The sequence below is a fragment of the Saccopteryx leptura genome, chromosome 1, assembly GCF_036850995.1.
Source record: "Saccopteryx leptura isolate mSacLep1 chromosome 1, mSacLep1_pri_phased_curated, whole genome shotgun sequence".
NCBI classification, from domain to species: Eukaryota; Metazoa; Chordata; class Mammalia; order Chiroptera; family Emballonuridae; genus Saccopteryx; species Saccopteryx leptura.
Window position 1 is genome coordinate 258,583,345 of NC_089503.1, and position 60,948 is coordinate 258,644,292.

The 60,948-nt window shown below is 45.9% G+C and overlaps 3 protein-coding genes and 1 pseudogene across 3 annotated transcripts in view; 2 read left to right on the plus strand and 2 right to left on the minus strand.

The window, feature by feature from the left end:
* The window catches only part of MED26 (mediator complex subunit 26), a 50,977-nt gene extending 43,358 nt beyond the window's left edge, over positions 1-7,619 (minus strand). The window contains exon 1 of the mRNA XM_066348925.1: positions 7,289-7,619. Coding sequence (XP_066205022.1) covers positions 7,289-7,360 — 72 coding nt within the window. The 5' untranslated portion in view covers positions 7,361-7,619. The remainder of the gene's footprint in view (positions 1-7,288) is intronic.
* A 22,728-nt stretch (positions 7,620-30,347) lies between these two features.
* Positions 30,348-41,680, minus strand: SMIM7 (small integral membrane protein 7). Its single transcript, XM_066349191.1, has 5 exons — positions 41,615-41,680; positions 41,492-41,533; positions 40,980-41,032; positions 39,083-39,173; positions 30,348-30,593 (listed from the first exon to the last, which is right to left on the minus strand). Exons 1-5 carry the CDS (start codon positions 41,638-41,640, stop codon positions 30,578-30,580), a joined length of 228 nt encoding a protein of 75 aa, XP_066205288.1. The 5' UTR covers positions 41,641-41,680; the 3' UTR covers positions 30,348-30,577.
* On the plus strand, positions 32,365-32,947 carry LOC136393975 (large ribosomal subunit protein eL20 pseudogene; annotated as a pseudogene).
* A 986-nt stretch (positions 41,681-42,666) lies between the features above and the next one.
* TMEM38A (transmembrane protein 38A) lies at positions 42,667-59,498 on the plus strand. Its single transcript, XM_066349178.1, has 6 exons — positions 42,667-42,869; positions 51,914-52,070; positions 52,299-52,483; positions 53,497-53,584; positions 55,656-55,773; positions 56,494-59,498. Exons 1-6 carry the CDS (start codon positions 42,746-42,748, stop codon positions 56,731-56,733), a joined length of 912 nt encoding a protein of 303 aa, XP_066205275.1. The 5' UTR covers positions 42,667-42,745; the 3' UTR covers positions 56,734-59,498.
* The last annotated feature ends 1,450 nt before the right edge of the window (positions 59,499-60,948 follow it).

Below are 60,948 nucleotides of genomic sequence, written 5' to 3' on the forward strand. Positions count from 1 at the left end.
GTTGTTGTTAAGCCCACTGGCATGTGAACCAACGCACTGGGTTTTGGCCCAAAAGAGCTTCCAAAAGCCTCCTCTGCAACAACGGACAGCTCTGCCCTAAAATGAAGTTCAGAGAAGCAACCAGGATGTGAAGTGCTCCACACTATACCTGGCCCACAGCAAGTGCTCATCACAGCCACCACTGGATGAAGGTAGGAAACATCGTTGCAGTCCTAGGAACATTACAAGGCTTTGAACCCCATCTGCCTCGCAGTGGCACCTCCTTTTTAGTAGGCTCCATATGCAGTCACAAAACCTCAAGGAATTCACAGATCAGGAGTCTAGGGGTGCAGGGTCTGGGTGTGTGTCTGCACCCCAACCTGGCACGGCAATCCCAGTTTCCAGCCAGCTCTGGCAATAATCAAGAGCTCCACAAAGTGCAGTACGGCCTCCCTCTCAGGAATTCCTGCTACCCCCTCCTGGAAAGCCACACAGAACAAACCGAACACCCAGGTAAAACAGAATTTCAAATACTTAAAATGAGGTCCCAGGCCCTTCACAAAACCTGACACCTGCCCTATTCCCATACCACTGCTAAGGGGACTAACTGTTCAAGACCTGCCAGCTATTCCTCCAAACTCTCTGTTTCCCTGGGATCAGAGATGAACCAAGAACCAACTTCCTGCACCTGACTGCAAAACTTTCATTCTGAAAACTGACTGCATAGCTCAGTTAGTTAGAGCAGCACCCTGATACCTCAAGGTTGTGGGTTCAATCCCCAGTCAGGGCACAGACAATAATCAACCAATGAATACATAAATAAGTGGTACAACAAAATTGATGTCTCTGTGTGTGTCTCAAATCAATAGATAAAATCTTTAAAGATTCCGATGATAAGTATTCTAGAAAGCCATTTCTTATACCCTTAATTCTAAACAATCTTTGAATAAGATGTATGAAGAACTGTTTCATTTGGACCTAGGAGCTATAGCCCTGTAAGGCTTTCTCAACCCCAGATCCCTACCCCCACCTCAAATAGTCCATGTGCATACTCTATGCCTGCCCACCGGACCTAGGAGCTATAGCCCTGTAAGGCTTTCTCAACCCCAGATCCCTACCCCCACCTCAAATAGTCCATGTGCATACTCTATGCCTGCCCACCTCCCCACAAGAAAGGCTCCAGGTCCCTGGAAGGTAAGGGCCAGACATGTTCAGGTCTGCACCCTTGGTACCCAACACATAAGCACACTTGCTAGATATGTTTCTTCGACTGCTGAGCCACTGCTTTCAGTTTTACCATATTTCTCTACAGAGCATGCATTAGTTGGTGACTGAGAGGTAAATTCCAAGACCTGGAATTTGTTCAGGGTACCTTTTTTTTTTTGTGGGGGGGGGGGGACAGAGACAGAGTCAGAGAGAGGGAAAGATAGGGACAGACAGGAGCGGAGAGAGATGAGAAGCATCAATTCTTTGTTGCAGCACCTTAGCTGTTCATTGATTACTTTCTCATATGTGCCTTGATTGGGGGGCTTCAGCAGAGCGAGTGACCCCTTGCTCAAGCCAATAACCTTGGACTTCAAGCCAGCGATCATGGAATCATGTCTATGATCCCACGCTCAGCCAGATGAGCACACGCTCAAGCTGGCAACCTTGGGGTTTCGAACCTGGATCCTCCGCATCCCAGTCCGACGCTCTATCCACTGTGCCACCACCTAGTCAAGCTCAGCAAGTACTTTTAAATTCAGCATGCAGCCTGACCAGGCAGTAGTGCAGTGGATAGAACATTGGACTGGGATGCGGAGGACCCAGGTTCGAGACCCTGAGGTCGCCAGCTTGAGCGCGGGCTCATCTGGTTTGAGCAAAGCTCACCAGCTTGAACTCAAGGTCACTGGCTCGAGCAAGGGCTTACTCGGTCTGCTGAAGGCCACCGGTCAAGGCACATATGAGAAAGCAATCAATAAACAACTAAGGTGTCGCAAGAAAAACTAATGATTGATGCTTCTCATCTCTCTCCATTCCTGTCTGTCCCTATCTCTCTCTCTGTCTCTGTAAAAGTAAATAAATAAATTAATTAAACTTGGCATGCAGAATACTGCTGGGCCTTCCTTATGTAGGAAACATTGCCCAGTTCATGGGATCCCTGTGTCAATTTTTGCTTCATTCTACACTTGTGCCTCGAGAGTGAAAAGGAGCTGTTTCAGAAGGGGGTTCTGAGCTTGAGCACTTTAGAAGCCAGGCTGAAAATGCACTGCCTACACTGCCACCTGCTGAATCACAATCTCAGTCACCCTTTTTGACAACTAGTGGGTCCCAAAAGGCCCATGTGCACTCAGGACAGCCCACAACCAGGAACAAAAAGAAAAAGCACAACTTTTACTGACAGAGACAAAGCCCCCAGCTTCTAGAAGACAATTTACAGTGGGGGTTTGGTCAAGAGACCCACCCACTGAACTGCAGTCACCAGAGATCAGGCTGGAGTTTGGTTCTGGTTAAACTGGAACTCCATCTCAGAAGATGCCCACAGAGACACCAAAATTAAGGCATAGGCGAGCATGGTTCCCCTCTTACACCTAACCCCAAGTTTGAAACCCTTGAGATATGTGTCTTGCCACACACAGCTGCGTCTTGAGCCCAGGAGACCAGGTGACCATGGTACCTTTTTAAAACTGAATCAGGACAAAAACCCTTTCCCAAAAGACAGTCCTGGACAGTCCTCTAGGCCCCTGCAACCTCCACTCAGGACAACCCGCACCAATTAAAGTTACCTCTGAGGAGTGCCCAGAGACCTCCATTAAGATGTGAAGTCCACCTTCTTCTGAGGAGAGCGTCACAACAAGGACACACACCTGCTTCATATAAGACACTTGTTACCTGCCTATTTTCCACAGCCATGAAACACCACACTGCTCTCCTCATCAATCCTGGCTACAGTATAAAGAGCAAAAATGGCAATGTCACTGAATTTGAGTAATAGCATGACCAGGCAGAGACATGTTTTGATTTCATATCTTCTAACACACTGGTGAGAATCAGAATAAAGTTTTCCATTTTCCAATTTTTAAGAGCCCCCCGGCCCAATCAAAGGCATTTTAAATTAACATCAATACTGCTGTAATCTGGAAGCAGAAAACAAAGCTAGAACAAGACTCATGAAAATTCTGTGTCAGCTGGCAGTTGCCACACTATGCTGTGGTCTGGCCCAGGATTCTGTCCCTAATAGAAACCTTAAGATGTTTCTGGAACAGGCTGCCTAATATCGCCAACCTGTTAGATCTGTCACTGGTAAACCTAGGCCAACTGGGAGTCACATATAAACTTGTTTGAGAGAGAAGGGGCTCCATTCTTTCTGATAAGCTCAAGGGCAGAACTATTCTGCTGGACCTTTTTAAAGCCATCTCTCCATCTTTGAGAGTAGTGCAGTGGTATTGGAGTTGGAAGTACATCATTGAGTAAGTACATCATTAGGGACTTACTTTGGGTAAGGCCCTAATGTTGGGGCAGTCATCTCACATGAAGTAAGAAACAAAAGCATCTTCACCAGGACACAGTCACCATGCAGAAAGAGGAGATCAATTGCTCAGTCCACCACCCTTACAAGGCTGACGAGGGGAAGAAGGAGATGCTATTAAAGTGCTGTACAAAGTTATGTGAAATGTGTATATCTGTGTAGAATTTTATTTTAGAAAGTTCACACAATGCACGTTGCATTAAAGGAAAAAACTTCTAAAACAATTCACATTAGCCTCAGCTGCCCCTTCTATAACGTGAACCCCAGAATTGGAAGAAGTTTTATGGGGCATGTACTCCAGTCCCCAGTTCCTTTGCAGGTGATGAACCTTCAGCCCAGGGAATCTAAGCAGCACCTTAACCTTCACATTCCTAGGTGGGAAAATTATCCTTCTTGCATGTGTCTCTCTGCTGAGGCCCCTTGGTAAAACTCCCTTTGGCCCCTGATGTCAGCAGAACTGTGAGGAAGAAAGTTATGGTTGAAGTTTCCTGCTGGAATGCCTGACTGCTGGGAGGCATTCACTGTAGCATCCAAGACAAGTTCAAGTCCCTCTTCCTTACAGTTCCTTCTGTGGTCTCTCTCTGCTCTGAATGTAGGGACACTCACCTGCCTTGAACAAGGCCTGCCTTGTGTTGTTATTCAACTTGTCATGGGCCTGCAGTATCAGCTTCATCATCTCAGTCAGAGACTTTCTCTCAGATGCCAGATGAACATCCATGTTCCTTATGGTTCTACAGAGTTCTGTATTAGAATAGTCCATGACTGAACACCCAGGCTTACAGCAGCCACAAGGACTTATTTGGAAAAGAGGGCTCAAATGTAGCTCAGTCATAGGTCCAAGAAGGATTCTAGAGGTCAGTTTAACGAGCATTTAGAAGGTACACCTAATGCTTGCTTCTGCTCTAGAGAGAGAAGAAACTAACCATGCTCATGAAGCCTGTATTCTGTTCAAGAAGACAAAGCCTGAACTTCTGTGAAACAATAAGTGTCCCATAAAAACGTGAACCTAATCACCTAATGAGAATGTGCTGGGGTAGACTGACTGATTTCTGGGTGGGAGAAAACACTGCCCTCAACTTTACCCATAATGAAGCAAGATTAAGCTTGAACAAATGCACACCCTGCACTTCAGAGACTGTCAACACTTTGGGCTGACACATCATCAGAAGAGTAAGGCTTCGATTGTCCTGAAAAATTTAGTTGCTTTCTGAAAAAATGTAAAGGATTTACTTCAGTCCTGAGTTCGCAGAAATTAACTCAGAGCCTGCTGCCATAAAAGTTCAAATACTCCAGAGGCCAGATTTAGAGCAAAGAAGCAACTTTCCTCCTAAGAACTCCTTTGTCAAGGAAATGGTCAGTAAACGTTACTTTGTTACCTTCCTAACTTTTCAGATACTTGTGGATATTAGGTCAGCTGCCTGACATTGTTTTTCAAGCAAAAGCTGTTTGATAACCATAACTGCCTGCCTATAAAGGTAAGCATTACATGACTACATGATACAATTCTGTGTGCTTCTCTCAGAAGAGGTTTAATTTTAGTATTGGCTCTTCAACTCTGTCCCCATTTTTTTCCATGAGCATCTTAAATATGTGTTAACTAACTATCCAGAAGTGGAGTTCATCATTGGGCAAGGCAGAGAAGAACAACTGTATGGCAGTGATGCCTTGTTGGAGCCACCTCTCTCACCTGGGCCCTGGTCAATAGAGAACAACTACAGCCTGGCCATACTGTTGCATATTCTCCACTAACAACCTATTCCACCACGGTTGAGTCTCTCTATATATGGTTTGTTCCAAGCTACACTCCTCTCACAGACACTAACCATGGTAAGCACTTAAAGGAGGCAGTTTCTTCATCACTCATATTCAAAGAGAAAATTTCCCAATTCTAACCATCACATTTAGGACTCTACGAACCATCTATCACTAGAATCCCGAAGAGCAAGCCACATGAAAAGTGAATTCTATGACCCATAACTTAACCATTGGTTCATATGGATGTAATGTTCCTTCACGCAACAGGATACATGAAACTGAGATTTGTTCCCTTCTCCAACTTCTGGCCAGTCCCTCTGCCTACCCTACGCCTAGGGAACCTCTAAATTAGAGCCTCACACACATGGAAACCCCTGAGGTCACTGTCCCACCTAGTCTACAAAATCATGACCACCTGTCAAAGTACCTTCTGATCCCAAAGCTCTCCTAGGTGGCATTAAGGTTCAGTGTCAACAACTCAGCCACTCTCATATTCTCCAGAAGGCAAACAAGCACATGGAATTCAAAAAATTGCACTCAGACTCCACAAAAGATGCGAAAGTGATCAAAGCTTACATTTTTCAGGTCACTTGCTTTAGCCTCTAATACTTCAGTCTTGAGAATTGTGGTGGCACCAGTTATTGCAAAAAATCTGGAAGGTTTCATATAGCTTGTGCCTACTCCACCCCCAAAATCCTAACAAACATTTGTTAAAGGCAATTTCCACCAAGTCAATTTTAATGGTGACTGAAGACCAAAAGCAAGAGAATTACCATAAGTAGTTACTTATTCCATAATAAGAAACAAGAGCAGATCAAAACCCCTCAATTTCTACCAAAATTGCATAATCCAACATTATTTAAAAAAATAAAAGGCTAAAACATACTAAGAGCAATTAACCAAGCTCACATAAAGGAGAAGCAAAAACTCCAACAGTGAGAAAAACCCGAGTTACCTGGCCAAGCCTAAGATGATTTTTTTTCTTCCATCCCCAGCATTTAAAAAGTGATCTCAATGGCCAGTTCCTGGTCTCCCACTGGCTCACTTCATACCTGGATACCATCTTCCCATTGCTCAACCTGCTCCTGCCACAGGGGGAAAAGACCCTTGACGCCAACAACCCCTTGGAGAATATGTGAGAATAGGATGAGTCTTCCCCTACACACACGGAATGGGGCAAGGGAAATCCCTCAGCAAAGAGTGGCCTCAGTGGAGGGACGTCTGAGAAAGGTACACTATGGAGTTAAACCCTGACCTAGGTCACAAGCCACCATGCTGGGACCCCCAGAAAGGGGCAGCAAAACAGGGATCGTGGGGGAAAAAGAAAAGAATCATCTCTAATTTCCTACCCAAAATAGGAGCTGCGGTTTGGTCTGAGACGCAATGGACTATAGGCCCAGAGAAGCAACATGAAGGATTCCCATCTTCCCCACGATCATCTTCCGTAGACAGCGACCCCAAGAGGGATTCGGCAAAGGCATGGCCACTCGCAGAACCAAGGGGCCTCTCCAGGCGTCCTGGGCCACCGGCTAGGGGCAAAACAGGTCGGGGGGTCCCCTCCGAAGCCAAGGTGCTTCCAGACGGGAAAAGAGGTAAGAAGGACTTTCCTGACCATCCAGAATGCCGAGACAGGGTGGCACGGGATCCCCGAATTATACCCCGGACACCAGTTGCTCCACAGCCTATCATCCTCCCTTCCCCCACGCCGGGAGGGCTTCCCGGGGTGCTCGGGTCTCTGGGGAAGGGCGAGGCGGGTAAGCTCCGTCAGTAACAGCAAGGGCCTTAAAGCTGGAAAGGGATGGGAGGCAAAACTCTGGTCTCAGATCCCGTCTGCCCCCTCCGCCCAGGCCGCACGGAAGCCTCGGCCTCACGTACCAAGCGCCCCCGGCCCGGGCCCGGGGGGCGAGATGCTGGGATGGCAGCGGCCTTCGGGGGGAGGTGGGTCTCAGACGGATCCCCGGGAGCCCAGAGAGTGAGAAATACTGAGGAAGGGGAGGGTCCCGGGCCCACGAGGCCTCGGTCCCGGCCCGCGCGACGAGTACTTACGTTGCTTTGGGGGTCGATGGCCTGCAGCAGCCGGTCCCTGATCTGCTGCGGAGACGCCGGAGCCGCTGTCATTGCCTGGGCGAAACGGGGGGGGAGCGGCCGGGCCAGCGGGCGGGCGGGCTGAGGTGGGGGACGGGGGTCACTCACTCGCCGGACTCCGAGAGCGGAGCCTCATGTTCCCCGCCGCGCCGGGGGAGGAGGGGGCGCGCGGGTGACGGGAAGGGGAGCCAGAGCCGGGGCTCGGGCCCGGGGCGCCGCCACCACCGGAGGAGGAGCCGCCGGAGCCGCCGCCACCGCTGCCGCCGCCTCGAGAACCAAACTCCAGTGAGCTGCCCCCGCGCGAAGCACTCTGGGTAACCCGCGCCGCACGCAGCGTCGGCGCCACGCTGAGGAGGTTGGGAGATGGGGCGGGAGGGGACACGGAGCCTGGGCGGGGCCATGAGCAGGCCGCGCCCCGCGCCTGACCGCATGCGCACGCATGCGCACTCGCCGCCACTCCACCGCACCTCCCCCTTCCGTCCTGGCCCGGGGAGCAGTTGGGAGGCAGTTGGGCGGCAGTTGGGCAGGGCAACGGCCACCGCCTGCAGGCCCCGCCTCCACTCATCTTGTAGGCAGAGGTTCCGGACTGAAACGCGAGGTGCGCGCGGAGTCCTTGAACCTAGGGCTGCGGACGCTTCAATGCCGCGGTGTAGGGAGGGCAGCAACAGGACCCCTCCTCCGGGAGGAAAACCTTCCGTACGCTGACAGAGATGACGGGGGTTGCGGGCGAGAGAAGCTGCCAAGTTTTCCGAGCCTAAGGTGTCCTTCCTACCCCCTCGGTCGGCGTTCCTTGGGCGAGGGAGACTGACGTTCACGTTGTGATTCGCGCAAAAAACGTCTACGAAGGGGTTCCGAGGAACGCCTTCTCTCGCGTCCTGGTCATTCCAGACGGACGGGGTCTGCAGCATCTCGTTGCTGGAGTTCCGAAAACATGAGACAGAGAAGCGTCTCTCCGAAGAGCTGCGAACTCAGCTGAGAAAGCTTCAAAGCCTGCATCTTGAGCCGACCCCACGGTTGCAATCATGTGCCCCTGTGATATCTGGAACCGGTTCACTCTTTTGCAGGGCCGTCGTGTTCATTGTGGTGTTGAGCAGCATCCCTGGTCTCTACCCAGCAGATTCTAGTAGCATCCTCTCCAGGGAGACAACCAAAAATGTCTCCGGTCATTGCAAGACGTCACCTGGCCAGCAGAATCGTGCCCTGTTCAGAACCACTGGTTTCAACGACCCTTCCATCCTTCTTGGCATAGAGACTGGGAAACTAAAACCCTCATTTTCTGAACCAGACATTTTCCAAAGGAGGTAACTGAGGCCCAAGATCACCCAGAGTTACAGGTCAAACCCTGAACTGCTAATGTTAAGTCTAAGGGCTCCCCACCCTGCGGCGCCCCGCCACCCTGAATGCCTTCTTTCATCGCTGTCTTCCTCTATGGAAGCTCTCTGTTAGAAATACGGTTATGAGAAAAGGGGTGGAAAGGCAGGCTGAGTGGATTATTAGCTACAGCCTCAGTAGAAAAAACTTTTATGGTTTTTGCAGAAAGACCTAGATTTAAAACGAGAGAGGCAACTGATTAGAACCACATGTGCGCCCTGGATCTACACTACACCTGCTAGTTTTGCATTCGTCATGCTTCTGGGAAGCATTTTTATTTGCAAAAACGGCTTTCAGCACGTGGTGGTGGCTGTTTCTGCATTTGTGAAAAGTTTTACATCACACTTGTAGAAGAAAATAAACATGGGTAAAATACTTTGCTTTCATTTACTCTCCTTAGAATGAGGTGCTTTGTGTACATAGTCCAAGTTGGAATCCTGCCCACCTGGAGATTCTCTTTTATCTCACTTCAGATAAGTAAAATAAACAAACTCCCCGAAGTATAATCTAGTCTTGCCTCTCCTTTTAATTTCTAACTAGATGTACAGAACCTTATTTTAAAATCGAGTATTATACCAACATAAGCATTGTTTTGCACGGGTCAGATTATTTAAGAAAACTGGGAGCTAAGAAAAAACATTTTAAAAAGATGACTATGAGCTCCTCAAGAGCGCTGACTCAACTCTATGTCCCCAGTACAGAGAAAAGTGCTATTAAAATCTTGTGAGGCCCGGCCTGTGGTGGAGCAGTGGATAAAATGTCGACCCAGAATGCTGAGGTCGCTGGTTCAAAGCCCTGGGCTCGTCCAGTAAAGGTACATAACAATCAATGAACTAAAGTGAAGCAGCTATGAGTTGGTACTTCTCTCTCCCCCACCCCTCTCTCCTCTTACATTGTAAAATGAAATATTAAAATTTGTGAAATAAGTGAACGAACATCTCATCAGATACACAGCAGCTGCAGCTGTACACACACAACCAGACATAGTTATGCAGTTCAGTTCCACAGTCCTCCCACAGTGGAGGCTCAATATTTAATGAATGAAAAAATATTAAGTATTAAGGTGATCAATCGTCCTCCTTAAGGGAGGATAGTCCTTTTGTAAGTTCCGCCCTAGAAAAGTGTCCTCCTACATGTCCTCCTTTTTGATGTTGGAAGACTAATCTGTAAATGTCTGTATTCGATCCACGCAGAGTTGATCCATTGCGTGTGATGTGACATATTTGTATCTCAATGAGTACTTTTTTCTTACATTTTTAAAAATTAATAGGCATGTAAGCATAATTATAATATAAAATATTACAAATGTTTTTATTATGCATTTATCATATAATGTATTGTTTCAATGACTAAAATGTTTCTTTTATTTATGATATTGTTTTCTTCAATTTATTTTTGTCCTGTTCATTGTAAAAATGTTGGTCACCTTATAAATATGAGGATGCACATAGACATACAGACATATAGTTTTATTCCATATTTAAGATACAGCAGGTCCTAAAATGTTAAAGTGAACATGTTTTTGTTACAATGATGAGATGCCATAGGACCTTAACTCTTGTTTATATCAATTACCCTATGGTAAGATTGATTTTATTATAACACCATTTCCTTTAAAGTTGCAGAACCTGGCCCTGGCCGGTTGGCTCAGCGGTAGAGCATCGGCCTGGCGTGCGGGGGACCCGGGTTCGATTCCCGGCCAGGGCACATAGGAGAAGCGCCCATTTGCTTCTTCACACCCCCCCCCCTCCTTCCTCTCTGTCTCTCTCTTCCCCTCCCGCAGCCAAGGCTCCATTGGAGCAAAGATGGCCCGGGCTCTGGGGATGGCTCCTTGGCCTCTGCCCCAGGCGCTAGAGTGGCTCTGGTCGAGGCAGAGCGACGCCCCAGAGGGGCAGAGCATCGCCCCCTGGTGGGCCTGACGGGTGGATCCCGGTCGGGCGCATGCGGGAGTCTGTCTGACTGTCCCCGTTTCCAGCTTCAGAAAAATACAAAAACAAACAAACAAAGTTGCAGAACCTATCAGCATTAAGTGAGGACTTAACTGATGTACAAAGTATGCTTGTCATGGTAAAGATCGCCACTGAATGGAGTCTTGAAAATGTTAGCAGCTTCTCTTAGATCCACGATGGATACTGTTCACCTATCCAACTTTTCTTTTTTCTTTGACAGTTTCACCTAGTGTCTTTGTGTTTCAGTTTCCTGATCTTTCTTTATTTTTTTTGTATTGTATTTTTCTGAAGTTGGAAACGGGGAGGCAGTCAGACAGACTCCTGCATGCGCCTGACTGGGATCCACCCGACATGCCCACCAGGGGGCGATGCTCTGCCCATCCGGGCGTTGCTCGGTTGCAACCAGAGCCATTCTAGCGCCTGAGGCAGAGGCCATAGAGCCATCCTCAGCGCCTGGGCCAACTTTGCTCCAATGGAGCCTTCGCTGCAGGAGGGGAAGAGAGAGACAGAGAGGAAGGAGAGGGGGAGGGGTGGAGAAGCAGATGGGTGCTTCTCCTGTGTGCCCTGGCTGGGAATTGAACCTGGGACTCCTGCACGCCAGGCCGACACTCTACCACTGAGCCAACCGGCCAGGGCCCTCCTGATCTTTCTTAATTATTTTATTTCAAACTTAAATTTAATGAGGTTGACATAGGTCCACAGGAACACAGGTTTCAGGTGTCCATCTCCACAACATGTGAACTATTCATTATCTGTGTGCCCATCAACCATAGTCAAAACACTTTCTGTCACTATGTATTTGGGCTCCTTTACTCCTCTCCTCACCTGTTCTTGTAACCACTTCACTTCTGTGTCCATGAATCTTAAGTTTTATATCTCACTTTTGTATGAAATCATAGTTTTTTTGATTTATTTATTACATTCATGTAGCATGATATTCTCAAGGTTCATCCATGTTGTCGCACATGGCAATATTTCATAATTTCTTATGGCTGAATAATATTCCATTGTATATATATACCACACCTTCTTTATCCAACCTTCTACCAAGGGACACTGCTTATTTCCATGTCTTGACCACTGTGAATAATGCTGCAATGAACATGGGAGTGCATCTGTCTTTGCATATAAGGGTTTTCGAGTTTTCTTGGTAGATAACCAGTAGAGCAGTGGTAGTCAACCTGGTCCCTACCGCCCACTAGTGGGCGTTCCAGCTTTCATGGTGGGTGGTAGCAGAGCAATCAAAGTATAAATAAAAAGGTAGATTTAACTATAGTTGTTTTATAAAGATTTATTCTGCCAAACTTAGCAAAAATCCAACATAAAGTACTTGGTAAGTAATTACTATTATATGTTTTAACTTGCTGTTACTCTGCTTTATAAATGTTATAAAGTTACTTCCCTACTTTATAAATCACTGTTACTGTGGAACCGGTGAGCGGTTAGAAAATTTTACTACTAACAGAGATACAAAAGTGGGTGGCAGGTATAAAAAGGTTGACTACCCCTGTAGTAGAGGGATTGCTGGGTCATATTCCTAAACTTTTGAGTCCCACCATACTGTCTTCCATAGTGCTATACCAGTTTACATTCCAACCGGCAGTAAATGAGAGTTTCTTTTTCTCCACAACCTCTCCAACATTTGTTATTACCTGTCTTGTTGATAACAGCCAATCTAACAGGTGTGTGGTGGTATCTCATAGTAGTTCTGATTTGCATTTCTCTAGTAGTGCTCTACTAGTGCAGGTGAGCATCTTTTCATATATATGTTTGTATGTCTTCATGAGAAAAGTGTCTGTTCAAGTCCTCTCCCCATTAAAAAAAATTTTTTTATTTATTCATTTTTTTTTTAATTTTTTTTTTAGAGAGGAGAGGGAGAGACAGAAAGAGAGAAAGGAGAGACAGAGAGAGAAGGGAGGGAGGAGCTGGAAGCATCAACTCCCATATGTGCCTTGACCAGGCAAGCCCAGGGTCCTCTCCCCATTTTTTAATTGGATTGTTTTTCGTTGAACTTTATGAATTCTTCATACATTTTGGATATTTACCCCTCTTGGGAGCTGTTGAGAATATCATTTCCCATTTGGTTGGCTTTTTGTTTTGTTGATTTCTTTTGTTGTGCTGAAGCTTTTTAGTTTAATATAGTCCCATTCACTTATTTTTTCTTTTACTTCCCTTGCCTTTCGGGTCCAATTCATAAAATGTTCTCTATGGACAAGGTCCATAAGTTTGGTACATGTTTTCTTCTATGTAATTTATTGTTTCAGATCTTTTTTGTGTGTGTGGCAGAGACAGAGAAAGTCAGAGAGAGGGACAGATAGGAACAGACAGACAGGAAGGGAGAGAGATAAGAAACATCAATTCTTTGTTGTGGCTCCTTAGTTGTTCATTGATTGATTTCTCATATGTGCCTTGGTGGGGGGGGGGGGGCTACAGCAGACCGAGTGACCCCTTGCTGGAGCCAGCGACCTTGGGTCCAAGCTGGTGAGCTTTGCTCAAACCAGATGAGCCCGTGCTCAAGCTGGCGACCTCGGGTTCTCAAAACTGTGTCCTCCACATCCCAGTCTGATGCTCTATCCACTGCGCCACTGCCTGGTCAGGCTGTTTCAGATCTTATATTTAGGTATTTAATTCATTTGAAATCAAATTTTTTTGTATTTTTTTTTCTGAAGTTGGAAACGGGAAGGCAGTCAGACAGACTCCCGCATGCGCCCGACCGGGATCCACCCAGCATGCCCACCAGGGGGCGATGCTCTGCCCATCTGGGGCATTGCTCTGTTTCAACCAGGGCCATTCTAGCACCTGAGGCAGAGGCCATAGAGCCATTCTCAGCGCCCAGGCCAACTTTGCTCCAATGGAGCCTTGGCTGCGGGAGGGGAAGAGAGAGACAGAGAGGAAGGAGAGGGGGAGGGGTGGAGAAGCAGATGGGTGCTTCTCCTGTGTGCCCAGGCTGGGAATCAAACCTGGGACTCCTGCACGGCAGGCTGATGCTCTACCACTGAGCCAACTGACCAGGGCCTGGAATCAATTTTTGTGCATGGGGACAAACAGCAGTCATTCCCTTCCAATTTTCCCAGCACCTTGTATTGAAGAGGCTTTCTTTTCTCCATTGTATGTTTTTGGCTCCAACTTTCTGCTTTGAAGAGATACTGGAAATGTTATGCAAAGGTGGGGCTCAAGATAAATCCTCTTGCTGTAATATTCCCAGTGATATGTCCCTTAAATTACTATATTTAGATACAGAGAACACTAGCTTCACCATCCTGAGATGACAAGATTTTCTGTGCTTGTAAAGTTCTTGGAAAGGCTGCCTCATGTTTTAGTTTAGGTGGCCCCCAAAGATTGGGGAGAGAAAATGGTTCTGAGTCCATGATTTGCTCTTGTTATGGAAGTGTCAGGGAAGGTAGTTTCAGGAGCCTGGGTACAGAGCATGCCCAGGAAATCACAGCAGTGAGGAAGTGGACTCCTCCTTCCTTGCCAGACCAGCAAGGGCATTACAGGAGCCACAAGCAGGTCACAACTGCACAGTAGTAGTTAGTCTTCAACAGCAACACCACGTGGTGGGGCAAGGAGCAACAGCCTGAACGCACTGGGCAGTCTTTCCTGAAGCGGAAGCTGCTGTGCCCTTTTAGACAAACCTCTGGGAAACAGGCAATTTAAAAGAGAAGAAATCACTGGATTTACTCCAATAATGTATCATATGTAAGCCCTCTAGTGATTAATAGGAAAAACAAATGTGAGCAAATCCGCCACCCACTTTGACCCATTTGTTAGCTCTGACTTTAATAATCTGGTGGAAATTTGTTAAAAACACTTTCTCATATATTAATTCATTCAAATATATATCAGAAGTACCTAGAGATGAGTTTCAGAGTTATACTTGGCTTTGCAAGTCCTTTTCCTCTCAAAGTGAAACCAATTTCAACTGGTTTTGAAAAGTCCTGATGTGTCACTGCTTTTAGGAAGGGCTTCAAAAGTAGACAGGAGAACTCCATTTTTATCATACTTCCAAGTATGGGGATACAAAGATGAACAAAGCCCGCTCCTGAAGAACTAGTTTTGAAGCCAAGCACTGGAATTGGGTTGGGGGGCTAATTAATACAGTACTCTAATTGTACTGTTCAAGAAAAGGGCAGCAGGAGCCCCAAGGTGGAGGAAAGCCATTCTGGACAGAAGGACCAGGAACGACATTTGACAAGGAGGCATTTCAAATGAGAGCATTTCCTATGTTCATAGCCTCTGTCTGACCCAGCGTTTCACAACTTTCAGAAATGAATCCAAAGGAAGCAATCAGATGACAGACATATGTGTATGTACAAGGGAGTGTTCACAGCAGCATCATTTATAGGAGAGTGGAAGCAATCTAAGTTTTGGGAGTATGTAAATAAACTGAGGGTCAATTCATGAAAATAGGAAAGAAGACTGGGGGAGAACACAGGATTCTATTCTCCAACTTGGGCAGTGGTCTTGTCTTACGGGTATATGCACATGTAGAAATTCACCAAGCTGTATATTACTATAGATTAAACTTTGAAAATAAATAAATAGGATAGCAGCTAGATAATCTAGCCATTAGAAACCAGTACTGAAAATATAGAAAATGCTGCCCGGGCTGGATAGCAAAGTTGGTTGGAGTGTTGTCCTGATACGCAACAGGACAATGGTTGTGGGTTCAACCCTGGTTCAGGGACATCAGAAACAGGTTGATGTTTCTGTGTTTCTCTCAAATAAATAAATAAATATATATATATATGTGTATATATATGTATATATATATATATATATATACGCTCCCAATGTAATATTAAGTGATAAAATACAACATATAAACATTATCTTAATTTTGGTTTTATTTAATATATGTATGTATGTAAGTGTTGCATAGAGAAAATACAAGAAGAAACTAAAATATTTATAGTAATTGTCTCTGACAGAACAGGTGATTTTTCTTCTGACACTTTTGCCTGCGGTTCCACATTTTCTAGAACAAACATGTGGTGCCTCCTGGCCATCTTGTCTAGTGCCAGTGCCAGGATTATTCTGACCTCTAGTAGCCTTTAGTTCTCACCTTCTGTCTCAGGAAATGCTAATCTTAAAAGTGCCCATAATCTTCCAAATCTTAAAGGTGGATTTGCTATCAGGCTGACTGATGAATGTTGATCTAAGTCCCAACAGTTTGTGTTTTCCCTACTACCCCAGTTTTGTATTATTCTTAGTAATAAAATAACTACAGAGTAACATGTATTGAATACCAACTATGTGTCAGGTTCCCCACTGAGGGCTTCACATGAGGATGCTGATGAATCCTCTGGACAATCAGACTCTTGACTCTGGGCGGGGCCTGCAATTCACTTTAGCCCAGAGAAGGCAGGGGAAGCCACGTTCTACCAGGTCCAGACTAAGCTTTAAGAAGGCCTGGCAGTTACCATGCCTCCCAGAATTCCACTCCTGAGAATACCCACAAGAAAACTGAGAAACAGGCTTATCCAGGTAACTGTCCACAGCAGCACTACTCAAAATAGATGCAAGGTACAAACATCAAATGCCTATCAACTAATGAGTGGATAAAGGAAGCATATGGCTATACAATAAAATATTACTTAGCCATAAAAAGAAATGAAGCACTGGCACAAATTACCATGTGGATGAAAACATGATGCTGAGTAAGAGATGCCAGACACAAACAGCCACGTGTGTGATGCCATTTATATAAAATATCAAGAACAGGCAAACCTGACCAGGCGGTGGCGCAGTAGATAAGAGCATTGGACTGGGATGCAGAGGACCCAGGTTTGAGACCCCGAGGTCGCCAGCTTGAGCGTGGGCTCATCTGGTTTTAGCAAAAGCTCACCAGCTTGGACCCAAGGTCACTGGCTCGAGCAAGGGGTTACTCGGTCTGCTGAAGGCCCGCGGACAAGGCACATATGAGAAAGCAATCAATTAACAACTAAGGTCTCACAACGAAAAACTGATGATTGATGCTTTTCATCTCTCTCCGTTCCTGTCTGTCCCCGTCTATCCCTCTGACTCTCTCTCTGTCTCTGTAAAAAAAAAAAAAAAAAAGAACAGGCAAATCCATAGAGCTGGTTGCCAGGGGTGGGTGGGAGAGGAGAATTCAAATTGGCCGCTCATGGGTACAGGGTTTCCTTTGGGGTCATAAAAATGTTCTGGGATTAGATTGTGGTGATGGTTGCATAACTGTAAATATACTAAAAACCACTGAATCATATAATTTAAATAGGTAAACTGTATATGAATTATTTCTCAATAAAGCTGTTAAAAAAAAAGAGGTGGTAACATTCATAGAAGAACACTGTCAACACTGAGATGGAAGGTAAACCTGCCTTCTGGACACAGAATCACCCAGTCACACAAAGGTTCCTAGGTGACACCACTGAGACGGGGTCTGGTCCCACCAGGCACATGACCGTAGCCTCTCTCTGCTAAGCTCCAACTGCTCTTCCTCTGCCTCTGTAACTTGTTTCCCGAGCCTACACAGCCCAGCCAACTCACTTCCACTAACTGTAACGTTCTAAATAAACTCTTATAATTTGGGGGGGGGAAATGGAGGTGGTAGCCTGGCAGCATGTGTCTGTGCTCTGTTCAGTCCTGGAAGCACTGAGCTTCCTTATCAGAATCTGGTGACCATGCTGGAAGGCCACATGGCAAGAGGGAGAGGTCTGGGTCCTCCGTGGAAGAAAACGAGAAACCAGAAGACAGAATGCTGAGCCTCACTTGCCTAACCCAACAGTTGGGCCATCCTGGCTGAGGTGCCAGGCATGTGCCTTCTCCAATTTCCTACCCACAAAACTATAACTAAATAATAGATGCTGCCTGACCTGTGGTGGCACAGTGGATAAAGTGTCGACCTGGAAATGCTGAGGTCGCCGGTTCGAAACCCTGGGTTTGCCTGGTCAAGGCACATATGGGAGTTGATGCTTCCAGCTCCTCCCTCCTTCTCTCTCTCTCTCTGTCTCTCTCTCCTCTCTCTCCCTCTTATCTTTCTCTCTCCTCTCTAAAAATGAATAAATAAATAAAATTAAAAAAAATAATAGATGTTTTAAGCCACTTAGCATTTGGGTCATTTGTTACACAACACTAGCTAAGACACAGTTGCTATTCAATCCATAAATGACACACAAGGAGGAGCCTGAGGTTGAAGAAAAGACTCACCCACAGCCACTTAGCCTACAAAGGTGCAGCTGAGACTCCAGGTGGGATCTGATTCTGAACTGTTCTGCCTTCAGGGTTGCTTAACTTCTGTGCCGCTCCTGCCTCATGTTTGTCTTTGGGCATATCTCCTGTGTTCCTGTGCTCTCTTGAACCCATGCCCAGCCCCGATCCTCTTGCCTGCCGACTGTTCTCTCCTCCAATCTGCTGCAAACATGCATCCAGGCAACTCATTTTTATTTTTGACTTTAATTATTTCTATTACACTGACCATCATATATAAAAACACAGAACACATACACACAAAACAAAGGAAATAAGGAATCAATCTCCCTTTTGATTCTTTTCCACTGCTGTCCTTGCTTTTTCTAGGAGCTACAGGAACACTTGTACCTGCCTCCTTTTAACTTAATGTTAATTCTTCATAGGACAAACCAAGTAATATATTTTGGAAATTATAAAATTGATTTGTCTGGTTTTGGTTTGTAGTCACAAAATTATTTTTCTTTCTTTTTATAAAAGACCTCAAAAAACTTGCTAAAATATTGCACAAAATATTTGAACTGCTCAAATAATTTAATCAAATAATTGTAGTGTTTGGGTAACTGGATTATCTGATGGGCTGTTGGGTGGTTAGATTATTTCGCTGTGATGGTCTGCTTGTTAGAGGCTACTATCTTGCTTAGTGCAATTTTATATTCTCTCAATTCTCACGAAGCAAACAAAATCAGTAAATTTTTTAGTACTCTAGTAAATGATTTTGATAAACATTTTAAATGTTTACAGAAATAAAATAAGATCACTGTTTTTATTCCCTCAGTAAAGGAATAAACTATACATTTGTGTGGCTTTTATCCAGGATTGGCTTTTTCTGCTGCAGGCAGCTCTTTCTGATACATGGTTTGAATCTTGTGCCTGCTCTAAAACTCAGTAGTCTCTCACTTTATCTCTTAAACCCTTGGACTTTCAAGGTCTTTTCACACACACACATCACATATATTTCATACTTTGATACATGCCATACATGTGTGTGGCCCATGTTCCTGGCCAGCCTTATTTCTCACCATTCCCTAAGTACCATATTTCCCCATGTATAAGATGTTCCCACATATAAGACAAACCATAATTTTGGGGCCTGAAATTGGAAAAAGAAATGTATTATATATAAAGTTACTGAACTCAAGTTTTATTCATCATAAAATTCACACAACTCCTCATCACTGTCAAATCTCCCATCCATTAGCTTGTCCTCATCTATGTCTGATGATGAATCACTGTCTTCAACAATAAGCGCAAAAAGGCCTGACCAGGCGGTGGTGCAGTGGATAGAGCCTCGGACTGGGACACAGAGGACCCAAGTTCGAGACCCCGAGGTTGCCAGCTTGAGTGCGAGCTCATCTGGTTTGAGCAAGGCTCACCAGCTTGAGCCTAAGGTCGCTGGCTTGAGCAAGGGGTCACTCCGTCTGCTGTAGCCCCCCGGTCAAGGCACATATAAGAAATCAATCAATGAACAACTAAGGAGCCGCAACAAAGAATTGATGTTTCTCATCTCTCTCCCTTCCTGTCTGTCTGTCCTTCTCTCTGACTCTCTGTCTCTGCCACAAAAAAAAAAAAAAAAAAAAAGCAAAAAGCAGGAAATGCAAGTTAAAAAAACCCAACAATCAATGTATAAGACGCACCTAGTTTTTAGACCTGAAATTTTTCAAAAAAGATGGTCTTATACATGGGAAAATACCATAAGTTTAACTCCACTCTTATCACACTGGTCACCTAATTATCCCACTAAGTGACATGGTCTTTCCTCCTCAGAGTGACCTTGCCAAATTCATGTGGCTGGATTTCTGACAGGTGATAACTCTGGCCCAGAGCTCAGGGTTCCCATATTTGCAGGAAAACACATGAACCAAATCAGGGACAAGCCATTTCCCTGAGGAGCAGACAAAGGCTAAGGGGCAGATGTAAAAAAATCAACAGGGTGACTATAAAGAGGACGGAAGACAGAAGCAGATAGGAGCCACATTAAAAGACCCCAAACCAATAATGGAACTTCTCAGAACACAGTCATGGAACTGAACCCCAAAACAGAAAGCAATATGATAAGGAACATGGTCCAGAAAGTATTTCCTACAAATACACAGTAGGCTACAGAGAAGAGGGGAAGTCAAATCCTGGGTAATACCTGGTCTCAAGCCATCTCTGTCACAGAGAAACTGATGCCCAGAGGGGTGATTCCCTAATGAGAGAAAGGACAAAGACAGCACAGGCCCATGATCCCACCTCACCATTCAGTTCAGAACCCCAAAACTCTGAAATTTACATCTTCCCTTAAGTTTGCAGCAAATCTATTGGGTGGCAAAGCTTGTCTCTTAGGCCATTTACAATTTTTTTTTGCCCAACTTTTTTGAATGTTGGATGTTCTGCAATACATATATACTCTGATGAGTATCCCAGATATTCCTTGGGCTGTCCTGTCACATACCCAGGACTTATGGCTGGAAAGTGGGAGGAGTTCTGAATTTGGAACTGGCTCTCATGCTCAGGCTTTGGGATAGACCGGTGGTAGTCAACCTGGTCCCTATCACCCACTAGTGGGCGTTCCAGCTTTCATGGTGGGCAGTAGCAGAGCAACCAAAGTATAAAGATAGATTTAACTATAGATAGTTGTTTTATAAAGATTTATTCTGCCAAACTTAGTGAAAATCCGACATAAAATACTTGGTAAGTAATTATTATTATATGCTTTAACTTGCTGTAACTCTGCTTTATAAATTTTATAAAGTTACTTCCCTACTTTATAAATCACCATTACTGTGGAACCAGTGGGCGGTTAGAAAATTTTACTACTAATAGAGATACAAAAGTGGGCGGTAGGTAGCCCTGGCCGGTTGGCTCAGTGGTAGAGCATCGGCCTGGCGTGCAGAAGTCCTGGGTTCAATTCCCGGCCAGGGCACACAGGAGAAGCACCCATCTGCTTCTTCACCTCTCCCCCTCTCCTTCCCCCTCTCCTTCCTCTCTGTCTCTCTCTTCCCCTCCCACAGCCAAGGCTCCACTAGAGCAGCGTTTGCCCGGGCGCTGAGGATGGCTCCATGGCCTCTGCCTCAGGTGCTAGAATGGCTCTGGTTGCAACAGAGCAACGCCCCAGATGGGCAGAGCATCGCCCCCTGGTGGGCATGACGAGTGTATCCCGGTCGGGCGCATGCGGGAGTCTGTCTGACTGCCTCCCCATTTCCAACTTCAGAAAAATACAAAAAAAGAAAAAGAAAAAGTGGGCAGTAGGTATAAAAAGGTTGACTACCCCTGGGATAGACCAAAGCAGCAAGGACCTACTGTGTGCCGGGCTCACAACACCTGGCCTCGACCTGAAAGGAAGGGGCCGTAAACCAAGAATGCAGATAGTCTTCAATAGCTAGAAAAGGCAAGAAAACTAATTTTCCCCTAGTGTCCAGAAGAAACCAACCCTTCTAACACCTTGACTGTAGCTGTGATACGCATTTTAGATTTCTGCCCTCCAAATCTGTAAGATAATCAATTCATGCTGTTTTAAGTTATGAAGTTGATAACCATTTATTACAGAACCTTGACTAAAAATGGCTTACATCCCTCCTTTACATGCAGCACTACCCAGTTAGAGCTTTCTGCAATAAAATGCACTTGAAATAGTTACTGTGACCGAGGGATTGAGGTTTGAGTTTGAGTTAATTGAGATGGAAACAGAAATAGTCACACATGGCTAGGGCTTATTTAATAAACAGCACAGGCCATCACTACTCAAAGTATGGTTCAGGAACCAGCAGCGTGGGCAATTCTTGGAAGCTGGTTAGACATGCAGAGTCGTAGCCTGTGCCTCCAGCCTGCCAAATCAAATCCATACTTCACCAAGACCCCCAGGGAATTCATGGTGTCATCCAAGTCTGAGACACCGGGGTGGAAGCCACCATCCACTTCCACAGAAATACTTTACTATGGAACATCAGGAGACAAATCCCTTTGTAGCAGTTCTCAGGGTCAGCTTTCCTAGACCACGTTGAGTTTTTTTGTTTAAAGTTTAATTCCTCAAAGCATACTATTAGCCAAGGAGATGTACCAACAGCTGCTGAATAGATCAGACCCTTGACCATCTGTTACAGGCTGAATGTGTCCTCTCAAAATTCTTAAGTTGTAGTTCTAATCCTCAATGTGACTATATTTGGAGGAAGAGCCTTTAAAGAGGTAACCAAGATTAAATGAGGTCATAAGGGTGGGCCCCTGATCCAGTATCACTGGTATCCTCGTAAGAGAAGCATCAAGAACGGCCACGTAAGGACACAGTGGAAAGGTGGCTGTCTACATGCCCAGGAGAGAAGCCTCACCTTAACCTCGTGGGCAACTTGATCTTGGACTTTCAGCCTCAGAAAAGTTAAACGTCTGTTATTTAAGCTACCTAATCTGTGACATTTCATTAAGACCACCTGAGCTGCCTAAGACATTATTTCATCTGAGCCTCATATCTTTTTTTAAAAATATTTTTGAATTTACTTATTTTTATTATTTTCTGTTTACATAGAGAGAGAGTCAGAGACAGACAGGAAGGGAGAAAAATGAGAAGCATCAATCAGTTTTTCGTTGCGACACCTTAGTTGTTCATTCATTGCTTTCTCATGTGCCTTGACCACGGGCCTTCAGCAGACCGAGTAACCCCTTGCTTGAGCTTGCGCTCAAGCTGGTTACCTCGGGGTCTTAAACCTGGGTCTTCCGCATCCCAATCCGACGCTCTATCCATTGCGCCACCACCTGGTCAGGCTCAAGGGTATCTGTTAATAAAAGTAATGATACTAATGAAAATAACATCATTTATAGAGTGCCTGCTCCATGACAAGGGCATTTCAAAGCTTTCTCTTTCACTGTCCCGTATCAGATGAGGACAAGGCACAGAGAGGCCAAGATGCTGCCCTGCATTGTACTCTAAGCAACAGAGCCAGATTTAGGCCAGACCTCCATCTTCTTTTCTGCCACAACCCTCTTTTCCTCAATTCACACAATAAACTCTAATGCAATGATTTTATCCCCCCGAAATACCTTCCACAACTCCCTCGGCAGTCTATACTCTGGTGGCCCACGTTTACCACTAATAGCCATGACAATGATGTGAACAAAACACAGGTGAACAGAATCCACCATGTCTTTATTTTTGTTGTTGTTTTTGTTTTTTTTTTAAATTTTATTTATTCATTTTAGAGAGGAGAGAGAAGGGAGAGAGGGTTTTTTTGTGGCAGAGACAGGGAGAGTCAGAGAGAGGGACAGCTGGGACAGACAGACAGGAAGGGAGAGAGATGAGAAACATCCATTCATGCAGGTCCTTAGTAGTTTGTTGATTGATTTCTCATATGTGCCTTGACCGGGGGGCTACAGCAGATAGAGTGACCCCTTGCTCAAGCCAGCGACCTTGGGCTCAAGCTGGTGAGCCTTGCTCAAACTAGATGAGCCTGCGCTCAAGCTGGCGATCTTAGGGTCTCGAACCTGGGTCCTCCACATCCCAGTCTGACGCTCTATCCATTGCGCCACCGCCTGGTCAGGCCACCATGTCTTTCTTTTAAACTCTGGTCCAGGGGTCGGCAAACCTTTCTGTAAAAAGTCAGACAGTAAATATGTTCAGTTTTGCAGGCTAGATGGTCTGTCCTATGGATGAAAAAGGGCCACATACTAAACCTGATAAGCTACGGGGAGGTCTACACGATTGCCTTGCAAATGCAGAGACCTAAAGTAACCATGTAGGATGTCTGAAATTAAAACTTTCCAGCTAAAGAGTTCATGGTGGGTAGTCATGTTCTAGGGTGGTATTTTTCTCCAACAAAAGTCAATGCTTACCTTAATTGAGCCTGTGTTGTTTCTTTTTGTATCTACAATAATTTATTTTTTTTGGGGGGGTGACAGGAACAGATACAGACAAGCAGGGAGAAATATGAGAAACATCAATTCTTCATTGTAACACCTTAATTGTTCATTATTTTCTCCTATGTGCCTTAATTGGGGGGGGGGGGGGGGCTACAGCAGACCGAGTGACTCATTAAGCCGGCGACCTTGGGCTCAAGCTGGTGAGCCTTGCTCAAAACAAATGAGCCCTAGAACCTGGGTCCTCCACATCTCAATCTAACACTCTATCCATTGCACCACCTGGTCAGACTACAATAATTTACCTTTAAATAAATATCTTTAAAATGTAAAGGTAGTCTTTTCTAGACCCCTCAGGGCACCACCACCCACCAGAGTAGAAACCACAAATCCCGTTATCATCATGTTAACTAACTTAACTATCTTATGCCCAGCCTACATATGTATCAATTCCTTTTACCTTTTAACCAATCACAGGGATTTGCACGCTTTGCTTTCTCCCACTTCCCTAATCTATCACCAATGGATTTCATGGGACCCTCTTACATCTTCCCCTTTGATTCTGATGTATAAAATAAGTGGTGAGACTGTCATTTTCCAGATCATTTTCTCAATCCATTGAGATTTTGCTTCCTGGCAATTGTTGACATTTTGGCTCAAATAAACTCATAAATTTTTTTTTTTTTACAGGTTTGGGTGTTTCTTACCTTGACAACACAGCTTTGGGATATCAGGGTAATTTTTTTTTTTTTAAACGTTCTCTGTTGCCTTTTTTTTTTTTTCCTATTTTTTTATTCTTTTTATTGACTCCAGAGAAAGGAAAGGGGGTAAGGGGGAGACAGAAGCATCAATCTGTTTCTGTATGTGCCCCGGCCAAGGACCGAACCAGCCACCTCTGCATTGCAGGACAGTGCTCCAGCCAAGCGAGCCATTCAGCCAGGGCGGTAATTTCTTTTTTTCCAGAGCCTTCAAGACACAATCTTCCACCAGAGTAGGATGCCACAGAGCCCCTCATTGTTATTATGATCTTGTTAACCATCTTTTATCCACATATGAACAAGTATCTATCCCCTTTGCTTTAGCCATCCCAGAGATTTCCCCCCTCTGCTTTCTCCCACCTGTCTAATCTATCACCAACGGATATGAATCTAATGTATAAAAGAAGGTGCAAAACTGCCATTTTCTGGAGCATTTTCTCAATCCATTGAAATTCTGTTTCCCAGCAATTGTCATCAGTTTGGCTCAAATAAACTCATAAAATATTCTTACAGGCTTGGACATTTTACATAAAGAATTGCAAGGACTCAATTCTGTCTTTGCAGCTAGAGAGCAGCCCCAATGATACATAAACAATTGGGCATGGCAGTGTTCCAATAAAACTTTATACACAAAGAAACTTGAATTTTCTTTCATTTTCTTCATTTCTTTTCCAACCATTTACAAAGGTAAACACCATTCATTCTTGTGGCCTGTGATAAGGTAGGTGGCAGACCAGACGTGGGCAGCAGTTTGCTGAACCCTGGTGTAAGTCAAAACAAAAAGCCATGAGCCACATGATGAATTCTTGCCATTTCTTTTCGTAAAAGGTGGACTTGGAATTTCTAAATTGCTACAGACCCTTTTGCGCGATTTCTCTTCCAAGAACACTGACTAACACCAAACTTTTACTTCCAGGAATACTCAAGTGCCAGAGGGGGGCTTGAAGCCATTCAAGTGCTTTCCTATGCATAATAATGAAAATTAAGGGAATGGTTAAAACACACCCCCAAACCAAATTTATATATTTTTTAAAAATAGCATGACTTTTGCTTTATGTGCAAACAGTTTATGTCTTTCATCAACACAGGAAAACATCAGGAGCCCTGACAATATTTCATAAACTTAAATTTGGTTAAGAAGGAAATAATGGAACAGATGAAATGAAAATGCTTCACTAATGACAGTCTCGCTGGCTTTGCAGCTCGAAGCATTTCAGAGAGCTAGTCCCACTGTCACTTTGAGCTGCTGCTCAGAAGAATCCCAGGGAGTCCAGGAGGAACCTCACCCCTAACTATTGAAAGACATAAAATCGGGTTTTGGTCTATTAACCACATCACCTGAAGATATCTGGCTCGATTTTCAGCAAGTTTGAAAACATATTTGCAAAGGTCTTCATTAAAATCAAGACAAGGCACACAAATGATTCCACCTGAGTGGCTTTGTGGGAAAGGAGCATCTTAAGATTATCCATCATCCCCTGGCTCAGGCGCTGGAAGTTATCCTTTAAATGGGCCAGATGGGCAATATTTTCAGCTCTGTGTGATGGACGATCTGTCGGCAACTCTCCCATTGTGGCAGAAAAGCAGCCAAGATAGCCACGACCACATGACAACACATTTTCAAAGGGGCATGGCTAGGTACCAATAAAACTTTCTTTACAAAACAGATTGGAGGACTTGGTGGTTTCCAAGTTTCTACTCTAAAGCAGCTGGAACTGAGGTGCAGTGAGAAACCCATGCAAAGGAGGGACGTGTTCCATTCACAAGATGATGAGGGTGGAAGAAGCAAAAGGTTTCCGATACGAACCCCTGATGGGGCTGTTCCAGTTGGAACCCTAAAGTTTGCGGCCAGGGCAGGTGCTGCAAACTGAGGTCTTCTCTGTTCTCCGTGCACATACAGCTTCTCATCTCGGCAGCAACCCCACGTAACACGCCCCGGGGTGAGTAGTAGAGGGACTTACTACTTCAATGGTGGTTAGGCTCCTTCTGGGCCAAGGTGGAAAGCCAGCTGGTGTGACATCAACTGCTGTCTCTTGCACAAAGAATCAGTTATCTGAGTGGAGTCAAAAACCTCCTTACTCACAGCTTAAACAAAATGAAGTAGCCCAATACCCACCCTGGCCAGAGCAGATAGGATTTGGAACCAAGTTCTTTGGTATGGATGTATGTGTAAACTAGGTAGGACATAAAAATGAACAAACAATAAATAAGAAAAGGATGCAAGCTGTCCAAGACACACTTTTCTTTGGGGTTTTTAGCCTAAAATGATCAAGGTAGATCTCTTTTTAAAAGTAACCTCAAAGCTATTAGGAATGATACACTGAGCTGTCCACTCAGTGTCATCTGTAATAGACCAAAAATGGAGACAGCTCAAGTCTCCATCAGTTGTATTAAATTAATAACCACATCCTTACAATGGCTAGTTTACAGTTATTAAGAATGATACTGTACCAAAAAATATAGAAACAAGGTCTGTTTTATGATTGCTGTCCAATAAACATGCATTGGTAGTAAGAAACGAAAACAAAATAAATGGAAGCCACTAAAGCCATAATGGTGATACATAATGATGTAGCCTTCCTGAGTGCTTCTGGAAGTACCAGTGAGGGAAGCCAGCACAGGCGTAACAACTGGTGACAGCAGTAACATTTATAACAGCAGACAAGGTACAAATCGAGTCAAATGAGAGGGCCTAAGAGAGATTTATTGACTCTGTACAGTCATTCAAAATGAGAACCATGAAGTCTTCCTGGCAGCCCAGAAAATATGAAGGAAGTGACGTAAAAATTAAAATAGCAGAGCCTGACCAGGCAGTAGCGCAGTGAATAAAGCATCAGACTGGGACACAGAGCACCCAGGTTCAAAACCCTGAGGTCGCTGACTTCAGTGCAGGCTCATCCAGCTTGAGTGTGGGATCATAGACACGATGACCCCAAAGTAGCTGGCTTGAGCAAGGGATCACTAGCTCTGTTATATAGCCCCCGGTCAAGGCACATATGAGAAAACAGTCAATGAACAACTAAGGAGCAGCAATGAAGAATTGATGCTTCTCATCTCCCTCCCTTCCTGTCTGTCCCTATCTGTCCCTCTCTCTTTCTCTGTCACACACAAAAAAAGAAAACAGCAGAACCGGAACTGCCTTGCTATATGGTATATACCAAAAGATACAAGGGAAACACTGGAAAGGCAATGAGAAGATGGGAAAAAATGTTCCATGCTGGAAATTGTTCCCAATTTTTAAAATTGTTGTGATCACATTCTCATGGTGCAGGTGTGGACTGACTGAATTAATCTAGGCAAGAAAGAAAACATGGCAGTGAAGACACCCACGGGTATCGAGTACTTACTGGTTACCAGGCGTCGGGTCAAGCACCCAGCCCAAATTCAAGTTCACCAAACTTTACAACAAACCTAGGTAGGTGTGACCTGCAAGCCCATTTTCGATATGGAAAATGAGTCTTACAGAGGGGAAGAAATCAGCCTAAGTCGCCCCAACAAGGAACAGAGATGCCATTTGAACTCATATCTAAGTGACCCTGAACATGAGCAGTTCAATGTTGGGATTCTATACACCCAAAATTCAAACTCTGATAAGCTTTGTTGCTAGTGGGCGTTCTTGAAAAATTTCCTAAAGATCCATGAGATGTGATTTTTAAAATGTAGAGAAGACAACAATATACACCCCCCAAAACTATGCTGCTTATAAGAACTTAATAATGAGATAACAGTTCTCTGGAGAAAAATACAATTATTGAAACAAAATCTCAATGACACCATTCTCTTTTCTGAAAAAGATTTATCCCCATGACACACAAATGCCTTGTTCCACTGAAACATCTCTGCAGGTCTGAATGCAGAGGTTTCCCTGCACCATTCACACACCTGAAGAATGACCAGCCAAGATCCTAGCATGTTCATTCTTGCTGCAAGAACACAAGCCCGGGCGAAACTCAATTCAGAAGTCACGTTCTCTGCAACTTACAAACCAAGGGGAGATGTTTGGCTGGATATGACAAGGGAATAAACTATAGAAGAAATGAAGTAGGATGACATTAGCTGAGCAGCAGTACAAGAGGACTTGACCCTGGTCTAACAAAACCCCACCATTATCACTGGCTCTTTTTTTTTTTTTTCTTTTCATTTTTCTGAAGCTGGAAACAGGGAGAGATAGTCAGACAGACTCCCGCATGCGCCCGACCGGGATCCACCCGGCACGCCCACCATGGGGCGAAGCTCTGCCCACCAGGGGGCGATGCTCTGCCCATCTTGGGCGTCGCCATATTGCGACCAGAGCCACTCTAGCGCCTGAGGCAGAGGCCACAGAGCCATCCCCAGCGCCCGGGCCATCTTTGCTCCATTGGAGCCTTGGCTGCGGGAGGGGAAGAGAGAGACAGAGAGGAAAGCGCGGCGGAGGGGTGGAGAAGCAAATGGGCGCTTCTCCTGTGTGCCCTGGCCGGGAATCGAACCCGGGTCCTCCGCACGCTAGGCCGACGCTCTACCGCTGAGCCAACCGGCCAGGGCATCACTGGCTCTTTTAATTCTTCTAGGAACAGCTAGGTCAAAATCATATTTGCCCAATCCCTGTCCAACACTTACTGAGCAAAAACCAAAGGGAAAATAATTTCCTTTTGACAGCCTCCAAAATTAATCCAAAGAATTTCACAAAGTCTAATTCAAAATGACTCAAGTTGGATATCAACTTCTTGGTTAAAAAATGTGTAACAAAAGGTCTTTTTGGGAAATGAGTTTTAACTTCAATGCATTTAATTTTAAAAGCCTGCATGTTTGCTTGTTCCTCCCATCAGGTTTACCTACAAGTCAGGATTTCCAAAACCACAACAGGCAAATCAAACGCCTGTGGGATCCAGGTCCTGACCAGCATTTCATTTTGGCAATTAAACCAGGACTCTTTCAAAGAAGCTTCTGTGCAAAATGTTCAAATAAGGCTCATTGTTTTTCAACCTTGGATCACTCACTTGAAAAACAAATCCAAAAGCCTCAAGCTTTCAGAACTAGGCCCCAATATGATCACATAAATCACTCTCACTCTAAAAATCATGTAATTAATGGCCCCTTCAACAGAGGGCTTTCAAGGCAAGGCAAATATTCTTATAAGTCACCTGTCTGCCCCTGCCTACTGCTCTGCACCTTCCTTCTGTGAAAATAAGTAATAATACTTCCCTCGTAAAGTCCTGGAGATGACAGTTACATTGAGTGGCCATGCAGACCCTATTGCGACAGAGAAGGAACCTGGGTGCAGACCCAGCAACAATGAACTCTGTTATTCACAGAGTCCAATAAAGAGACTGCATCAAACTTAAAAGCCAACCTTTCTGTTTCAGATCCTTTGAAATAAATTATTCGTAAAAATCTGTGTAATTCTAACCAAAAGGATGGTTTTAAAAATAAACCAAGAAGCCTGACCAGGCTGGCACAGTAGATAGAGCGTCAGACTGGGATGTGGAGGACCCAGGTTCGAGACCCCGAGGTCGCCAGCTTGAGCGCGGGCTCATCTGGCGGGGTTACTCCGTCTGCTGTAGCCCCCCTATCAAGGCACATATGAGAAAGCAATCGATGAACAACTAAGGTGTCGCAACAAAAAACTAATGATTGATGTTTCTCATCTCTCTCAGTTCCTGTCTGTCTGTCCCTGTCTATCCCTCTCTCTGATTCTCTCTCTGTCTCTGTAAAAAAAAAAAAAAAGTGAGCAAACCCAGAAAATATAGATTTAAAAAAATAAAAAGAAAAAGAAATAAATAAACCAAGAAATAGAAACGTGTTTCTAGAGAAAGCTTGGTGGAAGAGGGATTCCAATCTGAAAGAACTATCTAGAAATACTCTCTATTCTATTCAAAGTTATCACAGTCCCTTACATAAACCCTCCTGAAACTCCTTAAGTAGACAATGTTTCAATGCAGAGACCAATGTGAAAATATCTTTAAAAAGAAAACTGATGTGGTCCGGAAGCCATGCACATCTTGGCGACCATTTTTTCCCACCCACCACGAGCTTGGGCTTTCTGGGAAGGTCACCAGTTTTCCAGTCAAAAACATTCTTGAATTTGTCAGGAACGGGGAGGGGGGGGGGGGAGAAACTTGACATCTAGGAAGGTGTGTTCTTGGTTCCATATCTGGAGCTCAGGAGCCGAACAGCCTGGAAAAATCAGAAGGCAGAAATGTCAGTGAGAATGGGGAGCTGTCACTCTGAAAACACGTTTAGAATATATTTTATGTTGCTTTTATTAAGATTATTTTAGATCACTTTCTAATTTTATAAGGAACACTCTTCTGTTATACAGCACTGTGACTATACTTACTACTACCTAACTATACACTTAAATGAAAAATGTAACTCTTTAAAGAATTATCCATTTCATACAAATCTGTAACATTTTATTTTTGTCTTTTCTCTCTTACTGTAAGTCAGTGGGAACTTTCATATCCAAAAGACCTTGAGTAAACAAATGATTACAGTGAACTCTATTTACTACAGACACTCTGGAGAAGAAAAGGCTTGAAAACTAATAGATATCCCTTAAATCTGGGAATGAGTACAAAGTTTATGACAGAGGCCTATTGAGAACACCACAAAGCTGTTAAAAAGACATATGCAGGAATTCTCTGTATTATCTTTGCAACTTTTCTATAAATCTAAACTCTTCCAAAATAAAAAGGTTAAAGAAAGATAACAGTGCAGGAACAACTGGATCTCCACATGCCAAAGAATGAAGTTGGATCTCTACCTCACACCATATACAGCAGTTAACTCAAAATGGACCACAGACCTAATTATTAAAATTAAAACTATAAAATTCTTAATGACAACAACAAAAAGACTGGACTTCATCAAAATTAAAAATTTTGTGCTTCATATGATACTATCAAGAAAAGTGAAGACAGCCTGACCAGGTGGTGGCGCAGTAAATAGAGCATCAACCTGGGACACTGAGGCGCAGTAAACAGAGCATCAACCTGGGACACCTCTTCAAAATGAAGAGGTCCCAGGTGGTGGCGCAGTAAATAGAGCATCAACCTGGGACACTGTGGTGCAGTAAATAGAGCATCAACCTGGGACACCTCTTCAAAACGAAGAGGTCCCTGGCTTGAGTGCGGGCTCATCTGGTTTGAGTGCAGGGGTCACCAGCTTGAGCATGGGATCATAGACACGACCCCACTGTCGCTGGCTTCATATGAGAAAGCAATCAATGAACAACTAAAGTGCCACAAGTATAAGTTGATGCTTCTCATCTCTCTCCCTTTCTGTCTGTCCCTCTATCTCTCCCCTTCGCAGAGAAAACAAAAAGTGAAAGCACCCCACAGATTGGAAGAAAATACTTGTAGGTCATGTATCTGGTACGGGACTGGTATCCAGAGTATAAAAAGAACTCTTACACCTCAATAATAAACCAATTAAAAAATGGGCAAAGGTACTCTTTTATGGATTCTTGCTGTATTGGCCAAGAGTTTGCTTAAAGGCTTTAATCACTGTAAAAAAAAAAGAAATAGAAGACTGGATAAAGAAGATGTGGCACATATACACCATGGTATACTATTCAGCCATAAGAAATGATGACATCGGATCATTTACAACAAAATGGTGGGATCCTGATAACATTATACGGAGTGAAATAAGTAAATCAGAAAAAAACAAGAACTGCAGGATTCCATACATTGGTGGGACATAAAAACGAGACTAAGAGACATTGGACAAGAGTGTGGTGGTTACAGGGGGGGCAGGGGGAGGGAAGAAGGGAGAGGGGGAGGGGTACAAAGAAAACTAGATAGAAGGTGACAGAGGACAATCTGACTTTGGGTGATGGGTATGCAACAGAATGGAATGACAAGATAACCTGGACATGTTTTCTTTGAATATATGGACCCTGATTGATGTCACCCCATTAAAATAAAAATTTATTTATAAAAAAATGGGCAAAGGGCTTTTGTGGGTGGTAGCAAACACAGAGAACATTATAAAGTCCTTGGGCACACTATGAGAGTACAAGGTGGTGGGGTGCTGCTTGCCCACCCCCCAAGTGTCACACATAGCCCCTCTACCACATGTGTATCTTTGCACCTAACCATGTCATTGCCAAATTGCGCTTATGGTACTGTGTCTCAACTGAAGAAAATGAAGAAATCTACAAGGGAAATTGTCTACTGTAGGCAGGTGTCTGAAAAATCCCCCCTTTGGGAGAAGAACCGTGGCATCAGGCTGCACTATGACTCCTGCAGTGGCACCCCACAAAATGTACAGAATCTGATCACTATGGGCACTGTCACTTTGTGCTACTGAGACATGGGGTCCTGGCACCATGCTGGTGCCCATTCAATCCAGTTCATAAAAGTGGAGATCTCGACCAGCAAGAGCTGCCTACCAGCAGTCAAGAAGTTTCACGACTCCAAGAACAAGCTCCTCTGCCCCACTAGGTCCTTGCTCACCAGCACAAGCTACATGTCACCACCAAGAGGTCCAACACCTTCTTCTTTTTTTTACAGAGGCAGAGATAGACAGGGACAGACAGACAGGAATGGAGAGAGATGAGAAGCATCAATCATCAGTTTTTTGTTGTGACACCATAGTTGTTCATTGACTGCTTTCTCATATGTGCCTTGACCGTGGGCCTTCAGCAGACCGAGTAACCCCTTGCTGGAGCCAGCGACCTTGGGTCCAAGCCGGTGAGCTTTTTGCTCAAACCAGATGAGCCCTCGCTCAAGCTGGCGACCTTGGGGTCTCAAACCTGGATCCTTCCACATCCCAGTCCGACGCTCTATCCACTGTGCCACCACCTGGTTAGGCCCAACACCTTCTTTTAAATGCAGGGCTTCCCTATCCCCTGGTCTACCCAAATAAACTCCTTGGGAAAACTGGGGTGCTAAGGAAAAATAAAAACAAGGGCAAAGGATCAAAATAGACATTTCTCTGAAGATATACATATGGCCAATAAGCACATGGAAAGATGCTCAACATCATTAACTATCAGAGAAATGCAAATCAACCTTCACATCTACTAGGATGGCTATAAAAAAGGCTGACTGGCCCTGGCTGGTTGGTTCAGCAGATAGAGCATTGGCCTGGTGTGCAGACGTCCCGGGTTCAATCCCGGTCAGGGCACACATGAAAAGTGACCATTTGCTTCTCTTCCCCTCTCTCTCCCCCTTCTCTCTCTCTTCCTCTCTTGCAGCCAGTGGCTCAATTGGTTCAAGTGTCAGCCCCAGGTGCTCAGGATAGCTTGGTTGGTCCAAGCGTTGGCCTCAGGCTTTGAGGATAGATCAGTTGATTCGAGCATGAGCCCCATACAGGGGTTGCCGGGTGGATCCAGGTCAGGGTGCATGCGGGAATCTGCCTATCTCTCCTCCTCTCACTTAAAAAAAAAAAAAAGAATGACCACAACAAGTGCGGACAAGAATGTGGGGAAAATAGAACCATCACACACTACTGATGCAAACGTAAATTGTTGCAACTACTTTATAAAATAGTCTGGCACTTCCTCAAAAGGATGAATATAGAGTTACTGTATGACCAGCAATTTCACTCCTGGGTATATACCAGAGAACTGAAAACTTAAACCTGCAAAACTTGCACACAAATGTTCATATTGGTATCATTCATAACAGCCAAAAAAGGGGAAACATCCCAAAAAACCATTAACTGACGAGTGGATGAACAAACTGTGGCATATCCATACCATGGACAATTATTCAGCCACAGAAAGGAATGAAGTCTCAATTCATGCTGCAACACTGAAGAAATTAAAAGACAAGCTAGTAAAAGAAGCCAGACATAATAGGCCATATATTACATGATTCCATTCATATGAAATGACCAGAACACACAAATCCATAGTGACAAAAAGTAGACAAGTGGCTACCAGAGGCTGGAGACAGGAAGAAACGGGAGGGACTGCTTGATGAGTACAGGGTTTCCCTTTGGGGTGACAAATATGCTCTAGAATTAGCTTGCAGTGATGAATGCACAACCCTGTGAATACACTATAAAATCTTGAATTGTAAAATCAACTTCCACTTTTTACTTATTTATACTTCTCTGTGGTTTGACACCCTCATTTTCTTCCTAGCTTCTTTTCAATATTCTGTTATAAAGATTTCAACAAACAGAAAAGAGAACAGTTCAGTAAATATGCACTAACACAGCACCTATATTCCACAATTAGCACTTTGCTTTACTACACATCTATCCATTTAAATCAAGAATGACAGGAAGCAATTTGCAGAGCAGGGGATAGGTAAGGCAGCACCAGAAGCAGGATGTGCAAAGGCAAGAGCTTGGTTTGTTTTTACCATTGTTCCTCTATGTCCATTGACTTATTGTCCTCTTGCCTGACTAGCTTCTGTCTACCTCATTTCTGATGTATTTCAAAGTAACTTATAGATACCAGTACTCTCGGTTCCTAAACATTCAGACATGTTTCTGCAATTTAAAGTTTTTCATGACTATGTTTTTTTAGAGACAGTGGAAGGAAGAGAGATGAGAAGCATCAACTTGTAGTTGCATCACTTTACTTGTTCATTGACTGCTTCTCATACGTGCCTTGACGGTGGCCTACAGATGAGCCAGTGACCCCTTGCTCAAGCCAGCAACCTTTGGGCTCAAGCCTGAGATCATGGGCTCATGTTGATGATCTCAAGCTCAACCTAGTGACCCCATGCTCAAGCTGGGGAGCCTGCACTCTAGCCAGCAACCGTGGGTTTCAAACTTGAAACCTCAGCATCCCAGGTCAATGTACTATCCACTGAGTCACGACTAGTCAAGCCAGTTTTTCATGACTTTAAAATTTCCAAAGTAGCCCAGCTGAAACAATACAGAAGTGGAAGCAGGAAATAGCAAAACAACCTTCAGGTCCTGATACAGTAACCTCCACGAACAGTCTGGAGTAGACCCTTCAAACTCCTATGCTAGAAGTATTTCCATTACAGACTTCAGCACTCACTCAGAATTTACTTAACATTTTCTTTATTCTTTTTTTTTTTTTTTTTGCATTTTTCTGAAGCTGGAAACAGGGAGAGACAGTCAGACAGACTCCCGCATGCGCCCGACCGGGATCCACCCGGCACGCCCACCAGGGGCGATGCTCTGTCCACCAGGGGGCGATGCTCTGCCCATCCTGGGCGTCGCCATGTTGCGACCCTCCTGGGCATCGCCATGTTGCGACCAGAGCCACTCTAGCGCCTAGGGCAGAGGCCACAGAGCCATCCCCAGCGCCCGGGCCATCTTTGCTCCAATGGAGCCTCGGCTGCGGGAGGGGAAGAGAGAGACAGAGAGGAAGGCGCGGCGGAGGGGTGGAGAAGCAAATGGGCGCTTCTCCTATGTGCCCTGGCCGGGAATCGAACCCGGGTCCTCCGCACGCTAGGCCGACGCTCTACCGCTGAGCCAACCGGCCAGGGCCTACTTAACATTTTCTATGTTCAAATCACAACTAAAGCCAGGGTATGCATACAGGTTCTTTACTCTCAGAACATTCCTCAGTATAGACATAACCTTCTGGCACATCATCACTGTTGGCATCATGACAGTTGGCTATACGAGTGCCCTTTAAGTTCCCTGATTCTGGCTTGACCTGTGGTGGCACAGTGGATAAAGCATCCACCAGGAACACTGAGGTCGCCAGTTCAAAACCCTGGGCTTCCATGGTCAAGGTACATGTGGGAGTTGATGCTTCCTGCTCCTCTCCCCCTTCTCTCTCTGTCTCTCCTCTCTAAAATGAATAAGTAAATAATAATTAAGTTCCCTGATTTTTCCCCTGTTCTTGGACATTTAGGTGATTTCTAGTGTTTTAATATCCTGGAAAAACCAATCACTGCCTCCCTGACAGCTATTTCTGGTGAGAATATTCCCTCAGTCATGACCCCTGCAGGAAGAACTGGCATAGGTCAGGGGTTAGCACACTATAAAAGGCCACAGTTAGGCCCTGGCCGGTTGGCTCAGTGGTAGAGTGTCGGCCTGGCGTGCGGAAGTCCTGGATTCGATTCCTGGCCAGGGCACACAGAAGCGCCCATCTGCTTCTCCACCCCTCCCCCTCTCCTTCCTCTCTGTCTCTCTCTTCCCCTTCTGCAGCCGAGGCTCCATTGGAGCAAAGATGGCCCGGGCGCTGGGGATGGCTCCATGGCCTCTGCCTCAGGTGCTAGAGTGGCTCTGGTCGCAACAGAGCTACGCCCCGGATGGGCAGAGCATCGCCCCCTGGTGGGCATGCTGGGTGGATCCCGGTCGGGAGTCTGTCTGGCTGTCTCTCCCTGTTTCCAGCTTCAGAAAAAATACAAAAAAAAAAAAAAAAAAGAAATGCCCTGTCCTACTTGTCTTAAAGTCTCTACAGGAATGAGTTGTTATATCATCCCAGTATACATATATAAATCGAAAAAAAGAAAAAGAAAAAAGGCCACAGTTAAAGAGTTAAGGCTTTGTGGGCCCAGGCATTTATATCACAATGCCCCAACTGTTTTAGCACAAAAGCAGTCACAGTTGTGGGTATGGCTGTGTGACACGATAAAAATTCATTCATGAAAACAGACAGGGAGTAGATATGGTCCTTGGGCTTTGGCTTGCTGAACCCTGACCTCAGTGGTTAGTCTGGAATGAGGAACTCTCAATCCAACTAGAACTGGATGACCCTAACTGGGTCAATCACACTTTAGTTCCAGGAAATGAAATCAGAACACTGGGTTACTGACTAGTTTGCCTAGGACTCAGCTGAGAGATCACAGAGCCAGAGGCTACCATCCTGGTTACAAGCCAGAAGATCAGCACTGAAGGAAGCTAGTCAGGCAAAAGGACAATAAAGCCAACGAATATAAAAGAATAGAATGATAAAGACAAACCATGTTCTTTCCTGCTCCCAGGTCTTTGCACTTGCTGCTTCCTGTGCTACCTTGCCTCTCCCCAGGTCTGCAGATTGGGCTTCTTCTGGTCAGCCTCAATTTAAATGGCATGTCATCAGAGAGCCTCTTTCTTGCTGCCTCCTAAACTGGGAGACTCCCTCCCTTTTGGCACCTCACAACCGATTTTTCCTATTTGTTTTCTGTCCATGTTCCACCAGTTAAACTGTACATTCATTAAGGCAGGGACTATGGCTGTCTTGGTCTTAGCTGTAATTCCAGAGCACAGCCCACCATAGATAGTTGTAGATGAATAAATGAATGAATGGATAGTTAGGAACCTAGAGACAAAGGCCAGAGAAGCTGCCTCTCAGTGAGTTCCCTTCCTGTGAGTCCTAGTTACACTTCCTCTACTCTTCTTTTACTCCTATGTCCTGGAAACATCTCCTCAAACTGCCAGCTGGACCACCCAACAACTCCGAATTCAGTACCTCAACTACTCATTCTTTTCCTTTTTTGGGGAAGCATACGAGATGGACTCGGCACGGCACAAAACTGCAGACCCTTCCTCTGAGTCTGTTAGCTCTGAGTCTTACGATTCATTAATAGCAGTATTGGCATTATGGAGGCAAAACCAATCTGATTGGACTTTTTTAGCCTAGTGAGAAAATAAAAAATGGCATAAAAACAAAAAAAAAATTTTAAAGGGCATAAAAACAGAAATAAGGTCTGAATACACTTTTGCTGGATTCTAGCAGGGTAGGAGGAGGACCCAGCAGCACAGTGGCCATCCAACAATTTTTCACCTTGACAGACGCCAAGGATACACTAAGTACAGCAGAACTGGCAAGAGATGACTGGGCCACAGGCTCAGTCAGGGCTTGGAGAATGCCATGTTCCAATCCAAGCTCTAGCCTGGACTGTGGTGGCATAGCTAAGCCCTACAAACTCATTTCCTCTCAAGCTTGGAGAGTTCTTATTTATTTTTAATTCAATAAAAATAAATTTATTATTAATTTTAATGGGGTGACATTGATAAATCAAGGTACATATGTTCAGAGAAAACATCTCCAGGTTACTTTGACATTTGATTATGTTGCATACCCATCACCCAAAGTCAAATTGTCTTCCGTTACCTTCTATCTGGTTTTTTTTGTGCCCCTCCCCTGCCCCTGAAAGTTCTTATTATTATTATTTTTTTTTTCATTTTTCTGAAGCTGGAAACGGGGAGAGACAGTCAGACAGACTCCCGCATGCGCCCGACCGGGATCCACCCGGCACGCTCTGCCCACCAGGGGGCGATGCTCTGCCCATCCTGGGCGTCGCCATATTGCGACCAGAGCCACTCTAGCGCCTGAGGCAGAGGCCACAGAGCCATCCCCAGCACCCGGGCCATCTTTGCTCCAATGGAGCCTTGGCTGCGGGAGGGGAAGAGAGAGACAGAGAGGAAAGCGCGGCGGAGGGGTGGAGAAGCAAATGGGCGCTTCTCCTGTGTGCCCTGGCCGGGAACCGAACCCAGGTCCTCCGCACGCTAGGCCGACGCTCTACCGCTGAGCCAACCGGCCAGGGCTGAAAGTTCTTATTTTGAAAGCAGAAAGCGTGACACCAAAGTACAGACTGAGAAAACAGAGAACCATCACATGGTGTATGGACATATGTTATAGATTTGGGCAACTAAAACCTATATAATTTTGTTAAACAGGGTCACCCTAATAAATTCAATTTAAAAAAAAAAGAAAGAATGACCATCAGATGGGTCATTCTGGAGAATGACACCAAGGATGACAATGAAGGAGATGGGCAGGACTGACTTACACGATCATGCAGAACATCATGAAGATGTTCCACAGGGCGATGAAGATTCGGAAGTACCTGAGGCTCAGTAAGAACTCCCGTATATTGTCACCTGGAAAGTCAGAAAGTATGTTTACAAACACTACTAACATTTCTGCTGTGTATGCAGTGTCTAGCCACCCCAAATCCACTGCCCCCATTTTCCAGTGGCAGCCTGGTTTTTCCTTTGGCTCTCTCCTGTACCCTCATCCTCAACACTCAATCTGTGGCTACCAATCACCAATCTTGGTAGTGAGAGCACCAAGCCCCCAGCCTGTGACTGGCTCAGGGAGGAGCATATGACCCAAATATGCCCAATGAGAGTCAGCCCTAGGACTTCTGCCCCAACGACTGTTTTCTGCCAGGCTTCCTGGGCTGGGCTGGAAAGATAGAAACAGAGTCCTCTAGGGTAGGGGTTAGCAAAGTACAGTTCAGGAAACAATACCAGCCCTAACACTTGTTTCCATGTGGCCTGAGAGCTAAAAATGTTTTTCAAATTTCTTAATGGTTAGAAACTCAAGAGTATTTGATGAGATACAAAACTTACATGAAATTCAAATTTCAATTTCCACAAATAAAGTTTTGTTGGAATACAGCCATGACCATTTATTTACATATTGTCATGGCTGCTTTCTAGTTACAATGGCAAACTTGAATTGTTGCACCAGAGACAGCATGGTCTGCAAAGTCAAAAATATAATCTGGCCCTTTACAGAAAAATGTGCTAAGTCTTGCTCTAGGGCCAACACAAGCCAGTCTGATAGTAAAACCAACCTAGAAGAAAAAAAGAGAGCTGGAAATAGTCACTTACTGGAGGGCTGCTTTGAGCCCTGAATCCAGGTGTGCCTGGAGTCAAATTCTACCCTTGGATATATCAATTTGCTTCAAACACTTTGAACTGTTATTTTGGTGTTTACAACTAAAAGCATAATAGTTTGGGCAAGTAAAACAGGAATTCTGCTTTGGTGACGACTTATTCTGGTCCCCTCTGCTACCAATGGAGGCAATGTGGTACGTTATGACTCTAGGACCTGTGTTCCAGAAACTTAATCTGGGGTTTTGAGTTGATCTACACACATCCCTTTCCCAGGCCTCCAGAATGAAATGAACTAGTCCATGTTAGGTGACTTATAAGGGTGCTACCCAAAGTGTCATCAAGAGACTACAGCTGTCCAGTAAGTACAAAACACAGGGCAGGAGCTCAAAAATTTTCACAGCAGCAAACATGACAGCCTCCTGGTACTGTTACACCATGCCAGTGTGTGATTAGCACATGGTCTTGTTGAACACGGTTTAGATGAGTCCAGTATTATCCACCCGATGGAGTTACTGTGTGTGGAAAAGCCTTTGTAAGCGTTGGCCCAACATGTATTTCAAATGTCAGACACGGGTTTGTTCCCAGGATGTACAAGAGGCACTACTCAGTAAGGCTCTTCTCTAAGCCAGTTCTCCTGCCATCAACATTAAGGTCAATCGTTTCAGGAAGGAGCCAAGTGTGGGGGACACAAGAAAAAATGAGACAGGGATGCCTGCCCTATGGAACTCACAGTAGGGACAAACACTAAACAAGCAATCACACAGCAGGAATGAACTCCTCTGGAGCTTAAGGTCAAATGTGAGGGGTAGACATTAACCAGGTAGCATACGTAAAGAGAAATTATAACTGTAGGAGGTGATGAGTGCTAACCTATGTGTGGTCTGGCAGGATAAAGAAGTAGGTGACAGAGGGGGGAAGAAGGAACATCACATCTTCATGCCCATCTCTTTCTCTGTCTCTCTCTCACACACACACAGAAATAAAAAATCTGGGGTAGGAATTGAGAAAGAACTGCTTTCTCTGAAATGTACCAATTCCAGAGTCAAAAAAAGGAGGTTTTACCTGTGCCAGGCTCCCTGGACTCCTCCCCAAAGCCCTGCGTGTCCTTCTTCTTTCTACAAAGAAAAGCAATCAGTGTCCACTTTCGATAGGACACAGGGACCACTCAGTTCCTCGGAATCAAAAGACCACGGACACTCAGTCCTACCGCTGTCTTGCTGTGTGACCTCCGGGGGTTCGATGGCCCTCTTTGGGCGCCCACCTGTCACACCAATTACAGCCACCAACAAAGTGGAGAAGATAGTCCGTGTGTACAAGTTAGGTCTAAGAGTATCTTGGGGGCGGGGTATTGAGGCTCTTCGGGGTACGAACAGAGGGATACCCAGGGAACGGAGAGTCAGGATTTCAGGTCGCGGCGGCATAAAGTCCCACGGGGAAGAACCAAAGGCTGCAAGCAAGGCCAGAGGGCAGGCTGGGACTTAAGGAGTCGGGCCTGCGCAGTGGACTGGCTCACGGTCGTGGGGGCGGGGCTACGGGTCCCCGGGTGGAGCTACGGTACTTCGCGGCCTACTCACAGCCTAAAGTTAAGCACCGCTCCGGCGTTCATCAGCAGCGTCCTGAGGAAAGAGAATAAGGTTACCTAGGCCGCTCCCAACTGGGTCGAGCCCTATTGCCCAGCCTCTAATTCCTTTAATTACCCGAAAAGCAGGAGGTCTCCGATCATCTTTACGGCCGAAACGTCCGACAGAGCCGGAAGCGGAAGCCCTGATGAGAAGGGAGGGGAGAGGAACACAAACCAGCCAATAGCGAAGCAGCACTGGCGAGGGCTGAGCCAATCGAAGGCCAAGGTGGGGGGGGGGGTCTCGTCCTTTGGCAAAGAAGCGCGCTTATTCGCTGAAGAGACCAAGAGTGTAGTGGAGCAGGAGTTGGCCACCGTGTGACGTCACCTACGGGTAGGGCCATCTCAAGGCAGGATTAGGTCACTCCTTGGAGGCGTGCTGCGCAGGCGTGAGGTTAGCAGGTACCCGCTTGCAGGCGAATTAGTAGAGCAGCTTTTTCTTCAGGACTGGAGTCTCAGATGGGGCTTCCGGAGGAACGGGGCCTTGAACCACTGAGCAGCACAGGAGAATGGGTCCTGATGCAGTGGGCTCACCGGCGCATGGACACCCCGACTGATTGGGGAGGGTTCTTCTGGGCCCCATGAGAGGCGGGGATCTCCACTATCTGTGGTGGGGGATCCCTACCGACGGTCCCTTTGGAGCACAGAGGTCTCCGTGGGGGAAGGAGGTCATGACTTTCGGAGCCACACGGAAGATTGGGGTCATGACAGCTGCATGGAGGACGAGGTCCTGACAGAAGGGACCCAGTGGGGTACGGGAGGATGAGGTTCTCCACTGATCAAGCCTCACGGGGTATTGAGGTCCCGATCCGAGGACTCCCCAGAAAACGTAGGTCCTTACCAAGCCTCACCTAGATGCGGTCCTGACTGATCCGTCCCACCTGGGTGGGCTCCGTGCGTGAGGGACCCCCTCTCCACCAATGGAGAGCTGCTCTGCTCAACTCAATCCAGAGGGGTCAGCACCCCGCCTCGCTGAACTGATTGGGGTTGTGATACCCCAGAGGGGGGACAAAGTAGGGGACACCTGACCGGCCGGGCTCCATGGGACAGGATGGCCCCACGACAGCTGCCGCCCCTCCTCTAGCGCAGAGGCCGGGTTGGGGGCGGTGCCTGGCAGGCGTGGGCGGGCCCAGCTGCGGGGGCGCAGTCGCTGGGCTGCGGGCGGCGGGACGCACCCGGCTGGGGGCTGGGGTGGGACCCGGCGCGCGCCATGGAGCTGCTGTCCGCGCTGAGCCTGGGTGAGCTGGCGCTCAGCTTCTCTCGGGTGCCGCTTTTCCCCGTCTTCGACCTCAGCTACTTCATCGTTTCCATCCTCTACCTCAAGTATGAGCCAGGTGAGCTCGGGTGGGGTGTTGGAGAGGGCTGGCATTGTGGGGCAGAGAGCAAGGAGGGGGAAACCCTGGATCATGGAGGGGACCGTCCCAGGGACGGGTTCGGGAGAGCAGACAGTTATTGGGGTCTTCATACCGGGATGTGCAGGGGAGTAGACGTGAGGGAGGTTAGGAGAGGGAACCCCCCCTCCCCCGAGATGTTAGTACTGGGGAAGGGGAAGCAGAAGGGAACTGGAGAGGAAAGGAACGTGATAGTTCAGAGAGCTGGGAACAGGTGTTGGGGAGGGAACAGGGAGAGAAGATCAGGGGTCCTAGCAGAGGAGGATCGCATGAAGTTGGGCAAGAGACAGAGATCGTAGTGAGGGTGCAGGCGGGGGTCGGCGCTGCCGGCTCGGCCAGATGTCTTGGCTGCTCGCAGCAGTGACCTCCCTTCTTGCCCTTGGCTCGGGAGCAGGAGCGGCAGCTGAGTGTCTATATAAGGGCTGGTCTTGCTGGGTTCAGGTTCAAAGAAAGTGACACCGGTGCCCCCTCCCCGCTGCAGCCGTGGGGCTACCTTCTCCTCTCTTCCCCTCAGCGAGGCTGTGCTGGATCTCTTGCTCCCTGCCGAAATTCTTCCAACCCCGTCCCCCATCCTTTCCACTTACTGAGCAGAATAGGCCCTAGGGCAGGGTAATTTGGGATCAGCCTTCTCTCACCAGTTCCAGAGCGCCATGGAAAATCGCAGAAGGGAAGACTCAGCTTCTAGGATTTACACACACACAAACACACATTTTAAAAATGAGGTTAAATGGCCTCCACAGAATGCATTCTATTTTTATACAAGGTTCACCAAATAGTTCTTGTTCTCCTAGTGTTTTAATTATTATAGTACACTAAATGGACAGTAGAATTTAGCTTTAGAAAAAAGATTATTCAAAACTGTGTTACCCTTTCTCCGACTTAAATGTGTATCACCCCTATATTATCTTCTCAAATGGAAATAGATTTTTTTGAGATGATGAGAATAGTTGTTTCTGTATATTTTAAAATCAAGCCTCCCCCCTCCCCGAAAAAATGTCAAACCGAAAAGCACAAAGCTTGAAAAAGGAGAGAATTACAGTTGATGTGGTAGCCACTCTTCCAGACCTCTCTTCTTTGCATTCATATTCCCAGAGTTATGAATGTAAATCCATGATCTTATGCAAATAAGATCTTACTCAGCTGGCCAAGTATTTTTGTTCTGTTTTATTTTTGCCAGTCCACAGGCAGAGCCTTTTATTTTTCATTTTTTATTAATTGTAATTTACTGTGTTAACATGGATTCAAGTGTCCCATTCAATATAACACCCTCACCCCCACTCCTGTGTCCCCCATTACACCCCTTTTGCCCCCCTTCTTCTAACTCCCTCCCTGCTTCCCTCTGGGATTTGCTGTCCTGTTATCTGTATCTATGTGTTATGTATATATAATTTCACTAATCCCTTCACCTTCTCTGATTCCATCCCCTCTTCCCCCTTCCCTCTGACAGCTGTCCCTCTGCTCCCTGTGACTTTGCCTCTGCCTCTATTCCGTTCCTCAGTTCATTTTGTTCATTAGATTCCACATATAGGTGAGATCATATGGTATTTGTCTTTCTCTGCCTGGCTTATTTCACTTAGCATAATACCAAGCCTATATTTTGAGAAGCTTTTCTGTAAAGTAGTTACTTTGCAAAGCAAAATAAGCTCTGTATTGTAGTGTGACCACGGGTCTGTATTTCCTGTCTGAGGATGAATTCCTGGTAGCCCAGGACAGTCCCAAGGCAAGTGCAGTACCCAGCACACTTAGGGAACTCTCAAACTGTAGAGCAGGAACCTCCATAGGTGTCTGAAGGAAATGGGTCTCCAGGGGTTGAGAGTATGTAGGATGGTCAGGATCTTCCTACTGGAGTGACAGAATACATCATCTGAACTAGAAGTACAGGAGTCAGGGGTCCTGAAGATTGAGAAGGTTCAACAGTTTACAACCCTAACTGCATGTTAGCCTCCTGGGGAGTGGGTGAGGGGGCTCTTAAATCCTCCAATTGATTCAACTATCAGGGGTGGGGCTCTGGCATCTTTATGTTTGAAGTTCTCTCCCCCATTGATTGCTGTCTGCTGTCAAGGTTGAGAATCCCCTGCCAAATTCAATCCCTTCCTTTTGTAACTGGGGAAATGTAAAAAAAGGCTAAGCTAATATATAATACTCACAAAAATTAGGGGATCAGAGAACATGCAGATACTCCAGTACTTTCAGCCTTTTGTATAGTGCATTTTCGCCAATGAAATAAAAGTTGGTTTTGCATCTTCTTTGCATAATCGAACAACTTTCCTTGACTCATTGCTTTTCTGATGTTCTTCTTTAATAAAAAAAAAATCAAATGCTTCTTTTTTTATCGCTTCATATTCATTTTGAAATATCCCCTAATTTTTGTGAGCAGTATATATACGCAATGAGACTGGTAGATGCTGGTTGTGGGATTCCAAGTTACTTGCTTCCCCTTAGAAAAGGGAGCTGTTGGACTTAGCTGTTAGCTGCTCCCTCTACGCCCAGTTTGGTGGTCCTGCTGAATCTCTGTAAAGGTTTCTTCTCAGAATCCATGTGCTGCCTTGGCTGGATAGCTTGGTTGGTTAGAGTGTCTTCCTGAGACACAAAGGTTGGGGCTTCAACCCTGTATTAGGGCACATACAGGAATAGATCAATGTTTCTCTTTCTTTCTCTCTCCTCCTCTCTCCCTAAAATCAATACATAAAAGTTAAAAAAGAAAAATCCATGTGCTAGTTGCAGGAGCAACTTCAGAATTTGCAGAGTCCCTTATTCAGAAATTAAGAATTTCCAGACAGTGATGGCAGCACATCAGACTGAATGTGCGGCCTTTTGAGCACTGGGGTCCTGGACAGCTGTGCCAGTAATACTCTTGAAGATGAGAGCCAAGTTGCTTTTAAGGAAAAATCTCCAAATTGGGAGTGGTTCTGGCTCTAGCACAGACTGGTTACTGAGTCTCCATGAGCTTCAGTTTGCTCATCTGTGAAATGGGCTCATTGGTAAAATAACCCTGGACTCCCTTTCCTAGTTGTTATGAAGATCTTTTGAGAACTTTGTCAATGATTGGGTCTAAGGCACTTGGGAGAAGTGCTTACAATTATTTTTAAGGCAGTAGAGAATGTGTTTCCTAGGATACAGGCATTTTCTTGGTCAGGCTTCCCTAAAAATGAGGATGAAGCTTGGAGTATGGTCTTCAAGTAAACAGCGTCTGTATCCCCTGACGGCTAGTTAAGAAATGCCGAATGCCAGGCCCATGGGCAGCCAGACTTGCATTTGAATAAGATCCCTATAAGCACACTAATGTCTGAGAATGATGAACTGTAAGAGCCTGGAACTCCTTATTAAACCTCCCTGTTTCATGGGGCAGGGGGCTTGGGTCTGGATTGCCTCCAGGATCCCTAGGTCTATGCAAGAACACAGGAGGAAGCAGTGGGTGCTGATTGCATGATTAAAGGAATGAATGAATTATAATCTTGGTTACCTTAAGCCTGATCCATCCAAAGAACTTTTCAGATCAGTGGTCTTCAAATTAGACCCACCTGGGAGCTTTTAAAAATCCTCTTGCCCAAGCAGCACCCCTTCATCATTTAAATTAGAATCACTACCAACATCAGTAATTTATTTTTTTGGACTGGGAAAATTTAAATATGTTTATTTACTATACTTTTGCCAATACAATATGTTTTATAAAATGCTTTAATTTTATCACACCATTTAAACATTTTCTAAAATGGATTTTTTCAATTATAGTTGACATACAATATTATATTAGTTTTGGTGTTTTAAATTTCCCCAGATGAGACTCGACTCTGCACCAGGGTTTTCCAGTCTCAGCACTGGTGATAGTTAGGGCTAGATCATTTTTTGTGGTGGGGGCAGGCTTGTGCGTTTCAGGATGTTTTGCAGTATCCCTGACCTCCACCCACTGGATGCCGGTAGCACGCCCATTGTAACAACCAAAAATGTCCCCATACATTGCCAATGCCCCATATATTTGCTTCCAATTGAGAACCATTGATCAAGAATGAATCTCAAAAGTTCGTTGCTTCCAAGGGCCAGGTGGGTGACATGTGGGAAGCAATAAACCAGTGAGGTGGGGAATGTGGCCACGTGACATCCAGCCAGGCCCATCTCCACCTGGTTGGGGCCAGAACCACCAGAACTGTTTTTTCAAGGGAAGCTGGAATGGTGATTTGGAACTCTTTTTTTTTTTTAACTTAATAGATTTATTTTTTAGAGTCATTTTTGATCCTGATCACCCCCACCACACACATAGCCTTCCCCACCAACAACATTCTCCACCAGAGTGTACGTTTGTTATGATCAATGAATGAATATTATTATCAACATTGTTAGCAGGTACTCATTATTATCATAAATTGTCAACATCATTATCAACTAGTCTATAATTTACATTAGGAATCTTTAGTGTTGTACATTAATGAAAAATTTTGACAAATGTTTAATGACATGTATTCATCATTACAGTGGCATACAGAATAGTTTATCTGCCCTAAAAATCCCCTGTGCTCCACCTGTTTGTACCTCTCCCCTCACCCTGAACCCCCACCACCTCTGATCTTGTTACTGTTTCCACAGTTCTACCCTTTCCAGAATGCCATAGAATTGGACTCATACAGTCCATATCCTTTTCAGACTGGTTTCTTTCACTCAGTAACATGGACTTAAGGCTCTTCCGTGTATTTTTTTTAGCTTGATAGCTCATTTCTTTTTAGTGTTAAATAATATTTCATGGTATGGATATACCACAGTTTAGTTATTAAACTATTGAAGGACATCTTGGCTGCAGTTTAAACATTTAAAAAATTCTGTGTGGGCTAAGAGAACACTTCCTTGATCTCTGGTTTGAACTGCAAGCTTGTTGAGGGCAGAGGCTGCTAATCCTACAACCTTGCAAGTCAGAGACTACCAACTTTTTCTACAGGGAAGGAAACTGATGCAGAGAGCTGTACTGGAAGGCTCAGGAAAGGTGAATTTAGAGTCACTGACTCTATCAGTGCACCTCATATGTGTAGACCTCAAGTTAAATGGCACTGAATGAGGGGCAATGATGGAAGTGCCCCGAGCAACCTTCTAGCACTTCCCTGCCATCTACAAAGAGCACACTGATCCCTGGAGAAGGACTATCATGGAGCCCATCAAGGCTAGAACTGAGGACCTGATTGGGGTTTCCTCCTCCTTCCTAAGGCAGAGCTGATTTTTATAAATTCATCCACTAGAATTTCCACCCACAAGTACTTTCCATTTCAGTTCTGTTCCAGGAATAACTTGGGCATGATTGCTAGGCACTAAGCAATTTCTTTTCATCTTCACAGGCGCACTGGGGGAACTAACTCACCCACATTTGCCCAAAACAAGAACTCAAAAGTTCCCATGTCCTAGGAACTTCTAGGTCCCAGGCAAACTGGGATGACTGGTCACTCTAGAGATGGCACAGCTGTTATCACATGAGCATATTGAAGCCGGGAGAGAAGAGAGCTTTGGTGGCAAACTTGGGGTTAAAACCTGTATTCTACTTCTTCTGGGTGCTGCACCCAAACTAAGGAGTGTGGCAAAAGGAAGGAACCAGGAGACAGTTTCTCAGCCACTGCCTTGCTCTGGTTCCTCAGGGCAGGTTGTCTCCTTCAGCCTCAGTCTTCCCATCTGTGGCAATGGGGAGAATCTATCTGCCCTTCCAGGATCACCAGGAGGGTATTGATAATGATACGAAGCATAATGATTATAATTCACACTGCATTGAGTCATCAGTAAAACTCAGTGAAGAGGGTACTCTCATTTTCTTTTGACAGCACAGGAAACTGAGGTTGGGAAGGGAGCAGTCATTTGCCCAAGGCCACACCTGAGTGAGCAGCAGAGCCAAAAACCCAGGCATGTAACTTTTTTTTTTTAATCAGGACTCACTCATGGTGCAAACACAGTCTGCTTTACTCCTGCAAAACCCAGGCCCCCACCCAACTCTCCAGTCTCAGTCCCTGGGATAGCCCCAGAGGGCACAAGAAAGACCCTGGAAAGAATTCAACCCCTGGGGGTTATTTATAAATGCAGAGGTATCAATTTCTGCAAAACATGGGAGCCTCACCTGACCTGGTCCCTGTAGGACCCATCAGCTGCTCTGAAGGATTAACGCTCAGCTGGCAGCATTTTAAATAGACACTCCAGAGAAGAGAGCATTCTGCTTTCTTAAATCCTGTAAGACCTTGGTAATGCTGAGACTTTAGGACAACCCAAGGGCAGGGAGAAGATGCACATGGTGCTTGTAACTCCATAGTGAGATTGAGGAGGGAAAAATCAGTTCCAACCATGGTTAGGAGTTGGGCAAAGAAGCGATTAAGGGTTTGTACCTCACAGAAGGAAAGGGATGCAGAGAGAAAAATAGTTTGTCCAAGATCACATGGTTAGTGGGTAGGGGTGGCGAAGAGAAAGGGGATTGAGCCCTGGCCAGTTGGCTCAGTGGTAGAGCATTGCCCAGCATGTGGATGTCCTGGGTTCCATTCCTGGTCAGGGCACACAGGAGAGGCAACCATCTGCTTCTCCACCCCTCCCCCTTTCACCTCTCTCTCTCTCTCTCTTTCTTCCTCACTCTATCTCTTCCTCTCTCTCTCTCTCTCTCCCCCTCCTGCAGCCATGGCTCCATTGGAGAGAGTTGACCCAGGGTGCTGAGGATGGCTCCCTGATCTCCTCAGGTGCTAAGAATAGCTTCGTTGCTGAGCAACAGAGCAACACCCCAGATGGGCAAAGCATTACCCTGTAAGGGGCTTGCTGGGTCCCATTTGGGTGCTAGTGGGAGTCTGTATCTGCCTCCCCTCCTCTCACTTAATAAAAAAATAAGAAGAAAAGAAATGGGAGTGTATTGATAACTTACTCTGAAACAATTTTTATTCAGCATACATTCTGATTATAAAATGTATATGCAAGACAATGGGTAAATAACTTATGATCTAGTTCTATGATGAAATGCTATACAACAGTAAAAATGAATATTACTCTTAAAAATATTGTGCTCAGTGACAGAGACAAATGCAAAAGGCATGTTATATAATTCCACCTACATGTGGTATATAAGTTTTAGGACATTTTCATCACCCCAAAAGGAAAACCCGTGACTATGAAAAGTTACTCCCCTTTCCCCCTCCCCCAGCCCCTGGCAATCACCAACCTGCTTTCTGTCTCTATGGATTTGCCTGTTCTGGACATTTCATGTAAATGCAGTCATATAGAATATGGCTTTTTGTGTCTGGCTTCTTTCACTTAGCATGTTTTAAAGATTCATCCATGTTATACTATCTATCAAGACTTCATTCCTTTTTTTAAAATTAATTTATTTCCCAATTACCATTAACATACAACATTATATTATATAGTTTCAGCTGTACAGTGTAGTGATTAGACATTTATATTACCTTACAGAGTGATCACCCCAATAAGGACTTCATTCCTTTTTAAGACTGAATATGTTCTATTATATGTTCTATAATATGTTCTCACATTTTGTACCTATTTATCATATGATGGACAGTGGGGTTATTTCCACCTTTTGGTGGTTGTGAATAGTACTGCTGTGAACTATGAACATGGACCTTTAAGAGTCTTTCCAGCTCTGGCTGGATGGCTCAGTTGGGTAGAGCATTGTCCCAAAGCATAGAGGTTGCAGGTTTGATCCCAGATAGGGCACATATAGGAACACATTGATGTTCCTGTCTCTCTCTCTCTCTCTCTCTCCATTCAACTCTCACTAAAATCAATTAATAAAAAAAATTTTAAAGAGTCTTCTGGAACCTGTTGTTGGGTTCTTGTGAATAGAACAATATGGAACACCCTATCCCACCTGAGGCAATGAGCTCTTCTGTTCCTGGACCCCCATCCACAGCCATCAGAAATGGGGCAAGCAGTAAGGACCCCAGCAGGGAGCTCAGCACAGACTGTGGAGCCTCGTGCAACGAGGCAGAAGAGCAATCCATGTCTTTCCTGCTTACCAGCTTTCCGGGGGGGGGCTCTTGTTTTTTAAAGAAATACAGTAACAGACACAGCCAACCCTGCCCCTTTCCCTCCCTCCTTCACTAGATGTGACCACCACCCTGAAATCAGCCTATATTGTTCCTGTCCCTGTATTTATTCTTTCTTCACTGTACATATGACTGTGAACTGCAGTAGGCCCCAACTCCCCCATTCAAGGTTTTTTTTCCTGTCATTTCAGTTATCTGTGGCCAAATAGGAATTTATTCTCTTGCAGTTCTGGAGGCCAGACATCCAAAGTCAAGGTGTCAGCAGATTAGTTCCTGCTGGAAGCTGTAGGGGAGGATCCTTCCAGGCCACTTGCCTCTGACTTCGGGTGTTGCTGGCAATCGTTGGCTTGTAGACACATCGCTTCCATCTCTGTCTCCATCTTCACGTGACCTTCTATGTGAATTTCTTGTGGTTCCTGTAACAAAGGACCACAAACTGACTGGCTTAAAACAACAAATTTATTATCTAACAATTCTAGAGACCAGAAGTCCCAAATCAAGGTGTCAGTGGGGCCATGCTCTCTCCAGTGGTTCTAGAAGGAAACTTTCCATGCCTCTTTCTAGTCTCTGGAGGTGGCTAGCACCCCTGGTGTTCCATGGCTTATAGCTGCATCATGCTTGTCTCTGCCTCCATGTCACAGTGCCTTCCCTGTATCTCAGCTCCTCTGTTTACAGGGGCACGAGGCATTGGATTAGAGTCCCCTACTGACCTCATCTTAACTGAATTACATCTACAAAGACCCTATTTCCAAATGGGGTCACAGTCACAGGAACAGGAGTTAGGACGTTAGTACATCTATCTTCTGGAAGGCCTCAGTTCAAGTCCCAACACCTTCCCTGTCTCTGTCTAGAATATTACTCAGCTTTAAAAAGGAAGGAAATTCTGACACCTGCTACAACATGAATGAACTTTGAGGACATGAAATAAGCCTGTCACTAAAAGACAAATATTTTATGATTTTACACCCCTCCCCCAACCAGGAGCAGTGGAGCTGTCCCGGCGCCACCCCATGGCATCCTGGCTGTGTGCCATGCTGCACTGCTTCGGGAGTTACATCCTGGCTGATCTGCTCCTCGGGGAGCCCCTAATCGACTACTTCAGCAACAACTCCAGTGTCCTGCTGGCCTCAGCTGTCTGGTGAGCATTGTCAAGCTGGCAGGGTGTGTGGAAGCAGAGCTGGGGGCAGGTATGACCCATCCATGAGGGAGGCGGGAGGTTGGAGGGACTGGGATCCAGCAGCACATCCTCCATGGTGGCCCTGAAGGCACCACTCTCTGTTGCCCAGCTCTTCCTGAGCTAGGCACATGAGGAGGGGTGGCCCCAGAATCTGTCTCTCAGCTGATGCTTGGCATTCTCTCCCTGAAGGTACCTTATTTTCTTCTGCCCCCTGGACCTCTTTTACAAGTGTGTCTGCTTCCTGCCTGTGAAACTCATCTTTGTGGCCATGAAGGAGGTGGTGAGAGTTCGCAAGATCGCTGTGGGCATCCACCACGCACATCACCACTACCACCATGGGTGGTTTGTCATGATCGCCACTGGCTGGGTCAAAGGTAAACAGGACCATGATGATGACACTGGAAAATCACCCCAGTTAAGAACCCCTGTTCAGTGATACATCCTGGGCACCCCAGCTGGTGCAGCCATTGCTCCAGGCTAAGGGGTTTCAGGACTGCTACAGGAGTCCAGACTCCCCATTAGCTGACACCTTTGGAGCAAATGAGAAGATTCTTCCAGAAGTATAACTGTCAAAGGTAAATAGGACAGCAGTGAAACAATGACAGCTGATAACTCAAGCAGGGTTTCTCAACTGTGGCACTACAGACATTTGGGACTAGGTCATTCTTTGTGGTGGGGGCCATTCTATGAATGATCAAGTGTTGAGCTGCACCCCTGGCCTCCACCCACCAGCAGCTCACCCCCCCTCCCTAGTAGTGACAATTTAAAAAGTCTTCAGATGTTACCAAACGCCTCCTTGGGAGGCGCAGCTGCCTTAGTTGTGAAGCCCTGGCTCGGTGGTGCATATCAGGAACCCCAAGCACAGCGCCGTTCCTGGAGAGGGCATCCAAGCCTCTTCAGCCAGTGCATTTGAGGTAAATGGGAAGATTCTTCCTTGAAATTGAACCATTATGTCTCCACATAGGTCTCCTTATTCTCTCTCCAGGAAACCTGTTTAGCATGCATCCAGGGGCCAAGTGGCTTGAGAAAGCTTGAAAGCTCAGAGCCCTAAGTAGAGAGGCCATGGGTGGGGGGCACTCTGGAAGCCTCATGCATAGCTCGGGGTCCTGGATTGGGAGCCTCAGGGCAAACAGCCCAGCTTTGTCCAAGTCTTTCAGGTGGGATATTAGCTTGATTCCTTCATGCTTGTTTTGCTCCAAATGTACTGTGTGACCTTCGGCAAGACTGCCTGCTCTGAGCATGTTTCCTCACCTGCAACTCATCATCATCCACCCCAGGCTCACTGTCCCTCCGGAGAAGACTCCAGAGCAGAGTCTGCTTCTATGGGGATTCAGCCAAGACAGGAACTGGGGGTGGCGGGCTTGTTCAGAAGCACCCTGTTTTGTAGGCTCTGGTGTTGCCCTCATGTCCAACTTTGAGCAGCTGCTCCGAGGGGTCTGGAAGCCAGAGACCAACGAGATCTTGCACATGTCCTTGTGAGTACCCCGTCATCCCCGTCTGTTCTCCTCTGCACCCTGGGCCTGACCCTGGGTTGGATATTTCTGGTAACTTGGAGGTCTCAGCTCCTGATTCTGCCTTCCAGATGCTTCCAGAGGACATGTCTGGGGAACCCCAAGAGGGAACCACAGCTCTGCCTATGGGGCAGGGGCAGGCAGAGATGCAGGGAGATCAGACACTTGATTTGTTTTTTTTGTTTTTTTTTTGTTTTTTTTTGTTTTTAACAGAGACAGAGAGAGAGAGTCAGAGAGAGGGATAGACAGGGACAGACAGACAGGAATGGAGAGATGAGAAACATCAATCATTAGTTTTTTGTTGCACGTTGCAATACCTTAGTTGTTCATTGATTGCTTTCTCATATGTGCCTTGACTGCTGGCTTTCAGCAGACTGAGTAACCCCTTGCTTGAGCCAGCGACCTTGGGTCCAAGCTGGTGAGCTTTTTGCTTAAGCCAGATGAGCCCGCGCTCAAGCTGGCGACCTTGGAGTCTCGAACCTGGGTCCTTCCACATCCCAGTCCGACACTCTATCTACTGCGCCACTGCCTGGTCAGGCTGATTTGGGTTTTGAAGAGTGAATAGGAGTTTTCTGGCAGAGAAGTTTTCTGCCAACTATCAAGTTAGGAAAAAACAATGATTTTGCCTGGTTCTGCAGGATACAAGTACCAAGGTGGTTGGGGAGCACGGGGCATGGAGTGTGGGTGGGGAATGTGGCTGGAGCTAACTGGAGAAAGGTGGGCAGGGCCAGACTGCAGCACCCAGGATCCAACCCAGACCCCATGCTGCATTTAGCCTCATACATTTTTAAAAGACCTTACAGGTTCTGGCTAATTAAATTTTCTCCCAATCTACAATAAGTAAAACTGTAGACATTAAAACATGACAAAATTAAAAGGCTTACCCGTGGATCAATGAAAATTACCAGCTGTTTTACACTTTGGAAAATGTGGCTTTATCTTGTTGCACCTCCACAAGAAATCTGTTCCTACCTTCCATTTACTGACAGAGAAATGGGGCCCAGATGGCTGCATCGCCTGCTACTAAGCAGGCATGTGGCTTCTTCTCTCAGATTCTATTTCTGCTTCATCAGCTGAGGGCGAGGGTCCCATGAAATCACAGACATAACCCCCCTGCCCTGGTACCTGGTGAGTGCTTTGAAAATATCAGTTAGAATTATCATTGTTAAATACATGCAATGAGTGACAGACATAAGGAACAGAAATCATGGGTCTGTCTCTTGCAACAAGTTAAAATCTTAGAAACCTAGTCTGCAAGGAAGAAAAAGAAAGTTAACAAGCTTGTGTGTTGTATTCCCACCTCCTGGGGAACATGCTGTTTGGGGGTCCCTAAGGCCACCCTCACATTTGATGATTCTCTAGGACTTTCAGAACTCAGCAAAGCCCTTTTTCTTAGGGTTACAGTTTATTACAGGGAGCGGATACAGATTACAATGAGCAAAGGTGAGACACACGTGGAACGGCTTCCAGGGGAGACCAGACATGAGCTTCTGGTTGTCCTCTTTCAGTGGAGCTGGGTGGACGGGGCCTGTTTCTCCCCGCATCTGTGTGTGACTGTTCAGTGAATATGGCCAACCAGCAAACTTCTCCAAGCTGTGGTGTCCAGGGTTTTTATTGGAGCTCAGTGACACAGACATGGCTGACTGTCTGTATGACTGACCTCAGCTTCTAGCTCCTTCAGAGATTGAGCTGATACCACATGGCCCAACACCCTCATCCTAAATCATACTGTTACTGTCTGGTATGACCCAAAGTCCCCAAGTAAACAAAGACACCTATCATACAGGACATTCCCAGGGTTTACAATCCACTGCCCAGGCTCGAGACAAACGCCAGATCTCTGTTTGAGTCAAGCTAACCATTTACTGCACAGAGACACCACCTCCCCTACGCCATGTGAGCCTCTTTCCATTTCATACTCAGAAGCCAATGGGAGCTGGGGCCGGCTGGGGGCAGGCAGAGGAGGGGGTCTGGGACAGAGGTACAAAGGCCTGAGTTGTGTCATGCTTCCAGTAACCATGGCTATCTCCTCCAGCCCCACCAAAGCCAGCCTGTATGGAGCTATACTCTTCACCCTCCAGCAGACCCGTTGGCTCCCTGTGTCTAAAGCCAGTCTCATTTTTATCTTCACCATGTTCATGGTGTCCTGTAAGGTAAGCCTTCCAGTCCTGACCCATGCCCACCTGTACCTCCTGAGCTGGGGGCTTAGACTCACAACCTCTGGTGTGCAAGAAAGGAGAGTCCTGAGTGAGGATGGAGGTCCATGCATGGAGGAGGGTCTGAGAAGAGCAGTGTCCAGCAGGTGGGGATGGGAGTGAGGGACCAAGTCCTTCCCAGCAGAAGGCCCAGCCTAGGCAAAGGCCAAGAGGGGCAGGAGTGTACAGGTTCTCTTTGGGGCTGTGTGCTTTGGGTGTGGAAAGTAGAGGGACAGATGCAAGAAAGACACCCTCTCAATGCTGGGGACTTGGGCTAGATCAAGAATGGTGCTGATATGATCATCAGGCTTTGAGTTGGGGTCACTCTACCCTGCAGGAGTGGTCTTGAAGGGCTGCATTCTCCTCTCTTCCTGTGGAGCTGGGGAGCTTGGCTGCTGGCTCCCTGGGAGGGGTCCTTGGGCCTACCAATGGGAATGAGCAACTCCAGGCCAAGCACAGCTCCTCCCTGAGCCCATGTGTACTGATGAGCCCAGCACTGTCTTGGTTTTAGTATCAAAAGTCCCTCGTCCCAGGACTGGTCACCCTCCTAGGTGGGAGGGGTATGTGCAACCAGAAGGCTGGGTCTGGACTACTTCTGACCTTAACCTGGCTGACTTTTCTCCCTCCCCCCCCCTTTGCTTTCTCCCTCTGTCTCCCTCTCCTGCTACCCTTCCTCAGGTGTTCCTGACAGCCACTCACTCCCACAGCTCCCCTTTTGATGTTCTGGAGGGCTACCTCTGTCCCGTGCTATTTGGGATGGCCGTGGGGGGTGAACACCACCACAACAACCATGGTGGGTTCCATGGAGGGTCCCACGGTGGCAGTGGGCCTGGCTCCCCACACTCAGCCATGGCCACCAAGTCCAAGGAGGAGCTGAATGAGGGCTCCAGGAAGAAGAAGACCAAGAAAGCAGATTAGGCGGTGGTCCAGAGGGCCTGCGAGATGCTGGGGAAAAGACCGGATCCAGAGCCCTCAGAGTCAGGGGTGGAGGAAGTTCTCTGGGCTCAACGTCCTCTCTCAAGGCGTCAACTTCCCTGTCTGCAAACTGGGGTCACTAGCCCACCCTCCAGGGCTAATGTGAGGGGTTAGATGAGATAGAAGGGTGAAGGGCATTTGTAGGAATGGAGGTCCCCTCTCTGTGAGGTCCCTGTAAAGTCACAGATTTTAGGGGGACACAAATCCTAACAGTGGCTCCAGCCAAAAACACTGGCAGTTATATTCTTGGTTCTGTTATTTCCTCTCTAAAATTATGTTTGACTCCGAATTTTAAGCAGCATTGAGACTCATTCATTTGACAGATGATTCCTAAGTACCTCCAGTGAGGCAGCTGCTATGATTTCCATCTCCTTGCTGACTCCTCCTGGGCGTCCTGGGCAAGGTGCCTTCTTCTCTGAGCCTTGCAGTCCTCATCTGTATAATGGGGTCCTCTGGCACTCAGGGCTGATGTGCTGCTGGATGTGAACCAGCATTATAAGCTCAGAAGCACTGTGTAGTCAGGAGGAGAACCTATGATGTTGTTCACTGTGCTCAAGAACAGCTTTGCCTTTTGAATCATGTGTGTTTGTAGGTTAGAGACCCCCACAAGTTACCTGGCATGAAGGAGGCCTTCAGTAGACACATCTAGGCCAGACTTAGAGCTTGGAAGGTGGAAAAGGCTTGTTCTGATCCTTGGCTTTGGGCTACCCCTAAACCAAAGAAATGCAGCTGGCTGGGCAGAAGTTCCAAGGTCCAGCTCTGTCCAGGGGCTCCAAGCGCTTGCTGTTGGGCCCTGGAAGCATCAGGCCTTCCTCATAATGGCATCCTTCATTGCCACTCATTTAGTCACTCATCAAACATTCTGCCGCCAGCTCTGCCAAGCCTTGTGCTGCTGCTGGGCTGGCTGGGAACTTGCTTCTGGATGAACAAGGCTAATGAAAACTGAAGGCCCTTACCAGCTACCTTCATCTCTCCCTAGGTCACCAGGATGTCCAAGAGGGTGGGTGGGTTTTGAGTCTAGCTAGGCTCAGGTGGGGTTTGGGCCCAGACCAGGCCAGCTTGAGGCTGCTCTCTGCACATGGGTGCTCAGGGTATGCTCAGGGCATTAGTGTGCAGCTGCTTCAGATTGGCTTGGGGTCCCAGGTGTTGCCCAGCTGTTGGAAAACTGACTAAATCCGGTGTTACCTGGGAACTAGGTGGGTCCTGAGGCCGTATGGCCCTGAATTCATCCTCCTGCATGTCCATCAAGACTCAGCATGAAGGTTCAACAAATTAACCTGTTGTAAGAGAACTCTGTTGGCTTCTCTGATTTCTTCCTGCTTTTTTCTTAGAGATGCTCAGAGTTCCCAGGGGAATGAGGCTCATGGCAGCCCCTCTAGCCAGTGGGAGATGGTGGCTGTAGGTGAGGTCTGTGGGATTTAGGGTTAGGCAGACTTGGGTTCAAATACTTGTTCTGCCACCGACAGGTCATGGGGCCTCCCCTTTTCCAAGCCTGTTTGATTCTTGGCAAAGGGGGGGGGGTGATGATTATCACTGTCCTTCAAAGATGGGGGCAATTAATGAGGTGGTTGTGATTTGTAGCTAAGAGTCTGCAAGATTCTGCTAATATAAAAAGACAAGCCACAGACTGGGAGAAAATCTTTGAAAATCACATATCTGAGAAAGAATTGTATCCAGAATATATAAAGAAGTCTCAAAACTCAAAAAATATAAGAAAACAAACCTCCCAATTCTAAAATGAACAAAGGATTTGAATGAACAGTTTGCCATAGAGAATATATAGATAGCATAGAAATAAGCACACAAAGAGATGCTCAACATCCTTGGCCATCAGGGAAATTGATGGGAAGGTACACTTCACATCCACAAGGATGGCTAAAATTAAAGACGGGCTATATTGCCTCACCTGTGGTGGTGCAGTGGATAAAGTGTCGACCTGGAACACTGAGGTCGCTGGTTTGAAACCCTGGGCTTGCCTGGTCAAGGCACATATGAGAGTTGATGCTTCCTGCCCCCCCCCCTCAATACCCCCTTCACTAAAATGAATAAGAATCTTAAAAATAATAAAAATGACTGGCTATACTAAGTGCTGACATGGATGTGGAGCAACTGGACTCATATACTGCAGACAGTGCAGCCACATTGGAAGACAGTTTAGCAGTTTCTTTAAAAATTGAATGTGCACTTACCATATGACCCAGCATTCCACTCTTGGGTATTTGCCCAAGAGAAATGAAAGTATGTGTCCACACAAAGACACTCATGCAAAAGTTCATAGCAGTTTTGTTTATGATAGCCCCAAACTGGACAAATGCCCAAAAAAGGTGAGTGGATGAGTAACTGCCCCATCCAATGGAATACTGCTCAGCAATGGAAAGGAGCCAAATGCAACAGCATGAATGAGCCTCAAGGGCATTGTGATGGGTGAAAAAAAAAGCCATCCAAAAATAAAACATACTGTCCGAGTCCCTTTATATAACATTCTAGAAATAGAAAGCAGAACATCTCTAGTAACAGCTGATTAATGAGTGTTTGGGGAGAGGAGGAGGGGTGAGCGGGGTGGATGGCAAAAAAGCACAAGGGAACAGGGCAGTGAATGTCTTCATCCTGTTATGGCTTCACAGATCTATATATGTCACAACTTATCAAATTATATACTTATTAACATAAACAGTTTATGGTACCTCAATCAAGCTGTAAAAAACATCTTCACTAAGAAAAAAGAAAAAAAAATCAGGCAAAAGATTTGAACAGATGATTCATCAAGGAAAATATATGAATGGCAAGTAATCACAGGAAATATACATTAAAACCACAGTGAAATGCCACTGCATATCTGTCATGAGTGAATTATGTTACTGTCAGAATTTATGTGTTGAAATCCTAAGCGCTAGTCCCTCAGAATGTAACCATATTTGGAGAGTCTTTAAAGAAGTGGTTAGTTTAAAATGAGGTCTTTAGGGTGGCCCCTAATTCAATATGATTAGTGTCCTTATAAGAAGAGGAGATCAGGACACAAATGCAGAGGGAAGACCAGGGAAGAATACTGGGAGAAGATGGTTGTCTACAGGCAACGGAGAGAGGTCGCAGAAGAAACCAACCCTGTTAACACCTAGATCTCGGACTTGTAGCTGCCAGAACAGTAAGAAAATGTATTTCTGTTGTTTAAGCCACCCAGTGTTTTGTTATGGCATCCTCAGCAAACTAATACAATACTGCTCAGAATGGATAAAAGAAAAATGCAGTAACTAACAATGCCAGGTGCTGCTAAGGATTTGGAGCAAATGGAACACTCACATAGTGCTGATAGAAAACAGGTGGGCAGCGTGACCAGGCGGTGGTGCAGTGGATAGAGTGTTGGACTGGGATGTGGAGGACCCAGAGACCCTGAGGTCGTCAGCTTGAGCGCAGGCTCATCTGGTTTGGGCAGGCTCACCAGCTAGAGCCCAAGGTTGCTGGCTCGAGCAAGGAGTGGTCACTTGGTCTGCTGTAGCCCCTTGGTCAAGGCACATATTAGAAAGCAATCAATGAACAACTAAGGAACCACAACGAAGAATTGATGTTTCTCATCTCTCTCCCTTCCTGTCTGTCTGTCCCTATCTGTCCCTCTTTCTGATTCTCCCTGTCTCTGCCACACACACACACACACACACACACACACACACACACACACACACACAAAAGAAAACAGGTGGGCAGTTTCTTATGAAATTAAACATTACTTACCATATAACACAGCAATCCCATTCTAAGTGAAACAAACTCATGTTCGCACAAGAAATGTTTAAAGCAAGCTGGTTATGGTAATTGCCAAAAGCTGAATGGAAGCATCCCAGATGTCCATCAGCTGGTGAGTGGATGGACATCACACAATTATCCCATCATGCTCAGTGATTAAAAAGAACAAACTTCTGCCCTGGCCGGTTGGCTCAGCGGTAGAGCGTCGGCCTGGCGTGCGGGGATTCCCGGCCAGGGCACATAGGAGAAGCGCCCATTTGTTTCTCCACCCCCCACCACCCCCTCCTTCCTCTCTGTCTCTCTCTTCCCCTCCCACAGCCAAGGCTCCATTGGAGCAAGGATGGCCCGGGCACTGGGGATGGCTCCTTGGCCTCTGCCCCAGGTGCTAGAGTGGCTCTGGTCGCGGCAGAGCGACACCCC

Coding starts and splice junctions, on each gene's coding strand:
- TMEM38A (XM_066349178.1), top strand. CDS start 42,746: ATGGAGCTGCTGTCCGCGCTGAGCCTGGGTGAGCTGGCGCTCAGCTTC. Junction 52,484..53,496: donor CGCCACTGGCTGGGTCAAAG/GTAAACAGGACC, acceptor CCTGTTTTGTAG/GCTCTGGTGTTGCCCTCATG. Junction 53,585..55,655: donor GAGATCTTGCACATGTCCTT/GTGAGTACCCCG, acceptor TATCTCCTCCAG/CCCCACCAAAGCCAGCCTGT.
- SMIM7 (XM_066349191.1), bottom strand. CDS start 41,640: ATGATCGGAGACCTCCTGCTTTTCGG. Junction 41,534..41,614: donor GGAGACCTCCTGCTTTTCGG/GTAATTAAAGGA, acceptor CTCTTTCCTCAG/GACGCTGCTGATGAACGCCG. Junction 41,033..41,491: donor GCGGTGCTTAACTTTAGGCT/GTGAGTAGGCCG, acceptor TTTTCTTTGTAG/AAAGAAGAAGGACACGCAGG.